General features: G+C 39.4%; 1 protein-coding gene and 4 long non-coding RNA genes across 6 annotated transcripts; 2 read left to right on the top strand and 3 right to left on the bottom strand.

Moving 5' to 3' along the window:
• Nucleotides 1-6,818: 6,818 nt before the first annotated feature.
• On the bottom strand, nt 6,819-14,794 carry LOC137246593 (uncharacterized). 2 transcript variants are annotated; one of them, XR_010951586.1, is made up of 5 exons: nt 14,465-14,794; nt 13,899-14,072; nt 13,597-13,826; nt 8,383-8,563; nt 6,819-8,312 (listed from the first exon to the last, which is right to left on the bottom strand). It is a non-coding gene; the product is annotated as an uncharacterized lncRNA (long non-coding RNA). The 2 variants fall into 2 exon arrangements; XR_010951585.1 differs by lacking the exon at nt 14,465-14,794 and having other exon boundaries at nt 13,899-14,449.
• Nucleotides 14,795-15,341: 547 nt separating this feature from the next.
• Nucleotides 15,342-28,895, bottom strand: LOC137246592 (uncharacterized). Its single transcript, XR_010951584.1, has 3 exons — nt 28,833-28,895; nt 16,428-16,608; nt 15,342-16,358 (listed from the first exon to the last, which is right to left on the bottom strand). It is a non-coding gene; the product is annotated as an uncharacterized lncRNA (long non-coding RNA).
• LOC137247299 (putative nuclease HARBI1) lies at nt 18,088-19,245 on the top strand. Its single transcript, XM_067778378.1, has 4 exons — nt 18,088-18,432; nt 18,495-18,598; nt 18,656-18,803; nt 18,866-19,245. Exons 1-4 carry the CDS (start codon nt 18,288-18,290, stop codon nt 19,243-19,245), a joined length of 777 nt encoding a protein of 258 aa, XP_067634479.1. The 5' UTR covers nt 18,088-18,287.
• LOC137246591 (uncharacterized) lies at nt 20,110-20,525 on the bottom strand. Its single transcript, XR_010951583.1, has 3 exons — nt 20,437-20,525; nt 20,181-20,376; nt 20,110-20,126 (listed from the first exon to the last, which is right to left on the bottom strand). It is a non-coding gene; the product is annotated as an uncharacterized lncRNA (long non-coding RNA).
• Nucleotides 28,896-30,910: 2,015 nt separating the features above from the next.
• Nucleotides 30,911-31,764, top strand: LOC137246590 (uncharacterized). Its single transcript, XR_010951582.1, has 3 exons — nt 30,911-31,038; nt 31,449-31,638; nt 31,711-31,764. It is a non-coding gene; the product is annotated as an uncharacterized lncRNA (long non-coding RNA).
• The last annotated feature ends 35,102 nt before the right edge of the window (nt 31,765-66,866 follow it).

The raw sequence follows: 66,866 nt of genomic DNA, 5'->3' as shown, positions 1-66,866 counted from the left end.
GTAAGTGCGTTGTGGGGCGGGAGCGCATTAGAGCGCTAGTTTCCCCTGGATCTAAAATGGATCCTCCACAACAGCAAGTTTCCTTGGACTCCCGTTAGAAGATATTGATGACAATTTGTGATCGTTCGCGGCTATTATGTGGGGCGAAGCACTGCTACAACAATAACAACAACATACAAAATGTGTCCCCACATGACACCAACCATCTGTTGTTGTTGTTGTTGTAGCAATGCTCGCCCCACCTAATAGCCGCGACCGATCACAAATTGTCATCAAAATCCTCTAACGGGAGTCCAAGGAAACTTGCCGTTTCAACAGGGGTGGACCATAAGGAAAGGGGTGTTAGAGGCGTTGGTTCCACATTACAATTAAAGAGATGGTTGGTGTCATGTGGGGACACATTGCAAGCGGGGCATACATTTTGTATGTCGGGGTTGATTCTGGATAGGTAAGAGTTTAACCTCTTACAGTATCCAGAACGAAGTTGAGCAAGAGTGACACGCGTTTCCCTGGGGAGTATACGTTCCTCTTCCGCGAGTTTTGGATACTTTTCTTTAAGTACTGGATTCACCGGGCAATTCATAGCATAAAGGTCCGACGCCTGTTTATGGAGTTCACCAAGGACCTGCTTATGTTTTTCGCTTCATACGGCTGGGTTCTCAGGTGCCGTATTTCCTCAAAATGCTTACGGAGATGACTCCTTAAGCCCCTAGGCGGTGCTGGTTCATCAATCAGATGTCTGTTTGGATGCCCAGGTTTCTGGGTATTCAACAGGAACTGTTTGGTTAGCATCTCATTTCTCTCCGTGATGAGGAGTATTCTCGCCTCATTATGCAGATGGTGTTCTGGGGACATAAGAAGACAGCCCGTGGCGATTCTGAGAGCAGTATTTTGGCAGGCCTGTAGTTTCTTCCAGTGGGTAATTTTTAGGCTTGGTGACCATATGGGTGACGCGTAGCACGTAATCGGCTGGCTAATTGCTATGTATGTAGTCATGAGCGTTTCTTTATCATTTCCCCAGGTACTGCCAGCAAGGGATTAGAGGATTTTGTTACGGCTCTGAATTCTCGGAACAATTGCGGCTGCGTGCTCACCAAAATGTAGATCCTGATCAAACGCCACACCCAAGATTTTGGGGCGTAGGACAGTCGGTAGCGTAGTGCCATCGACGTGGATGTTCAAAGTGGTCGACATTTGGGACGTCCATGTTGTAAATAAGGTCGCGGAAGATTTAGTCGGTGATAATGCCAGGTTTCGCGAGACGAAAAAACTGCAGAGATCAGGGAGGTAGCCGTTTATTTTATTGCATAGCGCATCGATCTTTGGGCCTGGGCCTGGGCCTGTGGCCATTATTGTGCAGTCATCGGCGTAGGAAACGATTGTGACTCCTTCCGGTGGTGAAGGTAGCTTAGTTATGTAGAAATTAAACAAAAGTGGGGATATGACACCACCCTGTGGCACCCCTTGTTTAATTTTCCTTGGTTTTGATGTTTCGTTTCTAAATTGCACCGATGCCTGCCGACCACCCAGATAATTTGCGGTCCACATTTTAAGACATGGGGGAAGGGTAGACCCTTCCAGGTCTTGCAGTAACGAGCCATGGTTGACCGTATCAAAAGCTTTTGATAGGTCTAGCGCTACGAATGCTGTTCTATGGTGGGGGTATTGATTTAAACCGCAATTTATCTGGGTGCTAATGGCATTTAGCGCGGTGGTAGTTTTCTGAAGCCATGCTGATGAGGGGCTAGCTGCAAATTTGCTTGGAAATAAGGGAGCAAAATGGCTTCAAGCGTCTTTGCCATAGGAGAGATATCGGACGATACGACTCACCTATGTTAGCTGGTTCCCAGGCTTTAGTAGCGGGACCACCTTGGCCATTTTCCATTTCCCGGGTATGACAAAGGTGGAAAGATACAGGTTGAAGACATGGCCTAAATATTTGAAACCCTCTTTCCCTAGGCTTTTAAGCATCGGCATGGCTATGCCGTCTGGGCCCACTGTTTTGGATGGTTTAGCGCGGCCAATGGCGTCCTCAACCTCTTTAGCGGTGATGGTGATTGGTGACGCGCTTAATTTGTGTTTATGTGCGTGTCTATTGGCTCTCCGTCTATCTTTGTCGACCGTAGGATGCATTATATATTGTCGGCAGAAAGAGCTCGCGCATTTTTTCGCATCCGACAGCACTTTGTCGCCAAAGGCGATGGAAACTTTGTCTTTGTGCTTAGTCGGATTCGATAGGGACTTTACGGTGGACCAAAGTTTACCCACACCGGTAGAGAGATTACAACCTCTTAGGTGCTCCTCCCATTTCGCCCGCTTGTGTTCGTCCACATGCAATCTGATGCGTTGGTTTATATCCCTTATTTGGGGGTCACCTGGATCAAGCTGTCTTATAAGGTCACGTTCTCTCGCTAAGTTTGCGGCCTCCGCCGGGAAGTGGGGCCGGATTTCGGGAATTCTCCCGGCGGGAATGAAACGTGCCGAGGCGGCTTCAAGGCCTTACGGAAGGCACGCTCCCCTTGGCGGGCATCAGTCGGGATAGGGAGGCCAGCAAAGCGGTTGTCTGTAAAAGATTTATATTCTTCTCACTTTCCTTTTTTGAAGTTTATGAAAGTGCGTTTTTCGGTGACGATGAAGTCGGCGGTACGCTCGAGCGAAATAAGTATGGGCAGGTGGTCGCTTGTCAATGTTACCATCGGCTGCCAGTTGACGCAGTTTACGAGTTCTGCGCTCACGATTGATATGTGGCTAGCTGTGACAGCTTCCTACCATACGTGTGGGGGCGTCTCCGTTTATTGTGCAGAACGTCGTTTCTTCTATTTGATCCGCCAACATCTCACCCCTACTGTCCGCCCGCAAGTTTGAATGCCATAGATCATGATGGGCATTGAAATCGCCTAAGATAATGCGATTGTTGCCAGTGAGTAAGGCCCTGATATTAGGGCGATATCCACTGGGGCAACAGGTGGCAGGAGGGATGTAGATGTTGATGATTTCTAGGTTTTGCATCGCCTGACCGGACAGATAGGCCTTGACGTTCTAAGACATTGTCCCTGCGGTCGATGCCAGGATCAAATATATAATATTGCACAGAGTGGTGTATGATAAATGCGAGGCCGCCTCCATTTCCGCTATCGCGGTCTTTCCTGTGGACATTATACCCAGAGCAGGCCTGCAATGCATATCTTGCTGTGAGTTTATTCTCTTGAATCTCAGCAATGCGGATGTTGTGCCGCTTCATGAAATCGACTATCTCCGTAATCTTCCCAGTTAGTCCATTACAGTTTAACTGCAGAATTCTGAAGTGCATAAAGGGAGACGCCGCCACCCTGGGGGTAAGTGACGGGTGACTACGCCTGGGTTGTGGAAGGCCAGGACGCAATTGCTGTTGTGGCCCTGGGACTGGGCGTCCTTGGGCAAGCATTTATGTCCAGGTGCCACCACTTTATAATGTTCTACCAAGATAAAAAGATATTGTTGCGGAGCTGGCAACACTATTCACCACCTTCATTTGTTTTGGTTTGTTTAATTGCAACAACGAAAAAAGCGACAATAGTACCGACGTGTTTTCCGCGAATAACTTTTAAACGAGATAAAAAAATACAGTTTCTGCTTTCGGATTCTGTTTAATCTTGACGCAAATACGCGTCTTTTGATACCGCTATCGACATGTGCGACCGGAATTTTAAGTGCAGGACTTAATTTGAAATTTTACTAAATTTGGAAATTAAAAAGCTTATATTTCATAAACTAAGAGTTTCCTAGAGTTGCGGATGATAATTTTGTGATTTTTAGGACCCCCCACCCCTAAAAAAAAAAAGTTGTGAAATCGTGGCACCTTATTCAAAATATTTCCCGCTTTTTAATTTCCAAATTTAGTAAAATTTCAACTTAAGTCCTGCACCTAAAATTCGGGTCGCACATGTCGATGGCGGCATCAAAAGACGCGTATTTGCGTCAAGATTCAGAATCCGAAAGCGGAAACTATATTTTTTATCTCGTTTAAAAGTTACTCGCGGAAAACCCGTCGATACTATTGTCTCTTTTTTCGTTGTTGCAATTAAACAAAGGAAAACAAATGAAGGTGGGGAATAGTGTTGCCAGCTCCACAACAATAACTTTTTATATAAGCTGGTGGCACATCGACATAAATGCAAGCAAACATACCATATCAATTTATTTTAATTTTGTAAAACTCTTTGACGGGTTTGTTTGGAGGTGAGTTTTTATGTTAGTTTTCTTGTTGCCGGTGTCGGATCGGTTAAGGGTAATTTTTTTAAAGGTGTTCCACGCAGAATTACTGTGCATGGCGTAGCCGGTGTTGGATCTGCTAAGGGTTGTTTTTTTAAAGTGCGGCCGAAGGCCGCCTACGCAGAAGGACATCAACGTGGCGGTAGCCATGGTTATACCACACACCCGGACTTGGCATGGCGTAGCCCAGGGTTATTTTTTATAAGCGCGGCCGAAGGCCGCCTATGCAAAAATGTGTTCTACGCTGAACTACTGTCCATGGCCACGAAAAAAGAGCTTTTTCAAATTTTTGGTAAATAAAGACTAAAAAATTTAAGGATATATATACATCGGATAAAATGTATTTTTATAAGTTATTTTTAGATTTTTTAATTTTTGAAATCCATCCACTAGTTTCGGAGATATTTTGATTTGAAGAATTCATAATTTCGCCATTTTACATGGAATTACCCCCAAACCTTTCATTTGCACCAAAATAGAGATATACCGTTGGAATCAGCATACAAATCTCTTATAAAGTCCGATTTGTTATTTTTTTTTACAATTGTATGTATTCTGCACTTAAGCCCCTTTTTCTAAATTCTTATCATACAAAATTTTAATATTTACTTAAAAATCTCGCGTTCCGGTAAATTAAATACATTAATTTCTAATTATTCAGAGAATTGCAAAAACAAAATACATTGATAGTGTATGTTTGTTTGCATTTATGTCGACGTGCCACCACCTTATAATGTTCTACCAAGATAAAAAGATATTGTTGCGGAGCTGGCAACACTATTCACCACCTTCATTTGTTTTCGTTTGTTTAATTGCAACAACGAAAAAAGCGACAATAGTATCGACGGGGTTTCCGCAAATAACCTTTAAACGAGATAAAAAATATAGTTTCTGCTTTCGGATTCTGAATCTTGACGCAAATACGCGTCTTTTGATATCGCTATCGACATGTGCGACCCGAATTTTAAGTGCAGGACTTAAGTTGAAATTTTACTAAATTTGGAAATTAAAAAGCTTATATTTCATAAACTAAGAGTTTCCTAGAGTTGCGGACGATAATTTTGTGATTTTTAGGACCCCCTCCACCCCTCGAAAAAAAAGTTGGAAAATCGAGGCACCTTATTCAAAATATTCCCCTAATGGTGACTTATAACCATAAAGCCATAACCATTGTGAATGATGACAAAGTGTGATCTCTTCTGCATAAACCTCAAAATTCCAAAGTGATCGGATCACCTGATTCGTATTTGACTATCGCTGTCTCATTCTGTATCTCTTTCTATCACCCGCTGAAGATAGGCGCCGCCATATTGAACAACCTGTCAAAACGCTGAAAAGTAGCCATATTGAACAGCCTGTCAGGCAGTTGACAGATAAGAGATCACACTTGGTCATCATTCACAATGGCCATTACCAGATAAAACAGCTGATCTCACCTACCTTATGGAAATCAATGTAATCGAGTTAGCGTTATGGTATGGCACCATTAATTGATTACATTGATTTACATAAGGTAGGTTCGATAAGCTGTTTTATCTGGTTATGGCTTTATGGTTATAAGTCACCATTACCCTACAAGACAGGTACCCGTTACCTAATCGATTACTTAATCGTTACCAATAACTTGGTCACCAATTATCGTCTTAATGACTTTTACATTGCTGTCGGGAAAAAGGTAACTCATGCGCTCTCTCAAAATAGTGTACGTGTGACTCGCTTTCTCGCTCTTACCTATTGTGTTTTCGACATTCCTTCTCGCTCGATGTTATTTACATTTTTAAGTTACTTCATTAGGTATGTTTTCGTTATCGCTAACCAAAACATATGCAACAACAACAACACGGGTAACTGGCCTATCGGTTACCCGTATCGGTTACCTTCTGTCAAATCGCTTTTTCTATGAATGAAACGCGTCCTTTATGTTCAGATATTATTTAATTATAAATTATTCATATATACAATGTTTTTTTACAATTTAAATTATTCCCTTATTACTCTAGTGAACTTTACATATATGAATTTTTATATTTATAAACTATATAAATACATTAACGTCTATTCATAGTCGTTCCCTTTCCGAAACCTTGTTTTGAAGTTCCCTACAAGACAGGTACCCGTTCCCTAATCGATTACTTAAACGTCACTAATAACTTGTTCACCAATTATCGTCTTAATGACTTTTACATTGCTGTCGTGAAAAAGGTAACGCATGCGCTCTCTCAAAATAGTGTACGTGTGACTCGCTTTCTCGCTCTTACCTATTGTGTTTTCGACATTCCTTCTCGCTCGATGTTATTTACATTTTTAAGTTACTTCATCACTTATGTTTTCGTTATCGCTAACCAAAACATATGCAACAACAACAACACGGGTAACTGTCATATCGGTTACCCGTATCGGTTACCTTCTGTCAAATCGCTTTTTCTATGAATGAAACGCGTCCTTTATGTTCAGATAATATTTAATTATAAATTATTTATATATACAATGTTTTTTTACAATTTAAATTATTGCCTTATTACTCTAGCGAACTTTACATATGTGAATTTTTATATTTATAAACAATATAAATACATTAACGTCTATTCTTATTTTTCCTGCGCTGGTAGTGTTGCTCATCAGTTTGCAGTCATATTAGTTTGGTAGGTATAGTAACATCAGAGGTAGGGAAATTAGGAAGCATGTCAGGAGTATCACCAGAATCCAAAGAAGCATGGTGATTCATTTCGTCACCTCCGTTTTCTTCCATATCCGGATTCATTCCATACTAGTCATTATAAATAGCTTGTAGATGCCACATAGGTGTAACCATACCCTCAAGATATTTCCGTTCAAATCTTGTGCTGTACACGTAAACTTGTATTTGTTCTAAATTATTCACCACATTCTAAACATAGAAAAGATGTATTAAGTGTTTGCGTAAATACCATTGTGATTACAATATGGACAAACATTCAATTCTAAACTTTTCGTTGTTACATCAATTGTTTCAGCGTGTTGTACACGTAAATGAAAATTCATACTTGAATGTATTTTCGTCTTCCAATCGCATAATTAACATTTTAAATAATGACTATTAGGCATATGAGAAATCTCATGGTCCAATAATTTGTTGAAGCTTGGTGTAGCTGCTTGAATATCACAAAATTGACATTTTGCACCACGTTCCTTATATTTAAATTGTAAATGTTCTGGTTTCTCTACACGATGCATAAAGTTTATATGCTTTTTCCAACAATGTGCTGAATTTAATTGAAATACATACATTGGGCATTGTCTCATGATAAATTTTCCATAAATATACTGAGCCTCTTTATGTAGGCTCTTTTCTTAACATCTAATTCTGGTCGTACCGGATATGACAGTTTTGCTTCAGGTTATAATCCACACTCATACTATTTTCAGATTCTGTTTCATAATTTTTAACATTGGACTTTGCATCAACATCATTATCATCATCGTCATTTTTTGATAACTCTGTTTTAAGCTTCATATTTATCAAAGGTTCATCTTCCTTTGTATTAGAATTAGAAACATTGTCATCTTCGGTTAAGTTTTTATCAAGTTTAGCTTTTTTCCTAGGTTTAAATTCTTTACTATCCGTACTAGAATTAATACCATCATCAACATTTTTCGTGGTCTGTTTGAGTTTTTAAATTTGCCAATGGTTCGCCTTTATCAGTATTAGAATCAGAATGGCCTTGGCCATCTTCACCGTGTTGCAAAGTAGGCGACACATGTTGGTGTTGATGCTTGCGCATATTGCGGATATGTTGGTGGTTCACTAGTCATTAATTGTTTAGAAGTTTCAACTTGTTGCGTTTGTTGTTGTTGTTGCTGGCTGATGATGTGGTGTTAACGTTTGTTGTACAATTTATTCGGGTGATTGCACATATTGTTGGCGTGTTGTAGTGCTGGAAAACCTTCCGATATTGAAAGTCCTTGATTAGTGTAATCCCCACGTAGTGAACTACTCCTGTGACCGCGTCCGCGGTAACTATTACATCTGAAGGCGCTTAAGTTACAGGCATAGCTGACATCGCTTATATAACAGGTTGACTCTAAAGTAAAAACCAAAACAAAATATTAGAATCAGTGTTTATGAATAACATATTTAAAATAAGCTCTTACAACAACGTGATCGGTGGCTACATCCCCGTGAAAGTAGTGTGGTGTTCCTCCTTGTATAAACGTAGATACTGGATGTGCTCAACCGTGCAGTTTTCTTCTAATTTGAGCAAATGTATGTTCTTACAGCCACAGCTGGAATACTTGGGATATTTCTATCCTCACATCGTCAAAATCAAATTACCTAGAATGAAAAAGAAACTCATAACAGTAAGAATAGATTAAAAGTTTTTAATATAAGCCGAAAAGTGTTCCATAAATAGGGCTCCACACATAGCTCTTTTCCAAAGGCACAAGAGAAATTTCAGATAACTAGAATCAGGACCTGGTAAAGTAACTTCAAAGGCGATTTAGTCGCCAGTACTTCGTATGCGCATTTCTCTACGCTCCCTTTCGGCATGCATCATCAATTTCGTCATTACTATAAAGGCCATCTTGCTCACAGCAATCCAACAATCTATTTGTCCGCAAATTCGTGGAACTAAATTCCTAATGGAAGGTTCCTCTCCAAAAACTCTGTTTACAGACAGTCTCTCGCCGTGAAAACGAGGGCAGTGAAATATTACATGTTCTGCGCTTTCCAATTCGGACGGACAGCTTGGACAGAAAGGATCCTCCTCTATCCCACGCTTATGTATATATTCCTTCAAGCCACCGTGCCCGCTCAATATCTGTGTGAGATGGTAATTTAGTTTGCCGTGTTTTCGCTCGTACCATTCCGCTATATTCCGGACTAGCATGAAGGTTCAGCGCTCTTTTCTCGAATCTTCCCGCCGTTCTTGCCACCTAACTATTGTTCGTGACCTTGCGCTTTTCTTAGCATCTTCAGATGGTCGGCTGAATCCAATGCCATACAGATCGGCCATTTCACCTGAGAGTAGATCTACTGGGATTTTCCTGGATAAAACATGGATCGCGTCGTCGGAACAGCACATGCTATTCGTATAGCAGTAATGCGGTAGGCTGCTAGTATATCTTTTTGGTGGACCATTTTAGATCTGTGCCATACTGGTGCTGCATATAATATTATAGAGCTGGTTACGTTGGATAATGGCTGACGGGTAGCTTCGCTTGGGCCGCCGATATTGGGCATTATTCGCGTTAGGGTTCCTACTCCTAGATATTTCAAGGAGGGCTTTGAATTTATTTGAAAATCTCCTATGGTTAGGACCAACTCATCCACAGTCCGCTTTGAGCTCATCAGAACCACTTCTGTCTTATTGCTAGCCATCTCCAGCCCCGTGTTCAACCATTCGTTTATTCTTCCCACGGCGCCATTACATAATGCTTTGAGCAGATCAAGTTTCTTGGCGACTGCTACTACGGCAATATCATCTGCATAGCCGACAATTTCCGTGCCTACGGGAAGGTCGATTTGTAGCACCCCGCCATACACCGCATTCCAAAGAGTTGGACCTAGAACAGATCCCTATCTAATCTATCTATCTATCAAATTATTCGGAGCAGGTACGGAACTTGTCTTGGGACACCCAAAGTGCACTCACGCTTCTCATGGCGCCAGCGGGTTAGCGGCTTCCTAGAACTTAAGCCACTTGCTGCTTCTAGATCTGACATCTGTCAGCTGGAGTCTTAGCCCGGCAAGCGCAGGGCACGAGCACAGAATGAAATCGATCGTTTCCTCCTCCAACTCGCACTTCCTACATCTGCTATCACTGACCAAGCCTAATTTAAAGGCATGTGACGCCAGAAGGCAGTGTCCAGTAAGAATACCCGTCATGAGTCTAGTCTACAGTTTAATGATAATAAAAATATAAGAATCAGTGTTTATGAATAACATATTTTAATTAATCTCTTACAACAACCTGATCGGTGGCTACATCGCCATGTAGGTAGTGTGGTGTTCCACCTTGTATAAACGTAGGTACTGTATGTGCTCAACCGTGCAAATTGACATTAGCAGTAACATTATTTACATAAACATAGCTTGGTATTTGTGCAGGCCTCAATATAGCATACATTGGTCCAGTTCGGTGTGCACCAGCCACTGGTACAAACACTTTTGAATGCATAGCTTTCATATAGGATGGATGTCCAGCAGTGCTCCGGTTGTGCCAATATGTAATGGGCTGCTCCGTCTCTTGGTACGGCTGTATAGGTATAGGCGGGTGCAATGTATTACTAGGCTCAAGATCGGAAGGTACATAGATGGCTCGAAGACGCCAGAGGGGATTGGAGCCAGAGTTTTCGGACCCAGAACCAAAATATCAGTAACTCTAAAAACACATCCGAGCATTTTCGAGCGGAAGTATTCGCCATAAGTTAGTGCGCTAAGCTGAACCTTCAGCGCTGATACCCCAATGAAACAATTGCCATACTCAGTCAGGCAGTCAGGTTCCACTAAAGGCACTTGCGGCGTTCGAAATAAAGTCAGCACTTGTCCTTTAGTGCGTAGAAAAGCTGAATCAATTAGGAGCACACAACGTAGTACTGTTGGCGTGGGTCCTAGGCCACAGGGGAGTGGAAGGCAATGAGCAGGCGGACTCCATGTTTAATTTGTTGCGTCTCTCCCACAAATTGTCAACCCCCAGCAGATCCTTGCAGCGGATCTGCGCCATACTCTCCTCTTCCGGGAAGGTATCGACCCCAATCCGGGTCCTTCTCCTGACCCCAGTACTGAGAAATGGGTTTGCTGCGTTTGCCGGAAAAGAATCTTTTTAGGACGGTCATATATATAAGGGCCTGAAATATTTCAATGAACTTCCTAATCACATAAAAAGTAGTAATAACTTCAATACTTTTAAAAAAAGTTTATTGGAGCATTGTAAAGCCCTTCCAATAAGATAGTTTTTTTTTTTCTTTTATTTTTTTACATGATATACCGATACTGGAGCGCGAAAAGGGAATGGTAATAATGGTAGCAGCAAAATACAATGCATCCGGCCCTAAGGGAAAGAAAATCGGTAGCCACCTGTAACTCCAGACAGTTCCAACAACTAATTTCGCTGGAATTCGGTATTTCCAGCTGGTATTTACTGTTGCTGATCGGAATCATTCGCATTCCGACAGCATAAATATAACAATAAAATTATATATTGTGTAACAAAAATAACGAAAATAAGGCCAAATAAAAGTTGGAGCAAGGGGGATTGGAAACACGTCCTTTTCAACCTCCCATTATATGTTGAGCTGTGCTAATCGGAATCTTCATGCATTCCGACAGCGTCTTTACTAAACAAAGTTGAGGGGTGATTGGATACACGTTATTTTCAATTTCCAACATCCAAAGACATGTTTAGCTGCATTGATCGGAGACTAATACATTCCGAAAGCTTAAAATACACATATAATTGAAAAATATAAGTTCCAAATTTTGTTGCCTTAAGCTGGGATCACTGGAGGATTGGAAACGCGTCCTTTCCAACCTTCCTTTAATGAGTGGCTCCCAGACTCGTCCCTCTGTCACGCTAGTAAATATGCTGATCGGAATCACATGGCATTCCAACAGCATATTCAATAGAAATAAGTGATTATAACAATGAATTGTACTTAGTAGTTTATGTTTTGGGCCTAAACAGCCGTAAGAATAAATAAATTAAATTAAAAAAATAAATACTCTTGTCAGTGTTTCACGTGAAAGGGATGGTTGCATCGGACAGGTTGCTCTGGGCTAGATTCCAAAATCCAGCGTCCCCGTAACTTTTATAAATCTTTTGTGGCTCTTGTTGTTCACGGCCTCATGACATTATGAGGAAATACGGCACCTGAGAACACAGCCGTATGCAGCTAAAAAACACAAGCATGTCTTCAGTGAACTCCACAAACAGGCGTCGGACCTCTATGCCGCTGATTCCTGTACTCAAAGAACAAAAGTAGCAGAGGAGGAACGCACTCTCCCTAGGGAAACGAGAGTAGTCACTCTAGCTCAACTTCGAGCTGGATAACGTAACAGGTTAAACTCTTACCTATCCAGAATCAACCCCGACATACAAAACATTGTCCTGCTTGTAATGTGTCCCCACATGTCACCAACCATCTCTTTAACTGTATTGTGCAACCAACGCCTCTAACACTCCTCTCATTATGGCCCACCCCTGTTGAAACAGAAAGTTTCTTTGGACTCCCGTGAGAGGACATTGATGACAATTTGTGATCGGTCGCACCTATTGGATGGGGCGAAGCACTGCTACTACAACAACAGCAGGCGGACAACACGGAAAGAGAGGCAGCAACTGCATGACCCATCGATCCCGAGCCGTTCCTGCCAGTTGGCCCACAGGGGCATTTATTAGCAGAAGGGAGGGAAAAGAGAGAACACTGGCGCAATATGCCAGGCCTGAGTCAATCCAAGTTACTGTTAGGGGGTTACAGCACAACTCGATATAGGGCATTAATAGGCCTCTCAAAAAGATAACCTAAGAACCCCAACGGCTATTCTTACAAGACACTGTAGACTGAACAGTCACATGCAAAAGCTGGGTATAGTATCGAACAACACATACCGATTTTGTGATGGATCAGCAGACGGTGGACCATATCCTTCTAGATTGCGGCGCAATTTCAAGACGTAGGGCTAAGTTTATGGGCTCACCATGGCCAGAGCATTCCCACATTTAATCCCTCAAGCAAAGAACACTGCTGGGGTTCATCAAGGAAGTCGGCTAGGATGAGGTGCTGTGAAGGAGATGTGCAAGTCACTGTGCAATCCTCAATAAATGATCTATCTATCTACGTTCCGGTAACAAGCACCATTGTGGTACTAGCCCCACCATCTCGGGAACTATTGATATGACTACATTAAACCTTCTAGGGATTGAATCTTAATAATGCCGGCAATGCGAAAGTCTGCTAAAATGCACCATTCTCCATGGAATGCTCGATATATAACTTTCCACGTTTTGAAACAGTGATGAAAAGAGCAAAATTTACAATAATTTTAACTGGCTGTGGGTAGTAAGGTGTTGATGTCCTCTCTTAACGCAATGTAATGACAACTGCGATGCAGGGAAAATGACAAAAATCTTGCAAATCTACTGATAATAATTAATTTTTCCTCCCCTTCTATGCAGTTCTATGCATACATACATATGTATTTTTCTCTCCAAATGCTAATTAAAAAAATTAATTGGTTTTCACATGAACTTCGAACTCTGTCGTATTTGCATTCTTCAGTTGATTATCAACAAAAGCATGACAAATTATCACTAAAAAATTCATACATGTTGCTTATATATTTAATATGGTAGCCAATTTATTTACCCTTTCTGGTGCGATGATTCCTGGACAATCGGGCCTGACTAGACGCGATTTTTGTGCCTTAAGAGAGCGTGCTTAACGCGAACCCTATCATGTTATGGCACAACTTTGGTGATGCAAAAAATCAAAGACATTTCTGCTTCTAATGCTTCTAGGATAGCAGCAGCAGCTCCCGGTGGCACCACATAAATAACAGTTGCATGCCGATCAGTTGCCTTTTTTGCTCCGGCTACCTATTCAATTTTAATTCACTATTCATTATCTACTATTGCAATTTTTAATCACTACAAATCAATATAAATTACCGAAGCAAATACTGGCAAACCAAGATGCGTAGTTCCACCCTTTTTTAGGGAAATACATCCAACCAGTTTGGTACCGTATTCCAAAGCATGTTGCTTGTAAAGTACCTTATTTTTGTAGATTTCCTCTGATTTTGGCATATTCTGAGCTGAATCGCAACCCGGCGGAGATGCTATCTATTAGAATAATATAACATTTTTTTTATTATTTAAAAATGCACATACGTATGAATAAAAATCAGAAAGTAAATAATGTTGTTGTTGTAGCGATAAGGACACTCCCCGTTATCGAGTTTGTTGGTCCTTTGCCAGATGCTGATCGGGTACGTTCCGGGAACCATTAAGGTACTAGCCCGACCATATCGGGAGCGATTTAGTTGACATAAAACCTTGTAGGCCATCCCGTCGATTCTATACAACTTAATATGGTAACGATTTAAAAGACGGTGCACCACCCAATTTTTATCAAAAATTATCAAACGTGGAATCAAAAGCCGCGCCTCGAGCTCCGTTTTTAATATTATTTGATATTTTTAAATTAGGTGGTGTACCGTCTTGTAAAACTTTACCCTTAAAATTATTTTGGGCGAAGGCCGCCAACGCAAAAAGATGGTCTCTGCAGCAATATTCTTAATTTCCGTCACATGTCACAACTCAAATTAACTTAATGTTATTTTGGGCGAAGGTCGCCAACGCAAAAAGGTGTTCTCTGCAACAAAATTTTTAATTTCCGTCACATGTCACAACTAAAAGCACAAGATATTTTTCGTTGTAAACAATTTATATTTTTTTTGCGTTTCAATGTTTTCCGGAATAATTAATGAACTGTCATTTCGATGACAGCATGAAACGTCGATGTGTTAGTGGAGAGCGAAAAAAGCTTTGAATGTGTGGGTGAACTGGTTACCTCCGTCTTGTAGGGTTCTTATTTTTCCTGCGCTGGTAGTGTTGCTCCTGATTGCAGAGTCATATTAGTTTGGTAGGTATATTAACATCAGACGTAGCGAAATTAGGAAGCATGTCAGGAGTATCACCAGAATCCAAAGAAGCATGGTGATTCATTTCGTCACCTCCGTTTTCTTCCATATCCGGATTCATTCCATACTAGTCATTATAAATAGCTTGTAGATGCCACATAGGTGTAACCATACCCTCAAGATCTTTCCGTTCAAATCTTGTGGTGTACAATGAGCAAACTTTTCATAAACATGTACACGTAAACTTGTATTTGTTCTAAATTGTTCACCACATTCTAAACATAGAAAAGAAGTTCTTTCATCCACTAATTTCTCATGTTCCTGTATTAAGTGTTTGCGTACCATTGTGATTACAATATGGACAAACAGTGAATTCTAAACTTTTCGTTGTTACATCAATTGTTTCAGCGTGTTGTACACGTAAATGAAAATTCATACTTGAATGTATTTTCGTCTTCCTATCGCATAATTTACATTTTAAATAATAACTATTAGGCATATGAGAAATCTCATGGTCCAATAATTTTTTGAAGCTTGGTGTAGCTGCTTGAATATCACAAAATTTACATTTTGCACCACGTTCGTTATATTTAAATTGTAAATGTTCTGGTTTCTCTACACGTTGCATAAAGTTTAGATGCTTTTTCCAACAATGTGGTGAATTTAATTGAAATACATACATTGGGCATTGTCTCATGAAAAATTTTCCATAAATATACTGAGCCTCTTTATGTAGGCTCTTTTCTTAACATCTAATTCTGGTCGTACCGGATATGACAGTTTTGCTTCAGGTTATAATCCACACACATACTATTTTCATATTCTGTTTCATAATTTTCATAATTTTCAACATTGGAATTTGCATCAACATCATTATCATCATCGTAATTTTTTGATAACTCTGTTTTAAGCTTCATATTTATCAAAGGTTCATCTTCCTTAGTATTAGAAATAGAAACATTGTCATCTTCGGTTAAGTTTTTATCAAGTTTAGCTTTTTTCCTAGGTTTAAATTCTTTACTATCCGTACTAGAATTAATACCATCATCTACATTTTTTGTGGTCTGTTTGAGTTTTTAAATTTGCCAATGGTTCGCCTTTATCAGTATTAGAATCAGAATGGCCTTGGCCATCTTCACCGTGTTGCAAAGTAGGCGACATATGTTGGTGTTGATGCTTGCGCATATTGCGGATATGTTGGTGGTTCACTAGTCATTAATTGTTTAGAAGCGTCAACTTGTTGCGATTGTTGTTGTTGTTGCTGGCTGATGATGTGGTGTTAACGTTTGTTGTACAATTTATTCGGGTGATTGCACATATTGTTGGTGTTGTTATGGTGCTGTAAAACCTTCCGATATTGAAAGTCCTTGATTAGTGTAATCCCCACGTAGTGAACTACTCCTGTGACCGCGTCCGCGGTAACTATTACATCTGAAGGCGCTTAAGTTACAGGCATAGCTGACATCGCTTATATAACAGGTTGACTCTATAGTAAAAACCAAAACAAAATATTAGAATCAGTGTTTATGAATACATATTTAAAATAAGCTCTTACAACAACGTGATCGGTGGCTACATCCCCGTGAAAGTAGTGTGGTGTTCCTCCTTGTATAAACGTAGGTACTGGATGTGCTCAACCGTGCAGTTTTCTTCTAATTTGAGCAAATGTATGTTCTTACAGCCACAGCTGGAATATTTGGGATATTTCTATCCTCACATCGTCAAAATCAAATTACCTAGAATGAAAAAGAAACTCATATCAGTAAGAATATATTAAAAGTTTTTAATATAAGCCGAAAAGTTTTCCATAAATAGGGCTCCACACCTAGCTCTTTTCCAAAGGCACAAGAGAAATTTCAGATAACTAGAATCAGGACCTGGTAAAGTAACTTCAAATGAACCTCCACCATGCCTATGCATCTTCCGTTGGCAGGGGTACCCAAAGATACTTTGCTGTTGCATTCATAGAGAACATAAAATTGTAACAAGGGACAATTGATTGATGTTACAAAGTAAATTAATTAGACGTGCTACAATAACAAATAAATACAGATGACTGTTTAATCTATTATGCGAATTTCTTGAATGGATGTTCAAATTGAAAAGGCCAATTAATGCTAAAATTGCTTTCCCCGACTAACCCTATCCTTCCTTAGCAGCAGTGCCGTGCACCAGTTCTGTTTTGGACAGGAAAATAAGCGTTTGGTTGTCTCCAAGTTGATCATATGATACAGAATATTGTTACGAATATTAGCAAAACTAAGGAGTGCTGCCATTTACAGGCCGATGGTAAGCAGTGACGTGAATTCACATCAATAATTCAATCATTATGTATCTACATAAACGAATCAATAATTGCGTCTACACATATGTACACATTCCGACGAGCAACATTTACATACAAGGCATCGAGAGATGAGATGTCACACACAGATGAATTTACTTAACGCTTATGTGTGTGCGGGAGACTGTAAACTACAAACTCACATATGTATATCTGAGAAGCGCTAAAAAGTAGACAATTGTAAACAAGTAGAAACTATATGAGAACTATGCACACACGAATATAGTTGGTAAGTTCTGGAAGTGGAAGAGCCTAGAAGTATGCAGCGTAAACTATAAAAGCGGGGCAGGCGAGTAAGAAGTAATTCAGTTTGAGTTGAGCAATCAATCAGTTATTGATTAAGCACGCGATCTGGCGGCCAATAGTAGAGTTCAATTTGAGTTATCAATCAGTTTGGTTATTAAGCCAGCGAGTAGCAAAGTATAAGTGTCATTGTGAAGTACTTTAATAAAGGCCATTTTTACATTATTCAATATTGGAGTTATTTATTCAGGGCCCGAATCGCCACATACGATCACGGATCGAAAACTATACGAAAGACAATTACGTGATACGTCAGACGTATGGGTCGATTGGCATTACCACATACGAAAGCTATCGTATCGTAATTCATTCTTAGTTCACAATAGATTTTAAGGTCCACATCACTGTGGATTTTATTTTTATGTCACAATAGATGTGGAAATGTCAAAATATTTAAAAATTTTAATAAACAAACGAAATTTCAAAATGGATGTGCACTTACTTTTCTATATAAGTTCAAGCGATAGTGAGGAAGATGAAACAGTAGCACGGAGGCTACTTAGAGATAAAAGTGATCCTTTAGCTTTACCACAAACTACGTAAGTATGTGGCAAATAAAGTTTTACAAGTATACAAAAATGTGTGTTCTGCAGATTCTTGAAACGATTTAGATTATCTAAAGAGGCTTTCCAGTTTGTACTTCATGCCTTAAATTTGAAGCAGTCGGATGCAAAAGCGGTGCCTCCAGTTCTACAACTAGCTGCCACACTTTCTCTTCTAGGAAGTGGCGGGTATCAGCATTGTGTCGGCAGTGATTATTTGGTTGGAATGTGCCAGAGCACTGTGTCAAAGATAACATCCCACGTTATTCTCGAAATGGAGAACAAGTTGTGTCCACAAAATATACAATTTCATTTAAACGAAACTTCGGAATGCAAGCAATGGTTTATGGATAAATACAAAATACCTGGAGGTAGGCAAACGTTCAATTACATTTATTAAATAAGTTTTTTAATTGAATATCTACTTTTACAGTCATCGGTTGCATTGATGGCACACACATCGGCTTGCAAAGACCATCTGTGGATGAGCATATGTACTTTAATAGGAAAGGATACCATAGTATCAACGCAATGATAGTGAGTTGTTGCTCATTTTCTTTATTCTTTGTACTAACTATATAAATATTTTGGCAGATGTGCGATCACACCTATAAAATTTTGGCAATCAACTGTCAGTACGGTGGTGCGGCTCATGATTCCTTCGTTTGGAGGCATTCAGATCAACGACGAGTATTGCAAGAGAGGTTTGAAATTAATAGGCGGAGCAATGCGTGGCTTTTAGGTACGACAGTGTTTGCTTTTTGGTTAATATTACTATTGTAATGACAATTTTCATTTCAACAGGTGATTCTGGCTATCCACTAGAGCCGTGGTGCATAACGCCTTACCGAAACCCCGCCGATGGCTCCAGTGAATCCGCATTTAATGATGTACACTCAAAAGCAAGATGTATCATCGAACGTACCATTGGTATTTTTAAAGGACGTTGGAGAATATTAGGGTATGGCAATAGGGGTAGATACCATCCTACAAAAGTGGCACGATTTGCCAATGTGTGTGCAGCTTTACATAATGTCTGCATACAGTTCAAAATTGATTACAACGTACGAAGATATGAATCAGACCAAATCAGCGATGATGACCCAGGCGAAGCCAACCATCTTACCACAATTGGTCAAACAATAAGAGACCAAATAAAACACTCTCTAATTAATTCCACGTAAAAATTAAGAAAAAACGATTTGTAAAAGCAAATGAATTCATTTAATTGTTTCTACTAAGTGCTAAGTATGTATGTTAAAATTAGAGATAAATGAAATCACTATTCGCTTAATTGCTAAAATCACAAAAATTAAAAAAATTCAGGTACAAACTTTGTTTTTACTAAGTGCTAAGTATGTATGTTAAAATTAGAAATAAAATAAATGAAATGACTATTCGTTTAATTGCTTAAAATCAAAAAATTAAAAAAATTCAGATACAAACTTGTTAAAGCTAACATAAAATTTTAATTTCTTCTTTTTCTATTTACACTTATTGCTAGAGACTCTAATTCTAAATTTTTGATTTGTAAATCAAGTGCATGTGATTCTTGATGCAGTTTATGCTTCTCCTCCTTAATGGTCAGCATCCTTTCATGCACTTGCAACAACCTCTCCTGCACCTGCACCAATCGGTCAATCTTCTCCCCCAAATCGCGCTGAAAATCAGACACTCTACTCAGATTTTGTTGGAGCAGGGACAATTTTTCGGCACTCTTACTTACTCGCCGTGGAGTATTGCACCGAGAGGTTACGCGCGGTGTAAGGGTAGTAACCGACCTAGATGGACCAGGTAAAGCGCTGGCTGATGCGCTGCTTGTTCCACTATCACTGTTGCTCTCACTATCACTATTTTCGGTGCTGCTTCTATGAGCGGGTGAATTGCCAAAAGTGCGAACGGTACTATTCCCGTCCACTGCGACCGTAAGTCCGGCTGCCTCTATAATCAATTCCTCAGTTGCACTGATGGGAATTTCATTATAAGGACCTCCTCCAGTTTGTCTTTTGGACAATTTGTTGTGGGAAAGCTTCTTCTTCGCCTGATAGTTTTGATCTGCGAAAACCTACGAGCAAACATTTGTAAGTATCTTGGTTGCACTTTATATATATATATATACCTTCCTCCACATTTTGGCGTCTTTTACTGGTGGCCCGTCAGCATTTAAACGCTTGGAAAGCTCCTCCCACAGTCTGTTGGACGTTGCTCTACCTTGTGCGGAATTGGGAAATTTGTTTTTCGCCAAGTTCGGGTGTTCCGCCATAAATTGCGCCATGCACTCCTTTTGGTTTGGGTTTAGCTTGTTAAAATTCGTCCTTAAATAATAAAATATAGTCCAACAATAATATAAACACATATTTTGAGAAATAACTTACATTTTCTCTTATATTTGTATTAAATTTTTGTATATTTATATATTTGTACTCGCTTTCGGTTGCCGGTTTGTAATCGAATAACAATACGAATGATCGAGTGCAATTGTCTCTCGTTCACGGTTGTCGCGATACCGATTTACGATCCACAAAGTACGTTCACGTATGTAGTAATCCCAAAAAGTGACATTTTACGTGACGGATCGTACGATCACGTATGTCATAATCCAAAAAACAAGTTTTTACGTGACGAGTTATACGATCACGTATGTGGCGATTCGGGCCCAGCAGTTTAGTGATTCGAACTTAGCAGAGGATTGCAAATAAGAGGATTTGCAAGTAAAATTCGTTACAATTGGTGTCAGAAGAGGAATTGTTGAATAAATTCCAGAGGACAACAAGGAAATGGCAAAGTTCAGTGAATTGAAGATCCAGCAACTGAAGAAGGAGTTGGAGAGCCGTGGATTGAATACAAGCGGCGTTAAACTTGAACTTCAGGCACGGCTACGAGAGGCAATGGAAGCAGAAGGAATTGATGTGAAAGAGCATGTCTTTCATTTTGATGGTGAGGAGACAACAAAAATTGAAGAGAAAAACGAAACATCGCAGACGGTTACCAGTACAGACTTGAACATGATTTTAGCTGCAATATCTGCTCAAACATCGACAGTGTCATCTCAACTGGCAGAACAGCAAACATATATGGATTCGCAGGAGAACCGTATAACATCCAAGATGGAAGAGCAGGAGAACCGAATAACATCGAAGATTGAAGCACAGGAAACACAAATTTCTTCACAACTTGAAGAACAGAAGACGTATATGGTATCCCAACTGGAATCGCAGGAAACCCGTATAACATCACAATTGGAAGAACAGAAGACATATTTGGCATCTCAACTGGAAGCGCAAGAGGCACGTATATCTGAAATGTCGGCACAAATTTCGGAACAGGTATCATCGCAGCTCTTTGTGAAAATGGAAGAGCAGGATACAAAAATTTTACAACTCGAGGACAAAATTGATGCCGAAATAGAAGCGTTAAAAGGTCGTATGGAGCAGTTACAACTAAACCGCCCAGCTGTTTCAGCGAGTAATCCAAAGGTAAAGACACCATCCTTTGACGGTTCTGTTCCTTTTCAGGTCTTTAAGCTACAGTTTGAGAAGACCGCAGCAGTGAACCAATGGAATGCTGAATATAAAGTTGCAGCTCTGTTCGTGGCACTGAAAGGGCCTGCCGCGGAAATCTTACAGACCATCCCAGAGTACGAGCGCAACCACTACGAAACATTGATGAGCGCTTTAGAGAGACGTTACGGAAGCGAGCATAGGAAACAGATATTCCAAATTGAGTTGCAAAACCGCTACCAAAAAGCAAATGAGACATTGCAGGAGTTTGCTTCAGATATTGAAAGATTCGCTCATCTTGCAAATGCAGACGCACCCGTGGAATACACTGAAAGGGTAAAAATCCAGAGCTTCATAAATGGCATACGAGATGTTGAAACGAAGCGGGCTACATATGCGAATCCAAAACTAACGTTTGCTGAAACGGTATCGCATGCACCGACTCAGGAAACAGCCTCACTTTTGAGTAAGCCAGCGTACAAAGCACGCCGTGTGGAAGTAGAAAGGCCAGAGTGGGTAGAAACAATTTTGGAAGCACTGAAGGAATCTCAACAGAAGAATGCCAGAGTTATTAAATGTTTCAAGTGCGGCAACCCAGGTCACATTGCACGTCATTGCGATCTTGGTCCTAATAGTTCCAACAATGTGGGTGGCCATAAACGCAAAGCTAGAGGAGATGAGCAAGAGCGAGTAAGAGGCAGAGAGCTAGATCCAGCTATTGAATGCCATGTGATATCTGTGTCGCAAATTGGTAGAAAATCGAGCAGTATTTCCGTCAGAGGGAATGTGGATGGCAAAGAACGAGTACTGACTGTAGATACGGGCGCATCTCATTCCTTGATCCGATATGACTTGGTCAACAGGAGAGTAAAACCGTTACCTGGAGCAAAGTTGCGTACGGTCACTGGCGAGTATAACCAAGTTCAGGGAGAAGTGATATGTGAAGTATTGATTGGGAAGGTCATGGTTCTACACAAATTCGTTGTGGCGGAGATCGTTGATGAAGTTATATTGGGAGTGGATTTCTTGGTTGACCATGACAGCAAGCTCGATATGCAGAGAAGGGTGATGCATTATGAGAACCAAGATGTGCCACTTAACTTCAGTTTGGAAAAAGGGTTCAGCAGAAAGCGAGTGCTGGTGGAGGAGATTCGACAGAGACCACGAAAGTCAAGGAAAGTAGATCGAGCAAAGGTTGATGGATCGAATGTGCCAAATAAAGCGAAATTAAAAGTACCTCCGAGGAAAAGACCGGCATCAACAAACCCTAATGGACGCACTAAAATAACTGAAAGAATTTTTCAGAAAGAATGCAAGGATGGTTTCAAGCCAGCGCGCACTTTTGTTGGGAAACGTCGGAACGATACTGAGTATGTGAAGCCAATCCGTCAAGAACAAGCTCTACAAAGTAGTTCTTCATTGGCCAGGCAACAGAGTGCGAGAGAACGATCCAGAATAATGAGTAGTAAGATGGAACGCAGGTACGACAGGGAAAATAATTCGGAAGGTTTCCGGAATAGAGATTTGGTACTGTTAAACAACACTCACCGGCGGAAAGGTGTTCCAGCCCAATTTCGGTGCAGTTGGGAAGGCCCGTACAAAGTTGTGAAGAAGATCAGTGATACCATCTACCGCATAAAAACCACTGGGAAACCACGGATTAGAAGGGTGGTACATTTGGAGATGCTAGCGGCGTTTAGATTGGGAGATTTGTCTGATCGGGACGATCAGACTTAGGTGGAGGGCAGTGTTACGAATATTAGCAAAACTAAGCAGTGCTGCCATTTCCAGGCCGATGCTAAGCAGTGACGTGAATTCACATCAATAATTCAATCATTATGTATCTACATAAACGAATCAATAATTGCGTCTACACATATGTACACATTCCGACGAGCAACATTTACATACAAGCCATCGAGAGATGAGATGTCACACACAGATGAATTTACTTATACGCTTATGTGTGTGCGGGAGACTGTAAACTACAAACTCATATATGTACATCTGAGAAGCGCTAAAAAGTAGACAATTGTAAACAAGTAGAAACTATATGAGAACTATACACACACGAATATAGTTGGTAAGTTCTGGAAGTGGAAGAGCCTAGAAGTATGCAGCGTAAACTATAAAAGCGGGGCAGGCGAGTAAGAAGTAATTCAGTTTGAGTTGAGCAATCAATCAGTTATTGATTAAGCACGCGATCTGGCGGCCAATAGTAGAGTTCAATTTGAGTTATCAATCAGTTTGGTTATTAAGCCAGCGGGTAGCAAAGTATAAGTGTCATTGTGAAGTACTTTAATAAAGGCCATTTTTACATTATTCAATATTGGAGTTATTTATTCAGCAGTTTAGTGATTCGAACTTAGCAGAGGATTGCAAATAAGAGGATTTGCAAGTAAAATTCGTTACAATATACTCGTTTGCTACATCTTATTTTCCCATGAAAGGTGCATTTGTTGCACCCTGCTGTCTGGCCGCTCACCCAACAACACCAGGCACGACGGAACTTGTCAATTTCGTCATTACTATAAAGGCCATCTGGCTCACAGCAACCCAACAATCTATTTGTCCGCAAATTCGTGGAACTAAATTCCTAATGGAAGGTTCCTCTCCAAAAACTCTGTTTACAGACAGTCTTTCGCCGTGAAAACGAGGGCAGTGAAATATTACATGTTCTGCGCTTTCCAATTCGGACGGACAGCTTGGATAGAAAGGATCCTCCTCTATCCCACGTTTATGTAGATATTCCTTGAAGCCACCGTGCCCGCTCAATATCTGAGTGAGATGGTAATTTAGTTTGCCGTGTTTTCGCTCATACCATTCCGCTATATTCCGGACTAGCATGAAGGTCCAGCGCTCTTTTCTCGAATCTTCCCACCGTTCTTGCCACCTAACTATTGTTCGTGACCTTGCGCTTTTCTTAGCATCTTCAGATGGTCGGCTGAATCCAATGGCATACAGATCGGCCATTTCACTTGAGAGTAGATCTACTGGGATTTTCCTGGATAAAACATGGATCGCGTCGTCGGGACAGCACATGATATTCGTATAGCAGTAATGCGGTAGGCTGCTAATATATCTTTTTGGTGGACCATTTTAGATCTGTGCCATATTGGTGCTGCATATAATATTATAGAGCTGGTTACGTTGGATAATAGCTGACGGGTAGCTTCGCTTGGGCCGCCGATGTTGGGCATTATTCGCGTTAGGGTTCCACTAACTCTAGAAACTTTGCCCACACCGCCCTGAAGTGCTCCCTAAAAGTTAGTTTTGAGTCAATGATTACTCTTAGATATTTCAAGGAGGGCTTTGAATTTATTTGATAATCTCCTATGGTTAGGACCAACTCATCCACAGTCCGCTTTGAGCTCATCAGAACCACTTCTGTCTTATTGCTAGCCATCTCCAGCCCCGTGTTCGTCAACCATTCCTTTATTCTTCCCACGGCGTCATTACATAGTGCTTGGAGCAGATCAAGTTTCTTGGCCACTGCTACTACGACAATATCATCTGCATAGCCGACAATTTCAGTGCCTCCGGGAAGATCGATTTGTAGCACCCCGCCATACATCGCATTCCAAACAGTTGGCCCTAGAACAGATCCCTGAGGGACACCGCCCGTGGTGTTGTGCTTTCTTAGTCCCTCATCTGTATCAAAAGGGAGTACTTTGTCGCTTAGATAGCTACAAATTATTCGGAGCAGGTACGGAACTTGTCTTGGGACACCCAAAGTGCACTCACGCTTCTCATGGCTCCAGCGGGTTAGCGGCTTCCTAGAACTTAAGCCACTTGCTGCTTCTAGATCTGACAGCTGTCAGCTGGAGTCTTAGCCTGGCAAGCGCAGGGCACGAGCACAGAACGTAATCGATCGTTGCCTCCTCCAACCCACACTTCCTACATCTGCTATCACTGACCAAGCCTAATTTAAAGGCATGTGACGCCAGAAAGCAGTGTCCAGTAAGAATACCCGTCATGGGTCTAGTCTACAGTTTAATGATAATGAAAATATAAGAATCAGTGTTTATGAATAACATATTTTAATTAATCTCTTACAACAACCTGATCGGTGGCTACATCGCCATGTAGGTAGTGTGGTGTTCCACCTTGTATAAACGTAGGTACTGTATGTGCTCAACCGTGCAAATTGACATTAGCAGTAATATTATTTACATAAACATAGCTTGGTATTTGTGCAGGCCTCAATATATCATACATTGGTTCAGTTCGGTGTGCACCAGCCACTGGTACAAACACTTTTGAATGCATAGCTTTCTTATAGGATGGATGTCCAGCAGTGCTCCGGTTGTGCCAATATGTAATGGGTTGCTCCGTCTCTTGGTATGGCTGTATAGGTATAGGCGGGTGCAATGTATTACTAGTCTGCTCAAGATCGTATGGTACATAGATGGCTCGAAGACGCCAGAGGGGATTGGAGCCAGAGTTTTCGGACCCAGAACCAAAATATCAGTAACTCTAAAAGCACATCCGAGCATTTTCGAGCGGAAGTATTCGCCATAAGTTACTGCGCTAAGCTGAACCTTCAGCGCTGATACCCCAATGAAACAATTGCCATACTCAGTCAGGCAGTCAGGTTCCACTAAAGGCATTTGTGGCGTTCGAAATAAAGTCAGCACTGGTCCTTCAGTGCGTAGAAAAGCTGAATCAATTACGAGCACACAACGTAGTACTGTTGGCCTTGGTCCTAGGCCACAGGGGAGTGGGGGGCAATGAGCAGCCGGACTCAATGTTTCATTTGTTGCGTCTCTCCCACAAATTGTCAACCTCCCAGCAGATCCTTGCAGCGGGTCTGCGCCATACTCTCCTCTTCCGGGAAGGTATCGACCCCAATCCGGGTCCTTCTCCTGACCCCAGTACTGAGAAATGGGTTTGCTGCGTTTGTCGGAAAAGAATCTTTTTAGGACGGTCATATATATAAGGGCCTGAAATATTTCAATGAACTTCCTAATCACATAAAAAGTAGTAATAACTTCAATACTTTTAAAAAAAGTTTATTGGAGCATTGTAAAACCCTTCCAATAAGATAAAGTTTTGTTTTCTTTTATTTTTTTACATGATATACCTATGCTGGAGCGCGAAAAGGGAATGGTAATATTGGTAGCAGCAAAATACAATGCATCCGGCCCTAAGGAAAAGAAAATCGGTGGCCACCTGTAACTCCAGACAGTTCCAACAACTAATTTCGCTGGAATTCGGTATTTTCAGCTGGTATTTACTGTTGCTGATCGGAATCATTCGCATTTCGACAGCATTAATATAACAATAAAATTATATAATGTGTAACAAAAATAACGAAAATAAGGCCAACTAAAAGTTGCAGCAGGGGGGATTGGAAACACGTCCTTTTCAACCTCCCATTATATGTTGAACTGTGCTAATCGGAATCTTCATGCATTCCGACAGCGTCTTTAATAAACAAAGTTGAGGGGTTATTTTCAATTTCCAACATCCAAAGACATGTTTAGCTGCATTGATCGGAGATTAATACATTCCGACAGCTTAAAATACACATATAATTGAAAAATATAAGTTCCAAATTTTGTTGCCTCAAGCTGGGAGCACTGGAGGATTGGAAACGTCGTAATGAGTGGCTCCCAGACTCGTCCCTTTGTCACGCTAGTAAATATGCTGATCGGAATCACATGGCATTCCAACAGCATATTCAATAGAAATAAGTGATTATAACAATGAATTGTACTTAGTAGTTTAAGTTTTAGGCCTAAACAGCCGTAATAATAAATAAATTAAATTAAAAAAATAAATACTCTTGTCAGTGTTTCACGTGCAAGGGATGGTTGCATCGGACAGGTTGCTCTGGGCTAGATTCCACAATCCAGCGTCCTCGTAACTTTTATAAATCTTTTGTGGCTCTTGTTGTTCACGGCCTCATTACATTATGAGGAAATACGGCACCTGAGAACACAGCCGTATGAAGCTAAAAAACACAAGCATGTCTTCAGTGAACTCCACAAACAGGCGTCGGACCTCTATGCCGGTGATTCCTGCACTCAAAGAACAAAACTAGCAGAGGAGGAACGCACTCTCCCTAGGGAAACGAGAGTAGTCACTCTAGCTCAACTTCGAGCTGGATAACGTAACAGGTTAAACTCTTACCTATCCAGAATCAACCCCGACATACAAAACACTGTCCTGCTTGTAATGTGTCCCCACATGTCACCAACCATCTCTTTATCTGTATTGTGGAACCAACGCCTCTAACACTCCTCTCATTATGGTCCACCCCTGTTGAAACAGAAAGTTTCTTTGGACTCCCGTTAGAGGACATTGATGACAATTTGTGATCGGTCGCACCTATTGGATGGGGCGAAGCACTGCTTCTACAACAACAGCAGGCGGACAACACGGAAAGAGAGGCAGCAGCTGCATGACCCATCGATCCCCAGCCGTTCCTGCCAGTTGGCCCACAGGGGCATTTATTAGCAGAAGGGAGGCAAAAGAGAGAACACTGGCGCAATATGCCAGGCCTGAGTCAATCTAAGTAACTCTTAGGGGGTTACAGCACAACTCGAATTAGGGCATTAAAAGGCCTCTCAAAAAGATAACCTAAGAACCCTAACGGCTATTCTTACAAGACACTGTAGACTGAACAGTCATATGCAAAAGCTTGGTATAATATCGAACAACACATACCGATTTTGTGATGGATCAGCAGACGGTGGACCATATCCTTCTATATTGCGGCGCAATTTCAAGACGTAGGGCTAAGTTTATGGGCTCACCATGGCCAGAGCATTATCACATTTAATCACTCAAGCAAAGAACACTGCTGGGGTTCATCAAGGAAGTCGGCTAGGATGAGGTGCTGTGAAGGAGATGTGCAAGTCACTGTGCAATCCTCAATAAATTATCTATCTATCTACGTTCCGGTAACAAGCACCATTGTGGTACTAGCCCCACCATCTCGGGAACTATTGATATGACTACATTAAACCTTCTAGGGATTGAATATTAATAATGCCGGCAATGCGAAAGTCTGCTAAAATGTACCATTCTCCATGGAATGCTCGATATATAACTTTCCACGTTTTGAAACAGTGATGAAAAGAGCAAAATTTACAAAAATTTTAACTGGCTGTGGGTAGTAAGGTGTTGATGTCCTCTCTTAACGCAATGTAATGACAACTGCGATGCAGGGAAAATGAACTTCGAACTCTGTCGTATTTGCATTCTTCAGTTGATTATCAACAAAAGCATGACAAATTATTTAATATGGTAGCCAATTTACTTACCCTTTCTGGTGCGATGATTCCTCGACAATCGGGCCTGACTAGACGCGATTTTTTTTGCCTTAAGAGAGAGTGCTTAACGCGAACCATATCATGTTATGGCACACCTTTGGTGATGCAAAAAATCAAAGCCATTTCTGCTTCTAATGCTTCTGGGATAGCAGCAGCAGCTCCCGGTGGCGCCACATAAATAACAGTGACATGCCGATCAGTCCCCTTTTTTGCTCCGGCTACCTATTCAATTTTAATTCACATTACATTATCTACTAATGCAATTTTTAATCACTACAAATCAATAAAAATTACCGAAGCAAATACTGGCAAACCAAGATGCGTAGTTCCACTCTTTTTTAGGGAAATACATCCAACCAGTTTGGTACCGTATTCCAAAGCATGTTGCTTGTAAAGTACCTTGTATCCTTGGCAAAGGACACGTGAATCTGCATTTAGTTGTAGATTTCGGTAGTAGTGCAGTTTACGGTACCCACCCTAAAGTTGGGCCAAGATTTTCGAGTGAGGTATCAAAAGACGGGTATTAATCTCGAGAACAATAATCCGAAGGCGGAAAAGAATAATTGTATCTCTGTCCGGGGATATTTTGTTGGCGATTTTAATGTGGTTGTTGTTGTGTTTATACCCACAAAAAAAATTGTGCATCACCGTGGCGGTAGCCACGGCTATACCACACACCCGGACTTGGCATGGCGTAGCCCAGGGTTATTTTTTATAAGCGCGGCCGAAGGCCACCAACGCAGAAAGGTGTTCTGCGCAAGAATACTATGGATCCCACCTCTGGTTTCGGAGGGACCCGGGGTCTTTTTTTGTTTTCGGATTCTTGATCTAGACGTGAATACGCGTCTTCTGATACCTCACTCGAAAATTTTGGCCCAAATTTCGGTGGGTACCGTAAACTGCACTATTACCTAGATTTCCTCTGATTTTGGCATATTCTGAGCTGAATCGCAACCCGGCGGAGATGTTATCTATTAGAATAATATAACATTTTTTTATTATTTAAAAATGCATATACGTATGAAGGAAAATCAGAAGGTAAATAATGTTGTTGTTGTTGTAGCGATAAGGACACTCCCCGTTATCGACTTTGTTGGTCTTTTTCCGGATGCAGATCGGGTCCGTTCCGGGAACCATTAAGGTACTAGCCCGACCATATCGGGAGCGATTTAGTTGACATGAAACCTTGTAGACCATCCCGTCGATTCTATACAACTAATATGGTAACGAATTAAAAGACGGTGCACGACCTAATTTTTATCAAAAATTATCAAACGTGGAATCAAAAGGCGCGCCTCGATCTCCGTTTTTATTATTATTTGATATTTTTAAATTAGGTGGTGTACCGTCTTGTAAAACTTTACCCTTAATATTAATATTATTTCCGTCACATGTCACAACTAAAATTAACTTAATGTTATTTTGGGCGAAGGCCGCCAACGCAAAAAGGTTTTCTCTGCAACAAAATTTTTAATTTCCGTCACATGTCACAACTAAAAGCACAAGATATTTTTCGTTGTAAACAAATATATTTTTTTTGCGTTTCAATGTTTTCCGGAATAATTAATGAACTGTCATTTCGATGACAGCATGAAAGTTGATGTGTTAGTGGAGAGCGAAAAAAGCTTTGAATGTGTGAGTGAACTGGTTACCTCCGTCCCTACAAGACGGTGGTAACCAGTTCACTCACACATTCAAAGCTTTTTTCGCTCTCCACTAACACATCGCCGTTTCTTGCTGTCATCGAAATGACAGCGTCATCTTAATACGACAATTTATTAATTATTCCGGGAAACATTTTAAAACGATGAGAAACTATAATTGTGGTAATTAAACTAAAAAACTAAAAAAGTGCTTGTGCTACGGGCTTTTAGGAATGACGTGTGTTAGCTGTTTAGGCACTTCTAAATTAACCTGGCGCATTAACTAGAGGCAGCCAAGTCCTCTTGCCACCAATTGGAATTCGAAGATTCGATTTCCAAAACTAAAAAAGGTAACGTTTTCAAGACAGTTCACAACCTAAACAAAGGTGGTATCAAAAGACGCGGGTCGAGATCCGTTTTTAGAATCTGAAAGTTGTATAGAATCGACGGGATGGCCTAGAAGGTTTCAGGTGGTCATACTAAATCGCTCCCGGGGAGGGTCCTTATCGCTACAACCAAAGCAACATTATTTACTCTCTGCTTTTCATTCATACGTATGTGTATTTTTAAATAATAAAAAAAAATGTTATATTATTCTAATGTTGTTGTTGTTGTAGCGATTAGGTTACTCCCCGAAGGCTTTGGGGAGTGTTATCGATGTGATGGTCCTTTGTCGGATACAGATCCGATACGCTCCGGTAACACAGCACCATTAAGGTGCTGGCCCGACCATCTCGGGAACGATTTATATGGCCACATTGAACCTTCAGGCCATCCCTCCCTCCCCACCCCCAAGTTCCATGAGGAGCTTGGGGTCGCCAGAGCCTCGTCTGTTAGTGAAACGGGATTCGCCGCTCGAAGGTGAGGTTGACAATTGGGTTGGAGAAGCTATATATTGCGCTACACAACCCCTTGAATCCCATATTATTCTAATATATATCATCTCTGCCGGGGTGCGATTCAGCTCAGGATATGCCAAACCAACAAGAAACCTACAATTAAATGCAGATTCACGTGTCATTTGCCAAGGATTTACCGGTAAACAAGGTACTTTCCACAACCAACATGCTTTGGAATACGGTACAAAATTGGTTGGATGTATTTTCCCAAAAAAGGGTGGAACTACGCATCTTGGTTTGCCAGTATTTGCTTCGGTAATTTATATTGATTTGTATTGATTAAAAATTGCAATAGTAGATAATGTAATGTGAATTAAAATTGAATAGGTAGCCGAAGCAAAAAATGCAACTGATCCGCATGCCACTGTTGTTTATGTGCCGACACCGGGAGCTGCTGCTACTATCATAGCAGTATTATTAGCACGACATTTCTTTGATTGGTTGCATAATCGAAATTGTGCCCTAACATGATATGGTTCGTGTTAAGCACGCTATGTTAAAGCAAAATAAATCTCGTCTAGTCAGGCTCGATTGTCCAGGTACATCGCACCAGAAAGGGTAAGTTAATTGCCTACCATATTAAATATATAAACAACATGTATGAATTTGTTAGTGATAATTTGTCATGCTTTTGTTGATAATCAACTGAAGAAGGCAAATACCAAAGAGTTCGAAGTTCATGTAAATATCAATTGATTTCTTTAAATAGCGTTTGGAGAACAAAACCCATATGTATGTATGCATACAACTGCATAGAAAGGGAGGGATTAATTAATTATGATCAGTAGATTTATAGGATTTTTATTATTTTCGCTGCGTCGCCGTTGCCATTACATTGCGTTAAGAGAGGACATTAACACCTTACCTACAACCAGTTAAAATTTTAGTAAATTTTGCTCTTTTCATTACTGATTCAAAACGTGGGAAGTTATATATGTAGCATTCCATGGAGAATGGTAAATTTTAGCAGACTTTCGCATTGCGGTCATTATTAATATTCAATCCCTAGAAGGTTCAATGTAGTCATATCAATAGGTCCGGCGATGGTCGGGTTAGTACCTCAATGGTGCTTGTTACCGGAACGTAGATAGATAATTTATTGAGGATTGCACAGTGATATGCACATCTCCTTCACAGCACTTCATCGTAGCCGACTTCTTTGATGAACCCTAGCAGAGTTCTTGGCTTGAGGGATTAAATGTGGGAATGCACTGGCCATGGTGAGCCCATAAACTTAGCCCTACGTTTTGAGATTGCTTCGTATTCTTGGAGGATATGGTCCGCCGTCTGCTGATCGACCACAAAATCGGCGTGTGTTATTCGATAGTATGCCCACTTTCTGCATACAGCTGCTCAGTCTATAATGTCCTGTAAGAAAGCTCTTGGGATTCTTCGGTTATCTTTCGATAGGTCTATTATTGCCCTGTAGCGACTTGTGCTATAACTTCCTAACAGTAACTTAGATTGTCTCAAAGCTGGCGTATTGCTCCAGTGTTCTTCTCTCTTTTCCCCCCTTCTCCTAATAAATGCCCCTGTGAGCCAACTGACAGGAACGGCTCGGGATCGATGGGTCATGCAGTTCCTGCCTCTCTTTCCGGGTTGTCCGCCTGCTCTTGTTGTAGCAGTGCTTCGCCCCATCCAATAGGTGCGACAGATCACAAATTGTTATCAATGTCCTCTAACGGGAGTCCAAGGAAACAGAAAGTTTCAACAGGGGTGGACCATAATGAGAGGAGTGTTAGAGGCGTTGATTCCACAATACAGCTAAAGAGATGGTTGATGTCATGTGGGGACACATTATAAGCAGGACATATGTTTTGTATGTCGGGGTTGATTCTGGATAGGTAAGAGTTTAACCTGTTGCAGTATCCAGATCGAAGTTGGGCTAGAGTGACTCCCGTTTCCTTAGGGAGAGTGCGTTCCTACTCTGCTAGTTTTTTTTCTTTGAGTACAGGATTCACCGAGCAATTCCTGGCATAGAGGTCCGACGCCTGTTTGTGGAGTTCACTCAGGACCTGCTTGTATTTTTCAGCTTCATGCGGCTGTGTTCTCAGGTGCCGTATTTTCTCATAATGTAATGAGGGCGTGAACAACAAGAAGCCACAAAAGATTTGTAAAAGTTACGAGGACGTCGGGTTTTGGGATCAAGCCCACAGCAACCTGTCCGATGCAACCATCCCTTGCACGTGACACACTGACAAGAGTATGACCGTCCTAAAAAGATTATTTTCCGGCAAACGCAGCAAAACCATGTCTCATATACACGGATAAATAAACGGCAATAATGGGTGTGTGTGCAAAATGCAATTCCACAATAAGAGGGGAAAGTGGAATAGCATGTGAAGGAGTGTGTGGGAAAGTGTACCATGAAAGCCTACAATGCTCAGGAGTAGATAAATATAGCGCAAAAATTATTGGTGAAAAAAACAACATGATACGATTTATGTGTGACGAATGTATAACATACATACAAAACGTCGACCTGGTGCTACAAGATATGCAGATGAGTGTAAAAAAAAATAACTCTATATTAAATGAATACAAGAGCGAATTCGAAGAAACTATGAAAAAAAGTCAAAATGAGATAAAGTCATTATTGGAAGCAGTTGAAACGCGGTATACACAGCGTGTTGCAATGATGGAAAAATCTCAGAAATTATTTGAAAAAAAAATTGGAGAAGTAAAAAACTTATATGAAATGGTTGAAGAAGTAAAAAACAAAACTGAAACAATCGGCAAAGACAACGAAAAGGTGCATAGTGAAATTAAAAATCTGAACAACAACACTAATGAAATACAAATGTCATATGCAGAAACTATTAAAAACAATATAAAGAAAAAGGCATTGCCAGAGTTAAAAAACGATGTTGCAATAATTGTGAAACCCAAAGTGAAGCAAGCGGTTGAAAAAACCAAAATAGACCTGAACAGCAAAGTTGATCCCAAAGATTTGAATATTTCGAAAATTGTATCAAAAAATAATGGTGTAATGGTGATTCATAGTCAAAATAATGATGAACGCAAAAAAATCAAAGATGCCATTGAAAAAAACATTGGCAAGGAATATGAAATAAAAGTGCCAAATTCAATTCGCTCAAGCTTTTTAATTACAGGAATGAATTTTAAATACGAAAACAGCGATTTAATAGAATCAATAAAGAAGCAAAATATTAACCTGATCCAAGGCTCATTAAAAGTATTGAAGCAGTTTGAAAGAAATCGAGGCAACATAAAGGTGTATACTGCAATCATCGAAATAGATAAAGAGGATTTTACAAAGGTTCTTGCCGCAGAGCGAATAAATATCGGGTGGGATAGATGTAAAGTCTTCGATGCTATTAGTGTACTAATGTGCTACAAATGCAAAGGATTTAATCATAAATCAGCCGACTGTAAAAACGAAGAAGCTTGCCACAAATGCCACGGAAAACACAACGATAAATCATGTGAAGAAAATCCAATTAACAAGTGTCTAAATTGCATAAAAGCGAACACAAACTTAAACCTAGCTTTAGACATAAATCATGATACATTTGACAGGAACTGTCACTGCTACAATAATAAACTAGAGATAAAAAAACAAAAATTAGGATATTAGCAACTAAATGAAGATGCAGAAAGCTCACAAAAAATATATAATGACAAATTCAAGAAACCCAAAAATAAACTAAAATGTATATATCTTAACAGAAATAGTATCACAGCTAACAAAAATGAAGTTGAAATAATGATCGAGGAAGAAAATCCAGATATTGTACTTTGTGCAGAAGCACATACTACGGAGGATGTATATGACTCGGAACTGGAGATTGCTGGGTTCAATCATATTAGATGCGACTCGCATAGTCGTCACACCGGTGGTGTCTTAACCTATATTCATAAGAAAATTGATTTCAAAGTTATATTCAATAGGAGCATAGGTAATAATATATGGTGTATTGTGTTTGAAACAATACGATGTATAACTAAGTGGAGGGTTTGTGCGTTATATCACTCACCAAACACCAGTGATGCCGAATTCATAAGACATATTAATGAGATGATGGAAGATTGCTTTTCTGAAAGCGGCAACAATATCGTTATTGGCGACTTTAATATAAATGTCAATACACACACAACATACTCGAGACAGCTAATTAGGACATTCGAATCACTAGCAATGTATCAATTAATTAATTTTAATACAAGAATAACAGAAACAACGCAAACGAGAATAGATCTACTCTTTAGTAACAAAACTGAAGTTGAAGTATCGAATTTGGATTCGCATAAAATATCGGATCATGAAACTATTTCATTCAAACTACCAATTCAAAAGAAGTACCAAATGAGAATCTTTGAAAACCGCGGGTGTTGGAATAACTATGCAAAAGACCACTTAGTAAATCTCCTTAGAACTTACAACTTAGCTGAACTAAACAACTGCGAAGTGAGCCTAAAGGTCCAAAGAATAAACAACATCCTTATTGACGTAATGGCCACTTTAACATATAAAAAGCGAGTTCAAGTTAAATTGATTAATAAATGGTACGACCATGAACTAACAGAGTTGAATAAGCTGAAGTATGAACAATTTAAAATAGCAGAGAGAACCAATATTTGGGATAACTATATTACAATAAAACGATATTACAAAAAAGCAGTTAAAATAAAAAAGAAAACATTTATGGAAAACAAAATCTCAAGAAATACTAATAACCAAAAGTTAATGTGGAAATGTCTAAAAGACGCCATAAATTTGAGTAGTGAGGTAGCACAAATTCAAAAAATTTCTATAAATGGTGCTCTTATTGAAGATGATTATGAAATAGCAACTGAATTAAACCGTTACTTTAATGAGAGCGTAATCGGAATCAGAGATAGCATTGAAATCTTCGAAGCAGGTGGAAATCAAATGGAGATAAGCAGAAGCGTGTTTAAATTGAAGGAAATAGATGTTGAAGAAATTATGAGAGTTACAACGAAATTAAAAAACAAGTACGGAGGAAAAAAATTAGTAACGGAAGGTGTATTAAAAGACAGCATGGAGTACTTAGGATATACCTACACATGTGTAATTAATGAAAGTTTCCAATTTGGTGTATTTCCAGACTGCTGGAAGACCTCAGTAATTGTACCTGTGGAAAAAGTAAAGGGAACAATTAAACCAGAGGAGATACGACCCATAAATACCTTACCTAGCGATGAGAAAATAATAGAAACTGTAGTTAAGAACCAATTGCTGGATTACTTAAATAAAAACGAAATTATTATAAAGGAGCAGTCGGGGTTTAGATCAAAACACTCGTGTGAAACTACACTTAACCTGGTAATTGCAGAATGGAAAGAAAGTAGAACGAAGAAACAATTTACAATTTCAGTTTTCCTCGACCTAAAAAGAGCTTTCGAAACAGTAGACAGAGATATTCTTATAAGAAAACTGTATAAAATTGGCATAAGAAACATAGCGCTTAACTGGTTCAAAAGTTACCTTAGTGGAAGAAAACAGAAAACTGTAATAAGAAATAAGATTTCCCCCGAAGTGGACATTGAAATAGGATTGCCACAGGGATCGGTGCTTGCAGCAATTCTTTTTATAATTTACATAAATGATATTAAAAACTGTATCAAATACTGCAAAATAAGATTATTCGCTGATGATGCACTTTTGACTATAAGCGGTAACACAATTGATGAGGCAGCCTCAAAAATACAATCGGACCTACAGGCAATATATAAGTGGTTGTGCCAAAATATGCTTAAAATAAACATAGAAAAGACAAAATGGATGATAATGGGGTCTAGAGTGACTCAAGATGATGTATCGCTAAAAATAGCAAATACCCCTATAGAAAGAGTAACCCGAATAAAATACCTGGGAATAATTATAGATGACAAATTAAAATTTGATGAACATCTTCAATACATCGAAGGGAAAATTTCCAAAAAAATAGGGTTCATGTTTCGTTCATGCAGGCATATTAGTATGCAATACAAAATAATGGTCTATAGATCCATTATCGAGCCGCATTTTATTTACTGTCCTACAATCCTATTCGCATTAGCTGATTCGCAAAAATCCAGGCTACAAATTAAACAAAACAAAGTTATGCGTTTCATATTAAGAAAACGGTATGATACCCCAATTAAGGATTTACTAGACAGCTTAAACTGGCTTAGTGTAAAACAGAACATCACTTACTACACATTGAAGTTTATACACAACATAAAGTTGGGAAACTTGCCGAATTACCTAAGTGAACGTGTCAGACTAAACAGAGAGGTCCATAGCTATCAAACAAGACACAATAACAACTTTTACTTGCCGGTAGTGAGATCTGAATTCGATAAAAAAAGTATATACTACGAAGGAATTAGAGAATATAATGATCTGCCAATTTATATTAAAAACTGTAATAATACCAAAAAATTCAGAAAGTTATAATACAGCTACTGTAAAGCGCTACCTGTAAAGTAGTTAAATTTATTTAGTAAATAATTTTATAGATTATTATATAGTTGAAGTCAAAGAAATTCAATGAATTGAAACAAATATGTAAACATTAAAAATACTTTGTACCTTATTAAATTATATAGATCTTCAAGATCGTAAATAAATAAATAAATAAATAAATTAAAATAACCGTGGTCAGGAGAAGGACACGGATTGGGTTCGATACCTTCCCGGAGGAGGAGAGTATGGCACAGACCCGCTGCATGGATCTGCTGGGAGGATGATAATTTGTGGGAGGAACGCAACAAACTAAACACTAGAGTCCGCCTGCTCATTACCCTGTGCTCCCCTGTGGCCTGGTACCCAGTGCAACAGTACTACGTTGTGCACCCAAGGACCAGTGCTGACTTTATTTCGAACGCCACAATTGCCTTTAGTGGGGCCTGACTGTCTGACTGAGTATGGCAATTGTTTCATTGGAGTATCAGCGCTGAAGGTTCAGCTTAGCGCACCAACATATGGCGAATACTTCCGCTTGAAAGCTGCTAGTATGTGCTTTTAGAGGTACTGATATTTTGGCTCTGGGTCCGGAGACTCTGGCTTCAATCCCCTCTGGCGTCTTCGAACCAGGGCCGTAGAGAGAAAATCCGGGCCCGGGATTAAAAAAATTTACGGGCCCCCTATAAAAAATCCACTAATACATTTGATTAACGTGAATTAATGACGTTTCATTCATAAATCATTATTGATGGATTACATCAAAAAAATGTTTGCCACATCAACTAAATGATTTTTGGCTAAGAGCTGACAATAAAATTAACATAGAATATTTACTATTTGTGTTATTTTATTGTAACGTAGAAATAAAATTCTCTTTTAACAGCCACATATTATTTCAAATAATCTTTTCTAGTTATTTGGTAACATTTCCATACATTTCTGATAAATTTAATGATGATTATAAATTTTAATTATTCAATATAGAATGTTCGGATATCAAAGAGTGGCTTTACTTGCTTTTTTCGCTGCAAAATTTTTTATAATAATATCAAAATTTAACTGTCTTGCCAAAACGGATGCAACACAAAGCGTGGCAAGTCCTAAAACTCGCTCTTTAGATGAACACGATCTATGAAAGTATTTCATTCTTGAAAGGACGCTGAAGGAACGTTCTGCACTAAAATTGTATACATATTTTGAAAATAGACGGTATTTAGCAATACCAATGGTGACAGACCTTTATCAAAATTTGCTTCGTAAATATGTTTCAAGTGAACTATTTCACATTCTAAGCTTTGAGAAATATCCTACTTGTATTTTTCGACAAATTTTGCTGCGCTCGCCCGAACCGTAGTTTCATCCATGTCTTAAATTGCCACAAAAAGGAAAACTTTTCGTTCAAATTTCTCATAGCTGCAAATCGTTCAGTAATGCCAGTGATTACCGAATCAACGATCACCAAGAATGTATTGTTTTTGAAATCAGACTCTGAATCATCCGTAATCATCTCATTTAAATTATCTTCAGAACGCCTTTTGGGTTTTCTCTTTCGAATGTCCGGAAACTTTGGCGAGATGTTCAATTGAATAGCAACTGTTTTGCATTTGTTTAAAATTGTTTCCCATTGGTTCCTGATCAACTTCAAATCAGCTAATAAGGCATCTAGATGTCGGACCTCAACATCTGTGGTGGCGTCTCTCGCTTGGAGGACCACGCTTCTTTCATTAATGGTAGGGGTTTGAACCAAATTGAGGACAGCAAGATACATCGCCGTATGCTTGCGCAGTCAAATTTGGCTATTGGCTGAAAGACTATGAAGAAAGCTAGGTACATTTTTTTTGAGGATGTCACATCGTTGTGGAGTGCTGCCGAAGAAAATAATTGCAGCCGTACAACATTCTGCAGCATCAACACCACATAAATTGATAGCGTTTTTTTCTGAAATAAATTGTTGCCTAAGTAAATGGTAATACTCTACCCCATCGGGTTAGGGGGTCAGAATATACCCGCTGTAGGTATGCCTGTCGTATGCGTTAGCGGGGACTAAAATATCAGATTCCAGGGGCTGTGTAGCGCAACCCTGCAGGTTGCCAGCGCAATATATAGCTTCCCCAAACCTAATTGTCAACCTCACCTATCCGCGGCGAATCCTGTTTCACTAACAGACGCGGCTCTGGCGACCCCAAGCTCCTCATGGAACTTGGGATGGGGAGGGAGGGGATGGCCTGAAGGTTTAATGTGGTCACATAAATCGTTCCCGAGATGGTCGGGCTAGCACCTTAATGGTGCTGTGGTACCGGAGCGTACCGGATCTGTATCCGGCAAAGGACCATCACATCGATAATACTCCTCAAAGCCTTCGGGGAGCAACCTTATCGCTACAACAACAACAACAACAATAGAGTTACTCCTACCCCAGAAAATGGTCAACATTTATAGTGCATACAAAGAACATTTCAACTCACCAAATTCACTCATATTAACAGAGTATATGTGGAACTTAAGAGCGAATTGAGAGTTTCACAAAGTTGCACTGCCACACCGCCATTTTATACAGGGTAAAAAAGTAACGTTTTTGCGTTGCGAGCAGGCAAGAATTTTCACAAAAGAACGAAATACCCCGTAAAGGCGTTGCCTGTTTTTTAGAATAGAACAACAACGCTTGCGTAACACTTTATCCAGAAAAGAAAACGCTATCACAGCTGCGGGTTGCACAAGACGAGTAATCAGCATTCGAGTTTTTGTGGAGAATGTGACGTAGTGCTCCGTTGTAAGCATCTTTCATATTGGCGCCGTTATCGTACCCTTGTGCACGACAATCTTCAATCATGTATGGCAAATTAGATCAGGGATTTTCTGAGCAGTTTTTTGGTTACAATTCACGAAAGCCAAAATCTGTTCTGGAATTGTAAATTTGTTGCTTTCGAATTGAAATGGAGTGAGCGCAAAATGAACGTAGTCAACGTGACTAGCATCAAGCATAGCATCAACGATAATAGCAAAATACTTAGATTTCTTGCCTTGATCTAATATAGTTTCCCTCACATGCTTTGCACAAATTTCTATAAACTCGTTCTGAATGTCTGGGGAAAGATAGTGAACTTGTAAACGTTTGTGCTGCTATTGTGAAATCCTAACTTTCTCCAAATGATCTCTAAGTATCGGATCATACTGGCTTATGAGATCTTAGATGCCCAAAAAATGTCCATCCTTTCGCTTTTTGAAAAAAAATAGTGTCCAAAATTCCATATAAAATTTCTTTCCACTTTTGAGTTTCAGTGATTAGCTGTTCATTGATAAGTGTATCAATTGTAGCCTCCTTTCGAATTAGGTTTTGTAAAGATCGCCATTGAATATAACATTTAATGTGATCTTCAGTATTTTCGTGTGATGGCAGTTTAGCGTATAGCTTCTTCCATACGGAATTTCGAATATTCGCCAGGACAACAAATTTTAGGTCGATTTAAAGTATTGGTGCTTAACAGACGACATGGTAGGCAATAAAACGCATTGCTACTGGCACTCCACACCAACCAGTGGCGCTCCACTTTCTCTCCATTTGGCAAGATTCTGTTTAACAACGAGGTAGGAAATGCCTCGTCATGACAGTCACGTGGAAAAATAACAGGGCACTTTTGATGACCTCGACGAATTATTTTGTTAACTTCTTCAGATCGCAAAAACTCATTATTCACGGTACCGATATCGAAGTCGTTTAAATAATCTAGACTTTGATACAGTGTTGGTGGTATTGTTGGAAGGCTTTTTGAAGACGAACCTTCATCAGTGTTACCACGAAAACTTTACGATTTCGGATTCATGTAAACATATATTTTTGTTTGATGTTTTTATTGTCTCCTTACTGTTCGAGGGACCAAGTAAAAAATCATTATCAATATTCGTTGCTTTTGAAATTAGGCTTAAAATTTCCAAATGGAACAACTAAAGACTCTCCTGAATTAAAAAAAATGTCTTAGTACCTCTAAATCGCGGGCCCCCCGAGAAATACCGGGCCCCCTGAGAAATATCGTGCCCTGCGCTTGCCAGGATAAGGCTCCAGCTATTAGGAGTGATAAAGCTGTCAGATCTAGAAGCAGCAAGTGGCTTAAGTCCTAGGAAGCTTCTAGTATTTGTCAAGAGGACGGAGTTTTTTTATAACATAGGTCCTGGTTCTTGATAGGGTTTTCAGCTTGGTCGTTAAAACAAACTTCTGGTAACACTACGGACTCATTCAGTCTATGTGAGATCCTCATGAACCGGCCACTTCAACCTAACCTATATTTTGTGTTTTGGTTTTTACTTTAGAATCTCCTGGTTAAGTAAGCGATGTCAGCTAACTAAGCGTCTTCAAATGTAGATCCATAAGGAACATGTGGTCGCCAGAGCCTCGGCTGTTAAAGAAACAGGATTCGCCACGGGTAGGTGACGTTGACAATTGGGTTGGATATGCTATATATTGCGCTGGCGACCCATTGAAAGGATTGCGCTACAAAACCCCTTGAATCAATTTGGTATTTTAGTCGCCTCTTACAACAGGCATAGCTACCACGGGTATACTCTAAGCCCACTAACCCGCTGTAGCCATGAGAAGCGTGAGTGCACTTTGGGTGTCGCAAGGCAAGTTCCGTCGTGTCTGATGTTGTTGGGTGAGCGGCCAGGCAAGGCAGCAGGGTGCACATGCACCATTCAGGAGGATACCCTCGCTGAGCCCAGAAAATCGGAAAATTAGATGTACTGCTCAGATCCAGCAAACGAGTATGTTCTGTACTGGCATATGATAAACTTGCAGACAACCAAACGTTTACTTTCCTGTCCAAAAGGGAATTGGTGCTCGGCACTGCTGCTAAAGAAGGAAAGACGTAGTCATATCAATTCGTTGCCGGGTTACTCGGTGAAAGCAGTTTTAGCAGTACTTTGCCCGTTTCAATTTGCACATCCATTCAAAGAACTTCGCATAATGGATTAAACAGTCATCTGCATTTATTCGTTTTTGTTTTTGTAGCACGCCTAATTTAATATCTATTACCGCAACATCTATCAATTATCCCTTGTTATAATCTTCGGGTACCCCCGTACCGGAAGATGCCTTGGCATGGTGGAGGTTCACTTGAATTTATTTTACAGGTCCTGATTCTGGTTATCTGAAATCCCCTTGAGTATCTTGTATTTATTAAGCACTTCCGGTTATATTAAAAACTTATTATCTATCCTTACTGATATTCGTTTCTTTTTCATTCTAGGTAATTCGATTTGACGATGTGGGCATAGCAATATTCCAGCTGTGGCTGTAAGAAGAACGTACATTTGCTCAAACTACAAGAAAACTGCGACAACTGTCCCTCGGCCTTTTTAGTATCACATATAAGGCCCTACCACGCATATTATGGGAAAGGGTCAAGTTCAAAGGCTCAACATCACCTGCAAATCGACTTTGATAACACGAAATGGGGCTGCATATAAACGGAGACGTCGAGTAACCAAAACAAATGCGTTAAACAAATTCGTACACGTTATTTATCAATTTAACTCTAGAATTAAAGGATATACAACGAGAAACAACGTTTGACAACCTTTAAATAGTTTTAATAACTATCTCAAAAATTGTCGCTCTGATGCAAACAACTGCTGAGTTATCTACTCAAATTTGTTGAACAAAACGACTTACGTATTTTAAGCATGCTAACTTTTAGCCCGGTAAGCAAATTAAAAAAAAAACGCAATATGTAGGCTACACGAGAAAGGAGCCGTCGAGTAACCAAAACAAATGGGTTAAACAAATTCGTACACGTTATTTATCAATTTAACTCTAGAATTAAAGGATATACAACGAGAAACATCGTTTGACAACCTTTAAATAGTTTTAATAACTATCTCAAAAATTGTCGCTCTGATGCAAACAACTGCTGAGTTATCTACTCAAATTTGTTGAACAAAACGACTTACGTATTTTAAGCATGCTAACCCTTAGCCCGGTAAGCAAATTAAAAAACAAAACGCAATATGTAGTCTACACGAGAACGGAACCATCGAGTAACCAAAACAAATGCGTTAAACAAATTCGTACACGTTATTTATCCATTTTACTCTAGAATTAAAGGATATACAACGAGAAACAACGTTTGACAACCTTTAAGCAGTTTTAATAACTATCTCAAAAATTGTCGCTCTGATGCAAACAACTGCCGAGTTATCTACTCAAATTTGTTGAACAAAACGACTTACGTATTTTAAGCATGCTAACCTTTAGCCCGGTAAGCAAATTAAAAAAAAAAGCAATATGTAGGCTACACGAGATCGGAGCCGTCGAGTAACCAAAACAAATGGGTTAAACAAATTCGTACACGTTATTTATCAATTTAACTCTAGAATTAAAGGATATACAACGAGAAACATCGTTTGACAACCTTTAAATAGTTTTAATAACTATCTCAAAAATTGTCGCTCTGATGCAAACAACTGCTGAGTTATCTACTCAAATTTTTTGAACAAAACGACTTACGTATTTTAAGCATGCTAACCTTTAGCCCGGTAAGCAAATTAAAAAACAAAACGCAATATGTAGGCTACACGAGAACGGAGCCGTCGAGTAACCAAAACAAATGCGTTAAACAAATTCGTACACGTTATTTATCAATTTAACTCTAGAATTAAAGGATATACAACGAGAAACAACGTTTGACAACCTTTAAACAGTTTTAATAACTATCGCAAAATTTGGCGCTCTGATGCAAACAACTGCCGAGTTATCTACTCAAATTTGTTGAACAAAACGACTTACGTATTTTAAGCATGCTAACCTTTAGCCCGGTAAGCAAATTAAAAAAAAAAACGCAATATGTAGGCTACACGAGAACGGAGCCGTCGAGTAACCAAAACAAATGGGTTAAACAAATTCGTACACGGTATTTATCAATTTAACTCTAGAATTAAAGGATATACAACGAGAAACATCGTTTGACAACCTTTAAACAGTTTTAATAACTATCTCAAAAATTGTCGCTCTGATGGGGCCAACTGCTGAGTTATCTACTCAAATTTGTTGAACAAAACGACTTACGTATTTTAAGCATGCTAACCTTTAGCCCGGTAAGCAAATTAAAAAAAACGCAATATGTAGGCTACATAGAACGGAGCCGTCGAGTAACCAAAACAAATGGGTTAAACAAATTCGTACACGGTATTTATCAATTTAACACTAGAATTAAAGGATATACAACGAGAAACAACGTTTGACAACCTTTAAACAGTTTTAATAACTATCTCAAAAATTGTCGCTCTGATGCAAACAACTGCTGAGTTATCTACTCAAATTTGTTGAACAAAACGACTTACGTATTTTAAGCATGCTAACCTTTAGCCCGGTATGCAAATTAAAAAAACGCAATATGTAGGCTATACGAGAACGGAGCCGTCGAGTAACCAAAACAAATGGGTTAAACAAATTCGTACACGTTATTTATCAATTTAACTCTAGAATTAAAGGATATACAACGAGAAACAACGTTTGACAACCTTTAAATAGTTTTAATAACTATCTCAAAAATTGTCGCTCTGATGCAAACAACTGCCGAGTTATCTACTCAAATTTGTTGAACAAAACGACTTACGTATTTTAAGCATGCTAACCTTTAGCCCGGTAAGCAAATTAAAAAAAAACGCAATATGTAGGCTACAGAGAACGGAGTCGTCGAGTAACCAAAACAAATGCCTTAAACAAATTCGTACACGTTATTTATCAATTTAACCCTAGAATTAAAGGATATACAAAGAGAAACATCGTTTGACAACCTTTAAATAGTTTTAATGACTATCTCAAAAATTGTCGCTCTGATGCAAACAACTGCTGAGTTATCTACTCAAATTTGTTGAACAAAACGACTTACGTATTTTAAGCATGCTAACCTTTAGCCCGGTATGCAAATTAAAAAAAACGCAATATGTAGGCTACACGAGAACGGAGACGTCCAGTAACCAAAACAAATGCGTTAAACAAATTCGTACACGTTATTTATCAATTTAACTCTAGAATTAAAGGATATACAACGAGAAACATCGTTTGACAACCTTTAAATAGTATTAATAACTATCTCAAAAATTGTCGCTCTGATGCAAACAACTGCTGAGTTATCTACTCAAATTTGTTGAACAAAACGACTTACGTATTTTAAGCATGCTAACTTTTAGCCCGGTAAGCAAATTAAAAAAAAAAACACAATATGTAGGCTACACGAGAAAGGAGCCGTCGAGTAACCAAAACAAATGGGTTAAACAAATTCGTACACGGTATTTATCAATTTAACTCCAGAATTAAAGGATATACAACGAGAAACAACGTTTGACAACCTTTAAACAGTTTTAATAACTATCTCAAAAATTGTCGCTCTGATGCAAACAACTGCTGAGTTATCTACTCAAATTTGTTGAACAAAACGACTTACGTATTTTAAGCATGCTAACTTTTAGCCCGGTAAGCAAATTAAAAAAAACGCAATATGTAGGCCGCACGAGAACGGAGACGTCGAGTAACCAAAACAAATGCGTTAAACAAATTCGTACACGTTATTTATCAATTTAACTCTAGAATTAAAGGATATACAACGAGAAACATCGTTTGACAACCTTTAAATAGTTTTAATAACTATCTCAAAAATTGTCGATCTGATGCAAACAACTGCTGAGTTATCTACTCAAATTTGTTGAACAAAACGACTTACGTATTTTAAGCATGCTAACCTTTAGCCCGGTAAGCAAATTTAAAAAAAACGCAATATGTAGGCTACAGAGAACGGAGCCGTCGAGTAACCAAAACAAATGCCTTAAACAAATTCGTACACGTTATTTATCAATTTAGCTCTAGAATTAAATGATATACAACGAGAAACATCGTTTGACAACCTTTAAATAGTTTTAATAACTATCTCAAAAATTGTCGCTCTGATGCAAACAACTGCTGAGTTATCTATTCAAATTTGTTGAACAAAACGACTTGCGTATTTTAAGCATGGTAACCTTTAGCCCGGTATGCAAATTAAAAAAAAACGCAATATGTAGGCTACACGAGAACGGAGACGTCCAGTAACCAAAACAAATGCGTTAAACAAATTCGTACACGTTATTTATCAATTTAACTCTAGAATTAAAGGATATACAACGAGAAACATCGTTTGACAACCTTTAAATAGTTTTGATAACTATCTCAAAAATTGTCGCTCTGATGCAAACAACTGCTGAGTTATCTACTCAAATTTGTTGAACAAAACGACCCTAAGATTTTTTTTCAATTTGTATTTTGAATTACCAGCAACAACAGAATCATGTTTAATTGTACGCCGCACAAGCATTATAGCATCATGTAACGAAGCTCAGTTTCTTCCAAAAATTGTTCAACACTGCCACGTAAAATCAATGTACTTGTTCTAGCATTAACGCAACCTTTAAATAATTATAAACTATAAAAATGAAATTAATGCCAAACCTTGGAAAATGTTGAAACGTTCACCACCAACAAAATGCAAAAACTTTTCATCCTCCTCCTGTGACCATTCTGTCTTCTTTATGCTAGGATCAAGCCATTCGTACCAGCGTGCCTTACATTGATTGGCAGATTTGCGGTGCAGCAGTGATGCAATACGTGACCACTGGTTATTGCCATATTTCATTACAGCTGCTTTGAGGATTTCATCCTGAAAGTTATCAATTTAGTTAATAAACGGCCAAGAGTAACCAGTCGCGTCAAATGCTTACCTCAGTGTTTCTCCACACACCACCTTTTATCATAATTCCCGGCATGGTGCTATATAATTGTGAATTCGGGAAAATTTTAGAATAGCACCCCCCGAGTTCGGGGTAAAACTTGGTATCAAATGAAAGAGGGAGTTCTCCCGATCACAAATATATATATTTTAAAATGCGCAAACTTATAATTTAAAAGTTATTTGTTGTTAAAGTTTGCAAATTTAGCAAATTTCTATAGCACTTTAAATTACAATTTACAAATCTTTCAAAACCTTAATCCACATACATATCTATATAAATTGGCAAAGATAAACTTAAATTGCATTTTTGTATATTTCACATTTCATTTTTGCATTGTTTTCACTTATTATAAATGTTTTTATTAAATCAATCGCGCTTTTGTAGCAACATGCACATATATATATTTACATATATTTTATTGATGACATTACAAAGCTGTGCTGCCACATATATGTATATACGTATACACATACAAAATTTGTATAGACATTTGTAAACTTTAACACCAAATAACTTTTAAATTATAAGTTTGCGCACTTAAAAATATATATATATGTGATCTGGAGAACTCCCTCTTAATTTTAAATCTTTCCGGAGATATTCCATTTAAAACTCTCAAAATTGAAAAAATTTTCGACCACCAAATGTTTTGCTGTCTCTGCTGAATTAGAAATGGCGGATTTTTTTGCACGCAAAAATGACGTATTTTGCTATCCCTATAAAAATAATAGGTGCGAGAGAGCACGATACATTGTGGGAAAGCTAAATTTGTCAACATGCTATTTCATTTGGAGAATTTTTCATTCCAAATCGTCACCCCTGTCAAAAATTCGTGTGTCTGTGTGCGTTTTTGGTTACACGATTTTTGCAGGGATGTTACTGATTACTCAAAACATAGGAACACTTAACTTTGCTTAGAAGTCTGTTGAATTTAGATTAGCTATGTAAGTTCTAAGTAACGTTTACATTTTGAGATGCCATCTGTTTTTTTCCATTTCATTTTGACATTTTGTCATACAAATTGGCATTTATTTAAAAATAAATTTCAAAGCTGATTATGATGCCAGATTGTATGCGCTAAGTGGAATATAATCGTGGCTAAGTTGCCAAGTATACGCCAAGTCAAGTCAAGTCTATTGTTATGGTCCACTTGGAAGATTCACCCTTGGAACATACCAGTTGGCTAGTGATAGGGAAAACGTTAGGATTAAAGCTCCCATTACTGATACTTAGCATAGACTTGACTTGACTTGGCGTAAACTTGGCAACCTAGCCACGATTATACTCCACTTGGCGCATACAACCTAGCATCATAATCAGCGTTGAAATTTACTTTTAAATAAATGCCAATTTGTATGACAAAATGTCAAAATGAAATGGAAACAAACAAATGGCATCTCAAAATGTAAACGTCACTTAGAACTTACATAGAAAATCAAAATTCAACAGACTTCTAAGTCAAGTTAAGTTTTGAGTAATCAGTAACATGCAATGTTAATTTAACAGAACTGTAAGTGACAGTTCGTAAGCCAAGTCAAGTCTATGCTAAGTATCATTAATGGAGCCTTAACCCTCACTCATGTCTGCCTGGGGTGGCCAAAACAAATTTTCTTTAACTTCGCGTGGGTGGCAAAGATTCCAATGGTGTGGGAAAATTCCCATTAACGGCCACCACCTTGGCGTAACTATACAAGGTGGCAGCGGACTCGCAAGTTTTTATAGGATTTGACACATCAACTTTTGGCGCGGTATGATTTTGACATTAGTCCATCGGTTCACAAAAACAAGGTACATGGAGCTTTTAATAATGGCGTAGGCATGTCGCCGTGGCCACCACCTTGTATGGTTCCACCATGGCAACCACAGTTAAATCGTGCCATTTAACGGCGGTTCTCCATGGCGCAGTCGCAGTAAGGACTGGAAATTTTGGCTTCCTAACGGCATGACGAAAAGTCATGAAGAAAAGTGTAGCTCAAGTGCGTGGTCAACCGGGAAATTCGAAATATTCCGAGTAACTTGTGAATAATGCAATAAGTTGCTAATAATACCCCTAAGTGGAATCGTTATGTAACATGTAAAAAAACCAAAGAAAGATTCCATTAGAAATAATAAAAAAAAAAACATTTCCGTAGAAGCCTACCAAAAAGAAAAAAAAGTAGAGGCTGAGGCACTGATATAGTAAAACGCAGCTTCTGCATTGTGTGCTACGTACCGCATTGCCGTGGGAACGCGTACCATTGAAACGAAATTTTTTTTTACAAAACACTGTGGGCAAATGAGAAGCCCGACAAAATTTGCGAAGGTGCCTATAAAATAAAAAGGTTCAATACTTTACAATAATAAACGCCACTTACTTTACCTTTTTTTCCTTTTCCCAGGTACATCAAACTACCACCATCAACCACGCCTACCAAAACCTGCAACAAAAGGCAGAGGCCCACCTAAAAGGCCTCCTGCAAACCCAACAGTGTCAATAAAAAGGCAGAGGCCCATCTAAACGCCCTCCTGCAAGCCCAGCAGTGACAATAAAAAGGCAGAGGCCCATCTAAACGGCCTCCTGCAGCATCAACAGTGACAATAAAAAGGCAGAGGCCCATCCGTAGGATTCAAGTACAGTCTCGTCCCCGATCTAGATGCTTCTACAAAGCGAATTTCATTATGCTCAATGATCTGTTGGCTTCCCATGATTGGTCGGATCTCTATGCTTGCACTGATGTCGATTCGGCTATCTCTATATTTTACAGTACGCTTGATGGCTTCTTTGATACCTGCATTCCTACTCGCTATACCCTATGTTCGAATAAGCCCCCTTGGTTTTCAAGGCAACTTATCAGATTTAATAACATTAAATCTAGGCTTTATAAGAGATTCAAGAAATCTGGAGCAACTGCAGACCTCTCTAAATATCTAATAGCTCGTTCTAAATTTCAACGTCTTAATCAGCTTTGTTATAAAAATTACTTGAGTTGTTGTAAAGCCCAATTTTTTAGAAATCCAAAAAAGTTTTACAGTTTCGTAAATTCAAAGCGGAAAACTTCTGGGTATCCTTCCTCATTAACCTTTGGAGGTAAAAAAGCTTGCACTGATGACGACGTTGCTGAACTATTTTCTGAGTTCTTTAAGTCCAAGTATTCATCCAGTGGTTTTCATTCCGGTCAATATCCCTATCGCTTTGATAGCTCGAATTAGGAATCCTGCTATTGATGGTAATATTGTCCTTCAGAGTCTTCAATCTTTGAAGCCCACCTTTTCTTCGGAACCGGACGGTGTTCCTAGTTGCGTGCTTAGGTACTGCGCCGAAAACATGTATGAGCCTATTTTAAAATTATTTGAGCTATCTCTGGGATCTGCGTCATTCCCGGCACTTTGGAAACAGTCTTTTATTATACCCCTGCATAAAAAGGTAGTAGGTCAAAAGTTGAAAACTACAGGGGTATTGCTAAGCTTTCAGTCATTCCTAAAGTCTTTGAAAAGATTGTTACCAGTCTACTCCAATATCAGTGTTCTAGTCTTTGTCTCCATACCAACACGGTTTTCTTCGTCCAAGGTCAACCACTACAAATTTGCTTGTATTCACCTCTATAGTTATGGAAGGATTTTTAGCGAACAAGCAAACGGATGTCATCTACACGGACTTCAGCAAAGCATTTGATACCGTCAACCATGAGTTGCTTATTCATAAGCTTGATTTACTGGCCTTTCCGTTTCACCTATTAATGTGGCTGAAAAGCTATCTTTCTAACCGGACCCAAAAAGTCCTGTTCAAGTGCAATCTGTCGGAATCGTTCGGAGTTTCCTCCGGCGTACCCCAGGGAAGTCATCTAGGCCCTTTTCTCTTTGCCCTTTTCATTAATGATTTGCCACAGACAATATTATATTCCCATACTATAATGTATGCGGATGATGTAAAACTTTGCTACACTTACTGTCCTACCGATTTGAGTTCCTTGGATCTTCTTCAGGCCGACTTGGACTCGTTCCAATGTTGGTGCACAACAAATTTACTAGCTTTAAATTGCTCTAAATGTAAGCATATGACATTTCACCGAGTGAAGCCAGCATTGAAATCTTATGTAATAGATGATACGCCTTTGGAGCGTATATCTATTGGAAATGATCTAGGTGTCCTTTTTGATCCGAAATTGAATTTTAACATACATATTTCATCTATAGCCAACAAAGCGTTGGGTTTACTTGGATTTGTTAAAAGATGGGCTAAAGAGTTCGATGATCCGTACCTCACTAAGGTTCTTTACACATCGCTGGTTCGTCCAATACTCGAGTATTGCTCATGCGTTTGGTCCCCTGTTTCTCAAAAGCATATAAAGCGTCTTGAGTCAGTTCAAAAGCAATTTTTGATATTTGCATTGCGCGGCCTTAATTGGGACTCAAGTCTCCACCTTCCTCCATACAGAAGTAGACTTCTTCTTATTAACTTACCCACGCTGGAAAATCGGAGAATATTACTAGGGGTATTGTTCATCCATAAACTCATTATTGGAGAAATTGATTCTGCGGACCTCCTCAGCCGCTTGTTTTTTGCGGTTTCCCCAAGAGTATCCAGACACTACGTTCCTTTCTATTTACCCCTTTGTCGACGAAACTTTGCTAAAAATAATCCTCTTCTTATCTGGTGCGCGCACTACAATGACTTGTATAGCTGTATCAGTTTTGAATGTACTTTTGCCACTATACGTAATGCAATACTTGTCTATCTAATTTAAGAGATACAAGCTAATTTAATTTGCCGGCATTTTATTCCTTCCATAAAAAACAGGAACTTTCTCGCTTAAGGATGGAGGAACATTTATCAACATGTATCATTATGAAGGAACAAGACAGTACTGTGTTGATTGGAATATGGTGCATTCCAACAACGTAAAAAACATGCTTTTTCATGAGTCACTGACCGGAATCGTATGCATTCCGGCAGTATAATTTTATGGGTCAGGCATCGAGCTGATTGGAATCCGGTGCATTCCAACAACACAGGTCATGTTACTTTTTTATGCCTTGTGATGGCGTATCCTCATTACACTACTCTTAGCACTGCCGGATTCCCATGACATGCTGATTGGAATCTTGTTGCATTCCAACAGGAAGATTGGAATCCACTGCATTCCGAAATCATGCTGAGCGGAATCTGATGCATTCCGCCAGTATAAGATTTCGGCATAAGATCTTATTTCTGCTCATATTTCTTATTATTATTATATTCTGAAATTAAAGAGTAATGTTCATTAATATTTCTTTGTTTGTAATATAACATTGTTGAAATCTCGATATATCTTAAATTTTATCTTTTGAGTTGTATATTTATATATCTTTTATATTATGCAGTCGACCATAGTTTGTCGTTGACTTTAAATAATAAATAAATAAACAAATAAAAATAAAATCTAAACGGCCTCCTTCAAATCCAACAGTGACAACCAAAAGGCAGAGGCCCATCTAAACGGCCTCCTGCGGCATCGGAAGTGACATCAAAAGGCAGAGGCCCATCTAAAAGGCCTCATGCAAACCCAACAGTGTCAATAAAAGGCAGAGGCCCATCTAAACGGGATCCTGCAAATCGGCAGTGACATCAAAAGGTAGAGGCCCATTTACACGGCTTCCTGCAGCACCGGCAGTGACATCATAAGGCAGAAGCCCACCTAAACGGCCTCCTGCGGCATCGGAAGTGACATCAAAAGGCAGAGGCCCATCTAAAAGGCCTCATGCAAACCCAACAGTGTCAATAAAAGGCAGAGGCCCATCTAAACTGGATCCTGCAAATCGGCAGTGACATCAAAAGGTAGAGGCCCATTTACACGGCTTCCTGCAGCACCGGCAGTGACATCATAAGGCAGAAGCCCACCTAAACGGCCTCCTTCAGCACCAGCTATGACAACGAGAACAATACCTAATGGGTGAGTTCATTATTATTATACTTCTTTATTACGGTCTTTAAGACCTAGTTGATGTTAAGTAATCATTCCGTAATAGGGACGATTAGGAATTTAAAACTTTTTCCTTTTCTTTGAATTTAAATTAATAATTGAATTTAAGTATATTTAAGCAATTAAGCTGTCTTGGGATGACACTGTAGAAGAAAAAAGTTTTCATTAAGTTAACACCCAAATATGTAATAAGAATTACGCCTAATTTTATCTTACATTAAACGCAAAACTTGAGGCGTGTTTAATTGCTGCTCGCATTCAGCATATGTGCTAATTTTGTTACCTAAGGCTTAGGTAAAGTAAGTAAATTTTGCTGTTGGAGCAAGAAACAAAATTTATTTCATTACTATTTCGGCTTGATTGCATTTGTTTAATAAAATTCAATTTTATTATAATTTTTGACTCAGCATATTCTATAAGCACACATATCTAATCATAGTTGCTAGTAGAATCAAGTCACCCATACTTTATCATGAACTTGCGTATATACATAGGCATAGAAATACATTCACCTTTTAAATATGCTTATTCTCAAGTATACAACTACTTAAAATTTGTGTGCAGACGTATCAGCAACAAAACATACGCCCATGTATACACAGAAATTTAAACTATTTTTTTTTAAACTTGTAAGTAAATTTTGTGGTTGCCAGTAACCGAACAAAATTTACTTCAATTATATTTCGGTTTTGATGGCATTTGTTTAATAAAATTAAATTTTATTATAATGTTGCTTTAGGATATTTTATAAACATACATACATATTTATAGCTGCTAGTAGAATAAAACCACATGTGTCTAAAGCTAGATAAATATACAACAAAACAAAGAAAAAATTTGTAAATATTGTAATACATTGCGCCAAATTTTTTGAATCGTTTCGATCAATCCATTATATGAATTTCTATAATGATAATAGATATATATATATATATATATTATGTACATAAATTAAGTCGCGTAGATTTGGCTTTGCGCATCTGTGAATATATTTTTATTTTTATTCAAATTTAAACATTTAAATCACATACCTATAAGATATATGTATTTATATTAGTAATCCGCATATATTATTAATATAACAATTGCCGTCTTTCAGTGAGTTTTACAGCTCCGGCTCACGCTTAATTCTCACGGGAATGCTGTGGATCATTGAGAGACTTGAGAAGCAGATGTCGTGAAATTTTCGCACACGTGAAATGTTATAGGCAGATGTCGCCGCTGTTTTTCATTTAACTCATACGGCGAAAGGCTAAGCAGCGACATCTATTTTTGAAAAAGTAGGTATATTAAAGGCCGCGTTGCCAACTTAAAAAGAAGTAATTAACAAATTATCTGGCTCACAAATTGAACCAGATTTCTATCTGGATATATCTGGCTCAAATCGTTGTTGTTGCATTTACATGCAAAATCATTTATCTGGCTCAGGATTTTGCCACCGGATGAAAGCTATTATTTTAACGGATGTGAAGGTTAGTTTATCCTTACAAGACTCAGCTTACGTAGGAGTATACTAGTCTTTTGAGCGTCCGATAACGATTGCGCATCCATGGTGAATTGTTCCTCGTAGCTAGTCACCCGTACCTAGGCCTAGTCACCCGTCACTTACCCCTAGAGTGGCGGCGTCACCCCTCATGCACTTCAGAATTCTGCAGTTCAACTGTAATGGACTAACTGGGAAGATTACGGAGATAGTCAATTTCATGAAGCGGCACAACATCCGCATTGCTGCGATTCAAGAGACTAAACTCACAGCAAGATCTGCATTGCAGACCTGCTCTGGTTATAATGTCCACAGGAAAGACTGCGAGAGCGGAAATGGAGGCGGCCTCGCGATGCAAATCTAGAAATCATCAACATCTATATCCCTCCTGTCACCTGTTGCCCCAGTGGATACCGCCCTAATATCGAGGCCTTACTCACTGGCAACAATCGCATTATCTTAGGCGATTTCAATGCCCATCACGACCTATGGCATTCAAACTTGCGGGCGGGCAGTAGGGGTGATATGTTGGCGGATCAAATAGACGAAACGACGTTCTGCACAATAAACGGAGACGCCCCCACACGTATGGTAGGAAGCTGTCATAGCTCGCCAGATATCTCAATCGTGAGCGCAGAACTCGTAAACTGCGTCAACTGGCAGCCGATGGTAACAATGGTATCCGACCACCTGCCCATACTTATTTCGTTCGAGCGTACCGCCGACTTCATCGTCACCGAAAAACGCACTTTCATAAACTTCAAAAAGGAAAGTGGGAAGAATATAAATCTGCAACAGACAGCAGCTTTGCTGCCCTCCCTATCCCGACTGATGCCCGCCAAGGGGAGCGTGCCTTCCGTAAGGTCATTGAATCCGCCTCGGCACATTTCATTCCCGCCGAGAGAATTCCCGAAATACGGCCCCACTTCCCGACGGAGGCCGCGAGCTTAGCGAGGGAACGCGACCTTATAAGACAGCTTGATCCCGGCGACCCCCAAATAAGGGATATAAACCAACGCATCAGATTGCTTGTGGACGAACACAAGCGGGCGAAATGGGAAGAGCACCTAAGAGGTTGTAACCTCTCTACCGGTGTAGGTAAACTTTGGTCCACCGTAAAGTCCCTATCGAATCCGACTAAGCACAAAGACAAAGTTTCCATCGTCTTTGGCGATAAGGTGCTGTCGGATGCGAAAAAATGCGCGAGCGCTTTCAGCCGACAATATATAATGCATCCTACGGTCGACAAAGATAGACGGAGAGCCAATAGACACGCACATAAACACAAACTCAGCGCGTCACCAATTACCATCACCGCTAGAGAGGTTGAGGACGCCATTGGTCGCGCTAAACCATCCAAAGCAGTGGGCCCAGACGGCATAGCCATGCCGATGCTTAAAAACCTAGGGAAAGAGGGTTTCAAATATTTAGCGCATGTCTTCAACCTGTCTCTTTCCACCTTTGTCATACCCGAGAAATGGAAAATGGCCAAGGTGGTCCCGCTACTAAAGCCTGGGAAACCAGCTAACGTAGGTGAGTCATATCGTCCGATATCTCTCCTATCGCCAGTGGCAAAGACGCTTGAAGCCATTTTGCTCCCTTATTTCCAAGCACATTTGCAGCTAGCCCCTCATCAGCATGGCTTCAGAAAACTCCATAGCACTACCTCCGCGCTAAATGTCATTAGCACCCAGATAAATTGCGGTTTGAATCAATATCCCCACCATAGAACAGTACTCTTAGCGTTAGACCTATCAAAAGCTTTTGATACGGTCAACCATGGCTCGTTACTGCAAGACCTGGAAGCATCTACCCTTTCCCATGTCTTAAAAGGTGGACCGCAAATTATCTGGGTGGTCGGCAGGCATCGGTGCAATTCAGAAACGAAACATCAAAACAAAGGAGAATTAAACAAGGGGTGCCACAGGGTGGTGTCCTATCCCCGCTTTTGTTTAATTTCTACATATCTAAGCTACCTTCACCACCGGAAGGAGTCACAATCGTTTCCTACGCCGATGACTGCACAATAATGGCCACAGGCCCAGGCCCAGAGATCGATCAGCTATGCAATAAAATAAACGGCTATCTCCCTGATCTCTCCAGTTTTTTCGCCTCGCGAAACCTGGCATTGTCACCGACTAAATCTTCCGCGACCTTATTTACAACATGGACGCCCCAAATGTCGACCATATTGAACATCCACGTCGATGGCATTACGCTACCGACTGTCCTACACCCCAAAATCTTGGGTGTGACGTTTGATCAGGATCTACATTTTGGTGCGCACGCAACCGCAATTGTTCCAAGAATTCAGAGCCGTAATAAAATCCTCAAATCCCTTGCTGGCAGTACCTGGGGAAAAGATAAAGAAACGCTCTTGACCACATACAAAGCAATTAGCCAGCTGATTACGTGCTACGCGTCACCCATATGGTCTCCAAGCCTAAAAACCACCCACTGGAAGAAACTACAGGCCTGCCAAAATACTTCTCTCAGAATCGCCACGGGCTGTCTTCTTATGTCCCCAGAACACCATCTGCATAATGAGGCGAGAATACTCCCCATCAGGGAGAGAAATGAGATGCTGACCAAACAGTTTCTGTTGAATACCCAGAAACCTGGGCATCCCAACAGACGTCTGATTGACGAACCAGCACCGCCTAGGGGCCTAAGGAGTCATTTCCGTGAGCATTTTGAGGAAATACGGCACCTGAGAACCCAGCCGTGTGAAGCGAAAAAACACAAGCAGGTCATTGGTGAACTCCATAGACAGGCGTCGGACCTTTATGTCGGGAATTGCCCGGTGAATCCAGTACTTGAAGAAAAATATCCAGAACTCGCAGAAGAGGAACGCATACTCCCCAGGGAAACGCGTGTCACTCTTGCTCAACTTCGTTCTGGATACTGTAACAGGTTAAACTCTTACCTATCCAGAATCAACCCCGACATACAAAATGTATGCCCCGCTTGCAATGTGTCCCACATGACACCAACCATCTCTTTAATTGTAATGTGGAACCAACGCCTCTAACACCCCTTTCCTTATGGTCCACCCCTGTTAAAACGGCAAGTTTCCTTGGACTCCCGTTAGAGGATATTGATGACAATTTGTGATCGGTCGCGGCTATTAGGTGGGGCGAGCATTGCTACAACAACAACAACATAAATGGATTTTTGAACAAGTTTACCACAATTTTGAAATCAATAACTTTTTATAGATTTTTCATACAAGTTTACTGCAGTTTGTACCGCAGTACAATGCCTCAAAACATTTTTCCCAAATTCTTTTTCTTTTGTTTGCAGCCGACTTTAGATTTTTTTTTGTTCCCATACATAGTTTTATTTTGCCACCACTGTCCTTACTTCAAAACACTAACTAACACCGCCATGTCAAAAACATATGTTTCTCGAACCGATTTATCTAATTATCTGAGCAACATGCGGCTCTAAAGCTATTTCCGAAAAGAATTCTCCTTCCTTTCCTTTTGGACTTCAACACTGAACAGTCGTGATCTTAAGCCGTCAAAAAAATTTGCAGTCTAGTTGTTCGGGTAAATTTTCAAAGTATAAAATTTTTAAGTTTTTAAAATCATAGTTCAGTGATTAATATACTTGTGACAGATTTGTCAATATCAAATACGCCTTTTCACGCCGAGTGTTAAAAAGTTATAATTTTTTTTTATAACCACTATGGCACATCTTTTTGAAGCTATATAAAGATTATAATTTGTGATTTCACATCAAGGTTCACAGATTAATCCGACACCCGTGCGAATTAAGACTTTTTATTATCTCATAAATCTGCCTCCGGTAACCAGCATATTTTGAGCCAAAACTTATAAGGAGATATACATGGTAAGTGGTAACATTTTGATTAAATGATAGAACTCCCTTTGCCCCTCTTATTGTGATATACCTATATGTGGTGCAAATAATGTAAACATAAATCTAAAAGAGCGGTATCTTTTTCATCCGCAGATTTTCCGTAAAAACCACATTTTCTGCAAATTCATTTGCCATCAATTTTGTATCATATGCATGTGGGTTGCTTGTGTGAATCACAAGCAACCCCCCCTTTTACGTATCCCCGCTTTTACGATCACGGCATAAATCTCAAAATATCCAGTTGCTGATAATCCAGTAAGGCATATTTTAAACAAGCCAGAACACCCAAAATGGCCAATTTTCATCATCGTCCGAGGTTTCTAACATAATCCAAATTCGTTTTAATAATATACATAATAGATTAGTAATACATATAGATACATAAAATGTATGTAGAAATATAGAAAGCGAACTCGAACTGAAAATAAGTATGAATAAGAATCAAGTTATGTTTAGAAACATTGAAGCGTATGCCTAAAATGCTGCTAAGAAATAGTAAATTCTAATTGAATTCATCTCATAAAAAAATTAATGACATCCCTAACTGTGTTCAATATAAGCAATTAGGTTAAAAGAAAACCCCTAATGCACTTTAAGCCCCTTATTTTGAATATTCACTGTAGTTTGAATTAGCCAAATTTGAATAGTTGATAATATGTAGCACCTTACCAAAAATTAAAGTAGCCAAGCCGCAAAATATCATATTTTTGTTGTTATTGTTGCACAGCATTCTCTTGAACCTGTGCGCGATCACATACATGCATACATTTGAGTGAAGTGGACATGTTCTAGAGAGCTATGTGATGTGTTTGAGAGAGCTTTATAATGCCAGCTAAAGAAATAGAATTTGTATGATTTTCGACGCGAACATTTATACATATGTATTCTTCTTTATTGAGAGTGATTTAAAATATTTTTTACATTTTTAAACATGATTGGCAACATTTGCGGTTTGGTAATGTTTTAAGTGGTTTCCTTTTGCAAATTAAAAACCATTAATTGTGTTAGTTGGTTTAGAAAATATTTTTATTCTTGTTTAAGGATTGATAACCCCTTTCCCCAAGCAAGAAGGCCTTCGAAGCTAGGTAGAAATGCTATATACTTGTAAAATGAATTTAGTTACTCACGTATATATGTACCTAAATATATTCACCTATTTGCAACATGTTATTTTGTTAACAATTTTTTTTTCTTTATTGCACATTTATACAATGATGTGCATTTACATACATATGTATGCACATATGGGAGTTGCCATACATATATGTACATATATTGGACATAGTCGTCTTTTCAACTTAATTTTTATTGTTGATATTACTTTTTTATATATGCGTACATAAAGGCACACATACAAATTTACATACATACATATATCAAAATTATTTTTGTTGAGTTCATAGGATATAAATTTAGGATTTTTTGTACCTTTTTTTAATAATGATTTTCTTGGACTATGAATCAAAATAAGTCTCACAAATTAAGTGTCGGTCAACTAAACTAAGCAAACGTTTATCAAAAAATATTTTTTTTGGATTATTCATTAATATTAATGTACATACAGATGTAAGCACATACGTACATGAGCTGATATATATATCAAGGGTAGTTTTCCTTATTACTTGAATTTTTTTTGATACATAATTTTTAAATTTTATACATGCGTATATATTAACGTAAAAACATATTTACATACATGTGTTTACCTATTTGATTTTTGAATTGCCATATGCAATTAATGTTCTAGGGAGACTAACTAAAGTTCCACTATATAACTTCTCATTGAGCTGTTTTGTTTTTAGTGATTTTCTTCGTTTAAAAATCAAAGTAAATTCCATTAATTAAGTTTAGGTTAACTAAACTAAAACAAAAACGAAATGTATAATGGATTCAATTTGTTTTAAATAATAATAATTTATAATGGGTAACTAATTTGTTTGATTTGGTTTGAGACACCGGAGTTGATGGTAATGTATTGGGGCCTACAACATCAATGAGGCCAAAGGTAGGGTGGGTACAGAGGCAGCCACCAAATGTTGCAACAACGAGCTGCCAGGCGTAAGGGTAAGTTGAGGGTGTCGTATTAGTGAAGTGTGGCATGCAAATGCGTAGGTTTGTTTTCTTTTTTCTCTTCGGTGTGAATATCCCCAGTGTGCAAAAATAATTATCGCGTTTGACCATTGACTGGGGAGAGCAGTGCTGTGCAGTGACCGCGTTATCGAATCCACGAAGCTGAAGCTCCGGGCCTAAACGCCAGTGCACACGCCGTGGTTGTTGCACCTTGCCACAAGCACTGCAGCTCTTTCGTCCTTGAAGGTGCCTGTTGCACACTTAGTCAATGAAGATCATAACAGATAAAAATGGCGCCCAACGTGCAGCCCGATAGAGGAAAGCAACTTTTGTGTGATTTTGTTAAATATTGGCTCCACATGCATGATTCACTCCTTGAATCAAATAGTCTGTCTGCTTTTGGAATTTTTTTATTTGATTAACATTTTATAAATTTTTGAATTTTTTTTTCGACTGTTGTTGTGTTCAAACATGTCTGTATGGATGCGAAGAATTTTCGCTGGAATTGACCATCCTATAGGCTAGATGCCTTGACATGCGTACCGCGTTAAAACTTCGTGTTTAGGGAATTATTTGAGCATAGCACTCCTTTTGGTTTTGTTGCAAAAATACGTTATACGCTTTTTGGAAATTTTTGTCATTAAGGCTAAATGCCAATTGACTTACCGGGTGTTCACGTTTGCTACAATCCAATAGAAAAAGTATACAAGTTTTCAAATAGTAAGTATATATCAAACCCATTGTAGAGATGCCACCTCAATTTAATACCTTTTTTTTATTTTCGTTAGTATTTGGGAAAGAGCGAATATTTCGGAAATTGTGATTGTAAATCAAATAAGTCACAACAGATCTTTCTTTCTCAAAATGTTGCCTGTCACAGCACAATATGACTATATGCCGAATTTAACTTTTATGCCACATTACCACTACAGAGACTCCTCTGGTCTCAAACCAAGTTTATTTTTGATGATTTTTTTGTTTTTTTGATAAAGAACCTTTTTTTGCGTTGATTACAGAGCGAAAAAGCTTTTAATATTTTTGGTGATTTTTTTTTGATTTTCTTAAAAACAATTTTGTTTGCGTTAAACTACTTTTTTAACACTGCGTTAAAGGGTCATATCTTTCTTTACTAGTGCAAACATACATATACCTTTTTTTTACTTTTTTGGGAACATGCCATTGCGTCACAGCGACGAACACGCTCCTTTGCAGGCTGGATGTTTTCTATGTAGGAAGGCTTTTACGAATAGGGATAACATACTAACTACCGCGTGTGACCACCGCTTTCACCGAAATCGCCTATTGCCGTGGCTTAAGAACAATTCTTCTTGTCCACTTTGTAGAGGGAGTTTAATCAAAATATATATAACACTAGATTATTGAAGACGATGTCTCAGGGCAACGCAGGTAATACCAGTGGAAGTGGGAACCTACAAAAATCCAATAGGGAAGAACAACAAGAGCTGCAACAAGGAGCAGCAAATGGTAGTAGCTTGTCAGCTGAAGGAGCGCATGGAGGTGACGTACCATCAGTAAATGATGACGAAGCTCGTATTAGGAATATGGTCTCGGCTATTGTATCTGCGAGGTCAGCAACCGTTTTTGAAGATTTAGAGAATCGCGTAGCGCAAATGGTAGAACAGCGGATAGAAAACGCTTTATCCAGTTTTTTAGAACGGTTAAATATTAACCCTACACAAGCAGTTCCTGTAGGCAATGACATAAGCCAACCAACTAATTTGTCCACAACTCAACACCCACCAAATAGGTATACACCAGTGTGGCCTAGAGATGTACCTCCATTGCCAAATAATACCAATACCAATTTTCATAACCAGATTGACCAAATGCGGCTAAGTGATATGTCGACCGAGCCGTACATGGGTAGAATAGCCCAATTAATTTCAAGTTGGGACGTAAATTTTGACGGTACGTCTCGTTTGTCTGTAGATAGTTTCTTATCGAGAATATAATTGTTAGTTATCGATACGCTTAACGGCAATTTTAACCTTTTGTGTGAACACATACAAAGCCTTTTTATTAATGAAGCCAAAGACTGGTATTGGCGATACCGTAGGTCTGTCGAACGTGTCACCTGGCCAAAGAGCTGGCCAAGCGTTAAGAACAAATTTTCAACAACATAAGGGTGACTTCGAAATTAAAGAATCGATTCGTGCTCGAAAGCAGGGTCAAAATGAATGTTTTGATGAATTCCGTAACGCCATATTGAAAATCGCGGAACCTCTTGAAACCCCACTTTCAGAGGTAGAGTTACTTGAAATTTTAAAACATAATTTGCGACCACGTCTTCGGCAACAACTTCTTTTTGTACCAATTAATTATGTAGCAGAGTTGCGGCGACTCTGTTTGAAAGGTGAGAGTCTTGCTAACGAAATTGTTAAGACCACACCCTTTTATCCAACAACCAGCTCTCGACCATTACCAAGAAGGCAAGTGAATGAAGCCTACCTTGACCTAGACCTAGATGAGGAAGCAATAGCGCAAAGCGAATTTGCTCAAGTAGAAGCTGTTTCTCAGCTAGCAACCAAATTGAAACCTGGTTGCTGGAACTGCAATAAAGAGGGACATAGATATTACGATTTCCTTGAGGAGCATACGGTGTTTTGCTACGGCTGTGGCGCACCAAACACGTATCGTCCAAAATGCCCAAAGTGTAGTCCGGGAAACTGCAAAGCGAGCGAGGAATCTCGACAGATCCCTCGCAACGACAGCAAACACTAGACAGCAATAAAACAAACATACATACACAACTTCAAACCAGCCTCGCGTCAAGTGGTGCCTCTAAGATTTTTACAACTCCGCTAAGAAAAGAAATTATTCCATACGAAGAACGGTTGAAAAGATATACGGAAGCTAGAAATAGAATATTTAGTACCGATGATGTTACTTCCGAAAGTCCAAAGCATTCTACTATTCGAATGAGAAACTTTTGGACGAGAGTAAGAGCAAACAAAAGAAATTTAAAGAAAGTCATCTGTTCGTTGCAGCAGAAAGAAAATGATTTAAGGCCATATGCGAAGGTTAGGCTTTTGGAAAGCGACCACCTAGGCTTATTAGACACCGAAGCGCAAGTGTCTTGCCTAGGAGGTTTGCTTGCAAAGGAGGTTTCCAAACAGCCATTGCGAAAGCATAAAATTCCCATTTGCACAGCTGATGGCAAAATTAAAGTTGTTTTCGGTACAATAGACATTAGTGTCCAATATAGAGACAAAATAGAAATTATAACTTTTTTTGTTGTGCCAAGTATGTCCCAAGATTTGATATTGGGAATTGACTTTTGGCATAAGTTCCGAATTGCTCCGAATATTATTTCGGAAATTTCACTTGATGAAAATTATAATGACGAAAACTCGCTTTCGTTGAATGTTGAGCAACAGCATCAGTTAAGTTTAGTTAAAAATAGATTTCCAAGCTTCGAAAAAGAAGGCTTAGGAAAAACTTCTTTATTGGAATACGAGATCCAGCTCGAACCCAACGTCCGTCCGATAAAGCAGCGTTATTTCCCAATTTCACCAGCTGCCGAGAAACTCGTACATACCGAAATTGATGAAATGATAAAGTTAGGTGTAATCGAGGAAGCTCCAAATAGTCCATGATCCAGTCCGGTTTTATTAGTGAAAAAGTCAGGTAAAGTCCGTCTGTGCCTTGATTCTAGGAAAGTCAACAGCGTTACCGTCAAGGACACGTATCCCCTTCCTCATATTGATGGGATTCTTAGCAGAATACCCAAGGCAAAATTCATAAGTTCACTAGACTTAAGGCGTGCCTTTTGGCAAATTCCCCTAGCCGAACAATCCCGAGATTACACCTGTTTCACCGTCCCTAATCGTCCGCTTTACCGATACCGTGTCATGCCTTTCGGTCTTTGTAACGCCCCACAAGCACTTTGTCGCTTGATGGATCGCGTAATTCCACCCAATTTAAGAGATCAAGTTTTCGTTTATTTAGACGATTTTGACACACATATGTCCGTCCTTGCTGAAGTTGCTCTACATTTAAGGAAAGCGGGGTTGACCATAAACGTCACCAAAAGTAAATTTTGCATAAAGGAAGTGAAGTATCTGGGGTATATCGTGGGAAATGGGACTATACGTACCGACCCCGAAAAGATTTCGGCTGTTACGCAATATCCGGTTCCATCAAACGTCAAGCAAGTTAGACGGTTTTTGGGAATGGCGGGTTGGTATCACCGATTTGTGGATAACTTTGCTGCAGTGACAACCCCTCTTACTAATTTACTAAAGAAGTCCAAAAGTTTTGAATGGAACGACGACGCCCAACTAGCTTTCGAAACACTGAAAGAAAAACTCTGTACAGCACCAATACTGGCTAGTCCAGATTACAAAAAACCTTTCATCGTACAATGTGATGCGAGCAAGTTAGGAGTTGGTGCGGTGTTGGTTCAAAAGAAGGCCGACGATGTTGAGGTTCCTATAGCATACTTTTCGCAAAAGTTGAACAAAGCGCAAAGTAACTATAGCGTGACGGAGCTCGAGGGTTTAGCAGCTCTGCTAAGTTTAAAGAAATTTAGAGCTTATGTCGAGGGGCAGGAGTTCACTATAGTTACTGACCACGCTAGCTTGCAGTGGCTTATGCGACAAACCGATTTATCCAGCCGACTAGCACGTTGGTCTCTGAAATTGCAAGGATTTAAGTTTAACATCGAACACAGGAAAGGTTCGCTTAATGTAGTGCCTGATTGTCTGTCACGACAAAATTTTGAGGAAGTAGCTGAAGTCCGTGAGATTGAGGTCCGTCCGTTAGTTGATTTGCAGTCGTCCGAGTTTTTGTCCGAAGATTATCAAAAGTTGATAAGTCAGGTCCGTCAAAATGAGAGCCGCTTGCCTGATCTTCAGGTAATCGACAATCTGGTTTATAAAAGAACCGAGCACCCCGATGGCAATCCTGAAAGCGAATCATTTAATTGGAAGCTTTGGATTCCCACATCTCTAGTTCCAGGTGTCATCGAAAACGCGCACTGTCCACCAAATAAATGTCATGGTGGTATTGCCAAAACATTGGAGCGATTGCGCAATAATTTGTATTGGCCAAATATGACGGTTGATGTTAAAAACTACGTCAGTCGATGCGAAACATGTAAGCAATGTTACGCTAAGACCACCAATGTCCGCACAGTATACGGTACAACGACCGTTTCAGAAGTTATACGTTGACTTCCTTGGACCATATCCAAGATCCAAGCAAGGAAACATAGGAATATTTATCGTACTAGACCATTTGACAAAGTTCCCCCTCTTAAAAACTGTTAAAAAGTTCAACACTTCCTCTATTTGTGACTATTTGCGTGACAATGTTTTTAATATTTTCGGAACTCCCGAAATTGTAATGAGTGACAATGGAAAACAGTTCAGATCCTCGCAATTTAACACGTTGTTGTCGGCCCGTGGAATTAGACATGTTTATACCGCTTTGTACAGTCCGCAAGCCAATGCAAGTGAACGTGTCAACCGTTCAATAATCGCTGATATCAGAGCTTACCTGAAGAAGGATCAGTCACACTGGGACAGAAATATCTCCGAAATCGGTGAAGCCCTCAGGAGCTCGTATCATCAAACGATCGGAGCATCTCCATACTTTGCATTGTTTGGACAGCAAATGATTTCCCATGCTGGTGACTATGAACTCCTAAGGAAGCTCAAAACATTGGATGATACCGTACTCGACAGAAGAGACACCCTGAAACTAATAAGACGAAATATTACCGAAAACATCACCAAAACTTTTGAAAACTCGTCAAAGCGTTACAATCTTCGTAGCACTGACAAACGCTTTGAAATTGGTGATTTTGTTATTTGCCTTAAGCGATGCCTCAAAGAAATTTTCCGCAAAACTAGCTCCAAAGTTCGTTAAATGTAGGGTTGTTTCCATAAAAGGC

This window comes from Eurosta solidaginis, chromosome 3 (genome assembly GCF_040869045.1).
Source record: "Eurosta solidaginis isolate ZX-2024a chromosome 3, ASM4086904v1, whole genome shotgun sequence".
In the NCBI taxonomy this organism is placed as follows: domain Eukaryota; kingdom Metazoa; phylum Arthropoda; class Insecta; order Diptera; family Tephritidae; genus Eurosta; species Eurosta solidaginis.
Note: the sequence above shows the minus strand (reverse complement) of the source record. Positions and strands in the feature narration are given on the sequence as shown.

Excerpts from the sequence above, each read along its gene's own strand:
- LOC137247299 (XM_067778378.1), top strand. The coding sequence starts at position 18,288 with ATGTGCCAGAGCACTGTGTCAAAGATAACATCCCACGTTATTCTCGAA. Across the intron at positions 18,433-18,494 it reads TAAATACAAAATACCTGGAG|TCATCGGTTGCATTGATGGC; the intron begins GTAGGCAAACGT and ends CTACTTTTACAG. Across the intron at positions 18,599-18,655 it reads ATAGTATCAACGCAATGATA|ATGTGCGATCACACCTATAA; the intron begins GTGAGTTGTTGC and ends ATATTTTGGCAG.